The sequence below is a fragment of the Pelophylax lessonae genome (genome assembly GCF_965119305.1).
Source record: "Pelophylax lessonae genome assembly, chromosome: 12".
Taxonomy (NCBI): Eukaryota; Metazoa; Chordata; class Amphibia; order Anura; family Ranidae; genus Pelophylax; species Pelophylax lessonae.
In genome coordinates, this window is record NC_138779.1 from 195,974,231 (window position 1) to 196,038,453 (window position 64,223).

At 44.0% G+C, this 64,223-nt stretch overlaps 1 protein-coding gene across 1 annotated transcript; it reads right to left on the reverse strand.

Moving 5' to 3' along the window:
• Positions 1 to 33,176: 33,176 nt before the first annotated feature.
• LOC309568327 (fish-egg lectin-like) lies at positions 33,177 to 58,454 on the reverse strand (the record flags this gene model as incomplete). Its single annotated transcript, XM_082273991.1, has 4 exons — positions 58,372 to 58,454; positions 36,622 to 36,864; positions 34,867 to 35,200; positions 33,177 to 33,357 (listed from the first exon to the last, which is right to left on the reverse strand). The coding sequence occupies exons 1-4, from the start codon at positions 58,424 to 58,426 to the stop codon at positions 33,177 to 33,179; spliced, it is 813 nt and encodes a 270-aa protein (XP_082130117.1). The 5' UTR covers positions 58,427 to 58,454.
• Positions 58,455 to 64,223: the final 5,769 nt, after the last annotated feature.

The following is a 64,223-nucleotide window of genomic DNA, read 5'->3' on the forward strand; positions in this document are numbered from 1 at the left end:
TTTTTTCCCTTCTTTTTTTTTTTACCTGGTGATCAGACCAGTAACACGCCTCCTATTTTAGAGTGCCTGTACACTGGAAGAAGGAGCACAGGGGTCACAGCAGACAGCAGCATTGTCAGCCTGGGGGCAGGGGAGTGTTAGGTTTCACACTGCAGTTACTGCAAAAGCTTTTTTTTTTTTATTCCCTTTTGGGATAAAGGTTTTACATGAATAAATAAAAGCTGATCATTGTAAGCACCCCTGTCAGTGTTAAATGGTTTGTCTCAACCCTTTAGCTGCTACATCAACATGACAGATTGTTCTGCAACAGGCTTACTGGCTAGATCACCATGTGAAAATAAAGGAAAAGCCCAAAGAAGAAAACTAACGCAGCCATCGCATTTAAAGAGTAACTCTTGTTGAGAAAAAAAAATCCCCTCTGGGTGATCTATGTATGTTACAGGGATTTTTAACAAACTTTGTTGCAGGGTCCTACCTTATGTTATTTTTGGAAAAAAGCTGTTTGTCTGTGTCCATGTGCTAAGTGAATCTGTATGGGAGTGGTTTCATAATTATTTATCAGCTGCTGCACCTGCAGGGCTCTAATGAGAAAAGCTGCTGGACCTGCATGCCTTTAGAGGTGATTTCCTTTTGGGAGCATCTTTAAAAAATTACATTTTTGTTGCAGGGGATGCTAAAAATCTGTATTTGTTTGTATCTTACAGTATAGTGTTGGGCAAACAGTTTGGCCCGAGCATTGGCTGTTTGCCCAGTTCGGGGAACAACTGAATTTGCAGGGTGTTCGGCCAGTTTTCCCCCTGCCGAACGCCCTGCAATGCACTCCGCCCTGCACAGTGCATTCTGCGAACTGATTGGGCAGAGCTTGCCCAATTAGGTCGCAGTAAAAGCTGGCTGTTAAGGAGCAGGGCCGGGAAGTAGGCCGCAGTGTCCTTACTAAACCGATGAGTCATCAGCTGTCAATGGGCTTCTCCGCTGACAGCTGAATAAAAAAAAAACAAAAAAATCATTTACAGTAAAAAAAATAGTAAAAAAAAACGGCATGGGTTCCTTGGGGTCCTCCCAAAAGCCTGTCCGGCAGGTCAGGAAAGGGGAGGGGATTAGCGCCCCCCTTCCTGAATCATACCACGCCAAATGCCCTCAACATGTGGGGGTGCTTTGTCCTTACCCATTCACCAAAAAAGTGTCAAAAAGTAATAAAAACACAGAGACAGTTTTTGACAAGTCCTTTATTAAAAAATGAAAAAACAGTGTCCCCCGATGTAAATTAATCACCAATCATGCCGCCAACTGCACTAAAAAAAGAACAAAAAAAAGAATGCTCCATCTTCAATGATGCCTGACCGCCAAATGCCTCCTCTGCTGTCTCACAGTTCTTAAATAGGTAAGGGCAGGGCCACCTGGCAACAATACCTGATGGCACCACCCCCTTGTGATGTCACTGACCCAGCATGCACCAGTCTGTGATGTCACAAGTGGGCGGGCCACCAGGTGATGTCGCCAGGTGGCCCTACCCTTACCTATATAGGAACTGTCAAACGGCAGAGGAGGCATTTAGTGGTCCCCATCAATGAAATCTGAGCTTTTATTTCAGGTGCAGCGGGCAGTGTAATTGATGATAGATTTACATCGGGGGACAGTGTTTTTTATTTTTTTTTAAGAGTAATTGTCAAAAACTGTCTCTGTGTTTTTATTACTTTTTGACATTTTTTTGGTGAATGGGTAGGGGTACATAGTACCCCATACTTATTCACATTGGGAGTGGCCCGGGATTTTTGGGCCCCTCTTATTAAATATTATTAGATTCCTATAAGCCCCTGCCCGCAGACCCCTACAACCACAGCCCAAGATTGTGGGGAAGAGACCCTTGTCCCCAGAAACATGGGCTCTGCCCCTCCCTGCCCCCAAAGCACCCCCTCATTTTGAGAGCATGTGGCCTGGTATGGTTTAGGAGGGGGGGCGCTCACTCGTCCCCCCCCCCCCCCATTTCCTGAACTGTCAGGTTGCGTGCTCGAATAAGGGTCTGGTATGGATTTTGGGGTGGACCCAACACTGTTTTTTTTTTTAACTTTGGCATGGGGTTTCCCTTAAAATCCATACTAGATGGACTGGTTGGGGGGGGGGGCATTTTTTTTTTTTTTCAATACCTGGGTGCTGGCAATTGCAACTCAATTTGAATGACTTGGTTTCTTTACTTTAGAAATGTCGTTTTTGCTGCAGCAGGTTCTATAAATGGTACAGGTGCATCACTTTACAGGCAGACTAAGGGGACCCCCCGGGCACTTTATTTAAAGGAATTTTTCATTTTTATTGTTGCACTTTAATCATCAATAAAATCACAGCTCCTGAAAAAACTATCGTTTTCAAAAAAATTGTTTTTCCCAGGGCAGTACCCTGCCCCTCATACTCATTTTATTGCCGATTACGTGCATATAAGCTTTTAAAATGGGGACTTTTGATTTTTCCTGTTCGGCTCCCATGGACTTTGCTGGGGTTCGCCGTTCGGGTTAGAACTTTACCTGTTTGGGAGTTCTGCTGCAAACTGAATAGGGGAGTGTTCGGCCCATCTCTAGTATCTTAGTGCAGATTTCTTGGAAATGAGTGAGCCAATCACACAAGAAGGAAATTACATTTCTGGGGGGCGTTCTTTATACCATCTTCTTACAGAACACGTCCAGGTAGCCATTTTACATTTTACAGAAAAGTACAGCGCTGCAGATTGAAAAGGAAAGGTAGTTTTTAATAACATTTATTTACAATATGATTTGAGTCGTATTGTATACACGATATTATTTTTTCTCATTTGATAATTTTTTTTCCCACGGAAGTGGAGTTACCCTTTAAGAACTGGTAAGTGGCAAAATAATAAATATTAGCTTTTTGGTTTAACCACTCATCCAGCGACCTAGCCGTACATCGCTGGAGGAATTTCAGTGGGTGCAAGAGGATGACGTCTGCTGCTGCAGGCATCACCACGGTATAAATGTTTAGAGCTGGCGGTAGGCTCTCTTGTAATAGCAATCAGAGTGGCTTACTAGCCCCTCGATTGCTATTACAAGCAGTGGGGGAAGATGTTACTCCCCCCTCCCGTAGCTCTATTGGGCTCTCCCATGCCACTGGGAGACCCGAACGACCAGCCGACACGTCCGCCGGCTGCCCATACAGGCAAGTAAAGTTGAGATCGGCTTTGATCGGATGTTTGTAACAGTAAACCAGAATTGATGACATGACAGCACTTCCTGGTTAACCCCGATGTCAATGGTGCCGATTTAAAAAAAAATATTTTTTGAATGCTTTTAAGTCCTCAGATCTCTCCATAAAGAGCACCTGTCACATGCTTATTGCTGTCACAAACGATGTTTACATTACTTGTGACAGCAATAAAAGTGATAAAAAAAATTTACAGCAACAGTGTAAAAATAAAATAATTGAATAATGATTAAAAAAAATGTAAGATGCCCCCCTCTTCCCGTGCTTGTGCGCGCAGAGGCGACTGTGTGCGTGGGTCCATCTGCTTCCTGCACCTCCAGTTTTCCCTGCTTTTTTGTGTTCCCCATTTTTGTATATATTGTATATAATTAGTGGTAGTTAGGCTTTCTGCTAGTTAGGTTTGCTTTTGATACCCTGTCTCTGATGGACAAAATCCTACTTAGGAAACAAAGGAAACAACAGAAGGAGAAGGAATCACTGTGTGGTGCCAGGCAGGATTGCAGAGTGAAAATCATGACAGTGGGGAGGAAAGTATTATTATAATTTTTATTATGGAGTCTGGACCCCAGTTTGCTATTGAAGAAGACCCAAACCATAATCCTCTCTCCCTATGAAATGAAGCATTAAAACTGGAAAAGACTAAAGTGATTGGCGACCTTCATTTGTCGTGTTACGCTCTCCACTGCGGGCAGGGATCCACCCCTTGGTAATGGCAGCCCTCTCCTTGTGTTGGTGGTAAGCCAACCCCTTTACCATACACAAGAGGGGCATTTCGTATATATATTTTTTCATGGGTGGGGGGTCTAAATTTGGTCAAAAGAGTCAATATGCAGAAGATTACTTCTAAGAGTGATCTATTGCTGAATGCAATAAGTCAAAAATAGATACCTATAGCATGATCTATTGCTGTGCAGAGCTGCAATGGTTCTGTATGGGCCTCTGTACTGGCAAGAAGTGTCATGACATCTCTCCTGATGTCACTATCCTCCAACTGTAAACACAATTCACTGTAAACAAATTTGTTGCAAACAAATTTACAATGTTAACAAATTTGCTGTTAATGCATGCGAGGTATTAGAGGCCCAGGAGAAGATTGTTTCAGCTCCTAGGATTAGTGCTTGACCCAGGTTGTTTGGAGGAAAAGGGGGGAGCAAAAACTGCTGAGATCAGGTGCCATTTTAAAATGGAAGGGATAAACAGCCACTGTCCCTGAACTATTTTCAAACAGCAACTGGGACTCAAGTGGTTTAACCAATCATTAGTAACCGGAGTCGTCCCGGAAGATTGGAAATTGGCAAATGTCGTGCCCATTCACAAGAAAGGTAGTAGGGAGGAATCGAGCAACTATAGACTAGTGAGTCTGACATCAATAGTAGGCAAATTAATGGAAACCCTATTAAAGGATAGAATTGTGGAACATCTTAAATCCCATGGATTGCAAGATGAAAAACAACATGGGTTTACTTCAGGGAGATCATGTCAAACAAATCTTATAGATTTTTTTGACTGGGTGACTAAAATAATAGACGGTGGAGGTGCAGTAGACATTGCATATCTAGATTTTAGTAAGGCTTTGGACACTGTCCCACATAGAAGACTTATCAATAAACTGCAGTCATTGAGCATGGACTCCCATATTGTTGAGTGGATTAGGCAGTGGCTGAGTGACAGACAACAGAGGGTTGTAGTCAATGGAGAACATTCAGAACAAGGTCATGTTACCAGTGGGGTACCTCAGGGATCTGTACTGGGACCAATTTTGTTTAATATCTTCATAAGTGATATTGCAAAAGGCCTCGATGGTAAGGTTTGTCTTTTTGCTGATGACACAAAGATATGTAACAGTGTTGATGTTCCTGGAGGGAAACGCCAAATGGAAAAGGATTTAGGAAAACTAGAAGAATGGTCAGAACTCTGGCAACTGAAATTTAATGTGGATAAGTGCAAGATAATGCACCTGGGGCGTAAAAACCCAAGGGCAGAATATAGAATATTTGACACAGTCCTGACCTCAGTATCTGAGGAAAGGGATTTAGGAGTAATTATTTCAGAAGACTTAAAGGTGGGAAGACAATGTAATAGAGCAGCATGAAATGCCAGCAGAATGCTTGGATGTATAGGGAGAGGTATAAGCAGTAGAAAGAGAGAAGTGCTTATGCCGCTGTACAGAACACTGGTGAGACCTCACTTGGAGTATTGTGCGCAGTACTGGAGGCCATATCTCCAGAAGGATATAGATACTCTAGAGAGAGTTCAGAGAAGAGCTACTAAACTAGTACATGGATTGCAGGAAAAAACTTACCAGGAAAGGTTAAAGGACCTTAACATGTATAGCTTGGAAGAAAGAAGAGACAGAGGGGATATGACAGAAACTTTTAAATACATAAAGGGAATCAACTCGGTAAAGGAGGAGAGCATATTTAAAAGAAGAAAAACTACCACAAGAGGACACCGTTTTAAACTAGAGGGGCAAAGGTTTAAAAGTAATATGAGGAAGTATTACTTTACTGAGAGAGTAGTGGATGCATGGAATAACCTTCCTGCAGAAGTGGTAGCTGCAAATACAGTGAAGGAGTTTAAGCATGCATGGGATAGGCATAAGGCTATCCTTCATATAAGATAGGGCCAGGGACTATTTATAGGATTCTGATATATTGGGCAGACTAGATGGGCCAAATGGTTCTTATCTGCCGACACATTCTATGTTTCTATGTTTCTATGGTTAAAGAGGTTGTAAAAAAAAAAACCTGAAAGACAAAGACATAATGAGCTAGTATGCATCGCATACGAGCACACTATGAAATACATACTTTCGAACGAAGCCCCCGCAGTCCCGCCCGCTCACGGTTGACACAACGGACACGTTCACCCGTCTTCCTTCCGGGCTCACATCCTCCGGCCATCTGATTGTCCGGAGCCGCGATGACATCACTCCCACGCATGCACGTGGGAGCTGCCATTCACGGCACAGGGGGCGGCCGTTCCTTCAGTGCGCATGCGCCGGGGGTATCACTGGCTGCATACAAAGTAAATATCTCCTAAATGGTGCATGTTTAGGAGATATTTACAGTACTTATGTGTAAGCCTTAGCATAGGCTTAACTACAAGTGCAAGTTACAGAGGAAGCTTTTCTTCCCCTTTAAAGCAACAAGTTAAAGTTATACAATATGATCATTGTGCCTCTTAGGTTTGAATTTGAACACGCTTAGTCTGCTTATCAAAAAAATCAGCTAATAGGCACCCATTGTTTGGGCAATTTCATCATCAAGGAAGAGTATCCACTCTTGACTGCTATCCAGGATGAAAGATATTTTAAGCATGAAATACCATCATAACTGTCAAGGTGTACTTTGTTTCCTGCATATATAGGTACAAAACGAAGGCCTTTGTATCATATTTGTTTCTCGATATTGGGGAATTGACCTGATTACACTATACTGTATATACTGTATATATATATATATATATATATATATATATATACAGTGCTCAAAAAAATTAAAGGAACACTTTGAAAACACATTAGATCTCAATGGGGAAAAATCTCATGCTGGATATCTATACTGGTATGGACTGGGTAATGTGTTAGGATCTATACTGGTATGGACTGGGTAATGTGTTAGGAACAAAAGGATGCCACATCATTTGATGGAAATTAAACTTATCAGCCTACAGAGGGCTGAATTCAAAGACACCCCAAAAATCTAAGTGAAAAATTATGCAGCAGGCTAGTCCATTTTGCTGAAACTTCATTGCAGCAACTCAAAATGGTACTCAGTAGTTTGTATGGCCCCCATGTGCTTGTATGCATGCCTGACAACATCGGGGCATGCTCCCAATGAGACGACAGATGGTATCCGAGATATTTCCTCCCAGATGTGGACCAAGGCATCACTAAACTCCTGAATAGACTGAGGTGCAACCTGGCTGCTTTGGATAATGTCCCAGAGGTTTTCCATTGGATTTAGGTCAGGTGAGCGTAGGGGCCAATTAATGTTATCAATTCCTTCATCCTCCAGGAATTGGCTGCATACTCTTGCCACAGAGGCCGGGCATTGTCGTGCCCAGGAGGAGCCAAGGACCCACTGCACCAGCGTAGGGTCTGACAATGGGTCCAAGGATTTCATCCCAATACCTAATGGCAGTCAGGGTGCCATTGTCTTGCTGGTAGAGGTCTGTGCATCCCTCCTTGGATATGCCTCCCCAGACCATCACTGACCCATCACCAAACTGGTCCTGCTGAACGATGTTACAGGCAGCATAACGTTCTCCGCTCTTTCATATCTGTCACATGTGCTCAGGGTGAACCTGCTCTCATCTGTGAAAAGCACAGGGTGCCAGTGGCAGACCTGCCAATTCTGGTGTTCAATGGCCAATGCCAATTGAGCTCCACGGTGCCGGGCAGTGAGTACAGGGCCCACTAGAGGATGTCAGGCCCTCAGGCAACCTTCATGTCTGTTTCTGATTGTTTGGTCAGATACATTCACACCAGTGGCCTGCTGGAGGTCATTTTGTAGGGCTCTATCAGTGTTCATCCTGTTCCTCCTTGCACAAAGGAGCATACTTTGGTCCTGCTGATGGGTTAGGGACCTTCTATGGCCCTGTCCAGCTACATAGTTACATAGTTACGTACGTAGTACAGCTCTCCTAGAGTAACTGCCTGTCCCCTGGAATCTCCTCCATGCTCTTGAGATGGGAGACACAGAAAATCTTCTGGCAATGGCACGTATTGATGTGCCATCCTGGAGGAGTTGGACTGCCTGTGCAACCTCTATAGGGTCCAGTTATCACCTCATGCTACCAGTAGGGACATTGACCCTAGCCAAATGCAAACCCAGTAAAAAAACAGTCAGAAAAGATGGGTAGGGAAATAAATGTCAGTGGCCCCCAGCTGTAGAACTATTACTGTTTTGGAGGTTGTGTTATTGTTGCCCATCTAGTGCACCTGTTGTTAATTTTGTTAAAGCAGCAACTGAAACTCATTAACAACCCCCTCTGCTACTTAATTGACCAGATCAATAGCTCAGGAGTTTAATTGACTTGATGCTATACTCTGATTAAAAAGTGTTCCTTTCATTTTTTTAAAACAGTGTATATATATATATATATATAGCTAAGATATCATCCCACAGTTTTATTGTATGGCAGATCATTACCATGTTGTAAACAGTGGTGGAATTATAGTGAATAGCACGTTGTATTATATATTATACAGTATGTATTTTTCTGATATTTGTTGTATTTTAATCTTTTTTTTTTTTTTTTTGAGGAAATGCACTGTGTTCAGAAGTGACTTTGGATATTTGTCATTTAGATGATTCTTTTAATGCAAACTAAATTGATATGCGATTACACATTCCATATATGCTACCTATGCTATATGTACCTTTTAAAATTATTTATGTTTCTTCCTATAGACCCAATAAAGAGGGAGTTTGTTTTGCCTGTGAAACACGTTGGAAGTTCTGTGTTTTCCTATTGTGAACTAACTTTTTCTTTAACCACTTTACCACCGGAGGATTTTGCTGTCTTACGTCCAGGCCACTTTTTGTGATTCGGCACTGTGCGTGTTTAACTGACAATTGCGCGGTCATGCAACGCCGTACCCAAACGAAATTTATGTCCCTTTTTTCCCACAAACAGAGCTTTCTTTTGGTGGTATTTGGTCACCTGTGCGATTTTCATTTTTTGCCATATTAATAAAAAAATGAGAAAATTTTGAAAACATAACAATATTTTTCTACTTTGACAGTTAAAAAATATCCAATATATTCAATTTTTGTCATATATTTAGGCCAAAATGTATTTAGCTACATGTCTTTGACAAAAAAATTCTCAATGAGCGTATTTTTAACCGCTTTTAGACCGGAAGATTTTACCCCATTCCTGACCAGGCTATATTTTGCGATTCGGCAATGCGTTACTTTAACGGACAATTGTGCGGTCTTGCGACGCTATACCCAAATTAAATTTATGTCTTTTTTTCCCCACAAATAGAGCTTTCTTTTGGTGGTATTTGATCACCTGTGCGATTTTTACTTTTTGTGCTATATACAAAAAAATAGCGACAATTTTGAAAAAATAACAATGTTTTTCACATTTTTTATATGAAATTCCCCAGAAAAAATGTAAAAATCAAAATTTTTTTACTTTTTTTGCCAATTTGTTTTCTGCTACATATTTTTGGTAAAAAAAAATCACATTAAGCGTATTTTGATTGGTTTGCGCAAAAGTTATCGCAGCTACTAACTACGGGAAATTGATGTCATTTTTATTGTTTTTTTTTTTAAATAGTAATGGCGGCGATCTGTGATTTTTTTGCAGGACTTTGACATTGCGGCGGACAGATCGGACCCTTGACTGACATTTTTTACACTTTTGGGGGTACCAGTGACATTACTACAGTAATCAGTGATATAAATATGCACTGTTACTGTAAAAATGACACTGGCAGGGAAGGGGTTAATTTTTATTGGTGATCAAGGGGTTAATGTATGCCTGGTAATGGAAATTGGATATAGGAGATGGCGCTCAGTGTGCATATAGTAATAAACCCCAATATGGACTTAGATGGATAGTCTCATAAGTATTTTATTAAGATGATCCAAGGGTAAAGCATATTATGAATAAAACAAGGTCAGTCCTACCACCCCTTGTAGCCTCTGGACATTCACACCGATGGTAATGGAATCCTGTAGGAGACCGGTGGATGATGTTAAGAGCCGGTTGTCAGGTGGGGTCGCAGGCAGGAGAGCTCGGTTGGTCTGATGTGCGGCCGCTTCCTCAGATCGGAGCTTCTGTGTTACGCTCCCTCGGCACCCGAACAAGAGCCTCGGGAGCCGCGCTTTGATGACGTCACTGCACGGGACCGAAGATCCACAGCCAGCCGGCTTGGAGGAATACTAGGATGTCAGCACGGATGGGGGACTGGTTGAGTTTGCTTCTGAAGAGCCTCCCAATCGCCACAACGACATGTTTCGCTACAATAGTAGCTTTATCAACTTGATAAAGCTACTATTGTAGCGAAACATGTCGTTGTGGCGATTGGGAGGCTCTTCAGAAGCAAACTCAACCAGTCCCCCATCCGTGCTGACATCCTAGTATTCCTCCAAGCCGGCTGGCTGTGGATCTTCGGTCCCGTGCAGTGACGTCATCAAAGCGCGGCTCCCGAGGCTCTTGTTCGGGTGCCGAGGGAGCGTAACACAGAAGCTCCGGTCTGAGGAAGCGGCCGCACATCAGACCAACCGAGCTCTCCTGCCTGCGACCCCACCTGACAACCGGCTCTTAACATCATCCACCGGTCTCCTACAGGATTCCATTACCATCGGTGTGAATGTCCAGAGGCTACAAGGGGTGGTAGGACTGACCTTGTTTTATTCATAATATGCTTTACCCTTGGATCATCTTAATAAAATACTTATGAGACTATCCATCTAAGTCCATATTGGGGTTTATTACTATATGCACACTGAGCGCCATCTCCTATATCCAATTTCCATTACATGTTCTATGCTGTCTTACATCAGGAATTGGGCGAACAGTGTTGCTATTCCCATACACCTTCAACACATGAACTTTACAGGTTTTCGTGTATTCTCTGTGAAGGGACATTCCAGGACTTCATCATTTTGGAGTAGCGCCAGAACTTTTTGGTAATAATTAATGTATGCCTGGTGCATACTGACGTGTGTGGGGGGAGGTGACTGAGTGACACAGGGACAGATCGCAGGTTCAGCTATGCTGAATCCTGCATTCTGACCCTGCATGTCACTTAGGAGAAAACTGTGTAAACAAAGCGGGCGGATCTCCACACTCGATCCCCGATGATCGGGGAAGAGCGGCGGTGATCACCGCCTCTCCTCCCCTGGCCCGACTCCCACTGTAACTGAATACAGCGGGAGCGAGCCTCCGGCGGCGCGCGGCGCCCACAAGGTGAGCAGTCCAGCGACGTAGGTCTACGTCGCTGGACGATAACGAGCCACATTGCTGCAGTAGCAGCAATGTGAGCGGTCGTAAAGTGGTTAAAGGTTGATGAATGTTATTTGGCGCTCTCATTCGATTACATATGTTGGCTCTAACATGGCACCAAGATATGCAAATCAATTCATGGCAGACAGAAGGTACCTTTGTGTTCGGGCTCAATTTGTTGTCACACGTAGACAACATATTCTTTATATGGTTGGGCTCATAGGAGGAACAAGCACCTTTTCATTCTTATTTGTACTCCTTCCGGCCTGCAATCTCTTTCACTATGGATAACAGAAAAGAGAAGGTACATTTCCTTGATGTTGAAATGACTCTACACACAATGGGAGCTGTTCAACTGGTTTATTTTGTAAGTTTGTCAATTTTCATCCAGTCCTCTCAAAAAAGAAACTCCCATTCCAACAATTTATTTGTGCAAGATATATTAAAGAGCCAGAGGAACAATTTGAAAAATAGAATTCATCAAATGTATTTATTTTTTTTTGAAACGGCTCTCCTAAGAATACATTGAAAGAGGCAGCAAATAAAGTGCTGTCATTTTGTGGACCAGTCATTATTAATCAGGGTTCCTTCAGAGGTTTTTAGGGGTTCCTTGAGCTGTGGTTGATTGTCCTCCTACCTGATGTTGCATGGATGTTTCTGGGTCTATCATCACTTGGCAGAGCCTTGGGTATGACATAAATTATCTTTTTAGCTTGTCTGTAAGAGTGGCATTCAGAGCATCACTGTAAGTGAGACATTCCTTTGCCTGACTGCCAGGCATGTAAGGAGCATTCTTCCCACTGACCACCAATGTAAGGAGTATTCTTCCCACTGACCACCAATGTAAGGAGCATTCTTCCCACTGGCCACCAATGTAAGGAACATTCTTCCCACTGACCACCAATGTAAGGGACATTCTTCCCACTGACCACCAATGTAAGGAGCATTCTTCCCACTGACCACCAATGTAAGGAGCATTCTTCCCACTGACCACCAATGTAAGGATCATTCTTCCCACTGACCACCAATGTAAGGATCATTCTTCCCACTGACCACCAATGTAAGGATCATTCTTCCCACTGACCACCAATGTAAGGATCATTCTTCCCACTGACCACCAATGTAAGGATCATTCTTCCCACTGACCACCAATATGAGGGACATTCTTCCCACTGACCACCAATGTAAGGAGCATTCTTCCCAATTTTTGTTTATTAAAAGTCTTGCAATCAATAATCATAAAATCAATATACATAAATAAATATATACATATTTACATGAAAAGGGAAAAAAAATACATAGCAAGTTCTGCTCTCAAATAAAGAATGGCTTTACAGCAAAAACAAAACTCACATCATGAAACACATCATTACCGGGAAAAATAATCTTAATAAGACTCACACCACCACACCAGACATCAAACCTGCGAGGTCAAGAAACAAAAACCACTCCCATTATGCATGCAGCCCTTCTTCAAAAATGAAGATATTAACTAACAAAAGCTAAGGGCGTGAAAGAAATAGCATAGGAAAAAAGCTTTTCACCCAGAGATGGACAGTTCACCAAAAGCAGGTCTGATATTCCTCCACGCCCTTATCCAGACCGCTCGAGGCTCCCTGCCCTTCTCAAGACCCCGAATCTTCCCAACCTCACCCAGAATATCGTACACCACCACCTCGACAGGGAGGACTTTCTTCCGCAGGGTAATCTGGCACCGTGCATTCCACGTGAAGTAACGGACAACTATACTAACTAGAAAAAGTGTATCAAAATCAAAATCCCAGAGAGTCGGGAATGCCCCGTACACCCACTCCGCATAACTCATGCGATAGAGAAAGGGGATGCCTAGAGCCCTCCCCACCCTTTTATACACCTCTATGTTAAAGGGACACTGGAGCAAAAAGTGGTCCATAGACTCCACTTTACCAACACACTCCGCTCTAGGACAATCCCGATCATCCACAGGGCGATGCTTCAGGTTCCCTCTCACATAGAGCCTTCCATGGAAAGCGAGCCAGGCTTGATCCCTAAACTTCAAAGGGATTCTTCCTAAGTTAATTAAACGCAACCCCTCCCTCATTACGGGGCCTGGGCAATCCCTTAAGGTCAGCGACACACTGAAAGCAGAGCCCAAAATCCTCTTCTCCAGAAGCTTTCTGGGGAGGGACTTGATATCCCCCACTGTCACCTGCCACTGCCTAAGTATTTTCAGACACGGGGCAACATAAGCCGGAAGCTTGCCATGTCGGACTCTCAGACTTTTCACTGGCCCGCCATCTTCCCAGCATCGCAGAAAAGGCCTAAACCAAGATTGAAAAATACCCACCCATCCCGGCGGGGTCTCTGCTAACATATTACCAAGATTATACTTTAAAAAAAGCAGAGAAAAGAAAACTATAGGGTTGACCATTCCTAGACCACCCTCCCGCCTGGACAGGTAAGTTACATTGCGTTTGATCAGGTTCAGCCTATTTCCCCATAACAGTTGGAAAAAGCAGCTGTACACCCTTGCATAGAGAGATTCCGGCAACAGGGCTGCTGTTAGGAATGATGGGGCCCCGTACAGCCTACCTGATGGGGCCCCCTTCAACCCCATCCCTGGCCCCGCCTCAAAACAAAATGCAGGTTTGTCACCGTTTACGTATATGTGCGGGACCAACATGCATGTTTGCAATTACTCATGAACAAGGGGGAATGGGGGCTTTAAAAAGGTTTTACATTTTATTTTATTTATGTTACTTTGTGCAAAGTTGCTGGGGCTATTATGATGCAGGGATGACCAAGATATCACCCTTCCAATCCAGGGACATGCCAGTGTTCTGTCAGAATAGCGCTACCTATCAGATTCTGCTACCGGAAGTAATATACAGACTAGAACAACTTACTGCGCATGCGGCATGCATTCCAACATGGCTGCTATGCATACCAATAGCTTTCCTAATGACACGAAGCAGCGGCGGACATCTTCTTACACCCACGCAAGTCTTCAATTTTACATTTATTTTATCAGTAAACTGACCTTATAGAATAAATCACAGTATTACATTTGTATTATTATTGTATTCTAGTAAATATAGCGAGAAACCTGCGGCCAATGTGGTGACGGCCACCTTGGTACACCCCGCACTGCTCAGCGACAAACTGATTATATAGTGAAATAGACTGTTCCACTCGGCTGCGGTGAAATAGTCTATTTCAGTATATAAGGTGAGTTTACTGCTAAAATAAATGTAAAACTCCAGACTTGCGTGGGTGTAAGAAGATGTCCGCTGCTGCTTGGTGTTCTGTCACATTAGGAAACCTATTGGAACGCATAGCAGCCATGTTGGAACACATGGTGCATGCGCAGTAAGTTGTTCTTTCCGAATGCCACTTCTGCTAGCAGAATCTGATAGGTAGCGCTATTCTGACAGAACACTGATACATCAATGGGCGGGAAGAGGTTAAAGGGGAGTGGTTTGACTGTGCATGTTTACTGTCCCCCAAACACAAGTTTAAAGTAGCATCTCACTGTGTCCTATAATCAGCAGCATGAAAATCACACAGGCTGCAGGTGCCCTGTCACAGTGTCATATGGATGCTGGGGATGCTGACTTTGTTATGCAGTAACACTCACTACAGCCATAGCTTAAAGTCAGCATCCCCAGCATTCATGTGACACTGTGACAGGGCACCTGTAGCCTGTGTGATTTTCATGCTGAGATCATAGGACACAGTGAGGTCTCTGTCCTCTGCTCTTCACTCACTGTGTCCAATCCAGCCACGCTGTCCTCCTGCTGTTCCCTGTCAGCTGCTGAGCAATCTGCCTCCGTACATGATCACACTCTGCACTTGAGTAAGGGGAGGCGGGGCTGAGCAGAGAATTATTGTATCCCTCCGCCAGGCAAGGCAGTGGACAGCAGCAGCCAGGACTATATTGCAGCAAATCAAAATGGAACTAAATCCTATGTATACATGCGCCCCGAAAATGGAAAAAAAGTCCCGCCACTGCACTCACTTCCTGGGCCCTTCTGCTGTCATTATAGGGACCAGGAAAATGTAATTACACCCCCAAGAAATTACAAATTAGGAAAAGGTTTAGAAAAAACGATTTTTTTTGAACATGCAGAAATTTACTGTGATGCTGCCCGGGCCCCTTGTAGAGCTGATGGAGCCCGGGCCCGGTACAACAGGGCTGGTTGTACTGCCCTATCAGCGGCCCTGTCCGGCAAGATACAGACAAAGCTGACATATAAAAAGATTGGGATCAGGTAAGTTTTAATCAAGTCAACCCTTTCCCTCAAGGAAAGTTTCCATTTCTTCCAGCTTGCCACCTTGGCATTGGCATTCAACAACCTGCTTTCCCAATTTCGATGACCATAGTCACCAGGACCAAATTTGATGCCCAACACTTTAATTTCCTGCTGGGGCTCTGGGAAGGCATCCGGAAGTTCGAAGCTTTCACCCTCCTCACCCATCCAGAAAACTTCACTCTTTTCATGATTGATTTTAGAGCCAGAAGCCTCAGTGTACTGCTCTATCACAGAGACCACCTCCTGCGCCTCCTCCATCCCAGAGATAATAACAGACACATCATCGGCATAGGCCACGACCTTCAAAGGCGGCACACCAGCAATGCCCAAAGGCACCCCACACAACGATCCACTCTCTAACCTTCTTATGAAGGGATCGATTGCGAATACATATAGCAGGGGGCTCAAAGGACACCCCTGGCGCACCCCAGAGCCAACCTCAAAAGGCCGTCCAACCCAACCATTAACAAGTGGGAAGCTCTCAGCCCCTTTATATAATGTTTTCAGCCAATCAATAAACCTCCCCTGCAGGCCGTATCTACCAAGTAGCAAATACAGGTACTCATGATTGACTCGATCAAAAGCCTTCGCCTGATCCAATGCCAGCAAGTACTTTCTCCATCCAGCAGCCCTGCATCGCTCCAAAGCCTCCCGGACAGCTAAAATTGCTGAAAAGGTACTTCTGCCCTGGACCGAGCAGTGCTGATGATTGGACAACAAATCGCCTGCTACTGACGACAAGCGCCAAAAAAGAATCTTCGCCAAGATCTTTCTATCAACATTGAGAAGACTGATGGGGCGCCAGTTCTCAATTATTGAGGGGTCTTTACCTTTTGACAGAAGAATCACAGCGGATTGCCTCATGGAGGGAGGGAGAGAACCCTCATCTAAACAGCTGTTATAAACCTCCGTTAAAAAGGGAGCCAGAATGGACTTAAAACACTTGTAAAATTCAGCTGTCAACCCATCTGGCCCAGGCGACTTTTTGGTAGCCAGCTTCTCTATAGCACGAACTACCTCATCCGCTGAAATTGGTTCTGTCAAATCCATCAAAGGCAATGTATCATTTCCCAATCCTGGAGTAGAATCCAGAAAGCTTTCCATCCTGTCCCGACTAAGGTCCTTTCTTCCCAGAAGGTCTGCGTAATATGACCTGAAGATCTCCAGGATCCCTGATCTGGACTTCACCAGGGAACCCGTACTATCCCTCAGACCTATGACCGTCTTAACTGCTATGCCTTGCTTACAGTTCTGGTAAGGATCAGGCGAGTGATATTTCCCATAATCTCTCTCCAGAACCAAGGAGGCATGCCGGTCGTATTGACACTTCCTAAGAAGAAGCTTTACCTCCGAGATCTCCCCTGGATCTCCTCCATACGAGACAAGACGATCAAGCTTCCTCCGCAAATGCTGGTAGGCAATATACATACCAAGCTGCTTCTTCTTACTTATGGCCTTGAAAAGTCCAATCGCCCTTTGTTTCACAAGCTCCCACCACTCTGACTTACTGCTGCAAAAGTCCAGAATAGAAACCTGTGCCTGAAAAAAATCCTCAAAGGATTGTCTTACCTCTACATCTTCCAGGAGAGCCGAATTCAGTTTCCAGGTACCCCTTCCCCTGGGTGGAGTGTCCGAGGCATTCAGAGTCACAGACAGCATACAGTGGTCAGAGAACTCCACCGCCCTCAACTCAGGAGCCGAGAAAGCAGAGTTCTCCTTTAAAAAAAACCTATCTATCCTACTCTGACTATTCCCTCTCTGAAACGTGAATCCCGTGCTGCCAGGGCAGTGCTTAATGTGCACATCTACCAGGCCTGCTTGTCTAACCATATCTCTAAGAAAAACGCTATCATAACCCAGGCTGTCTATGGAGACCCTCCTGTCTTCAGGCCTAATTATGGTGTTAAAGTCACCTCCAAAGACAACCTGCTGGGATGTAAAAAGGAAGGGCTTGATCTTTGTGAAGAGGCATTTCCTGTCCCATTTTGACTGCGGTCCATAGATATTGATCAGGCGCAGGTCCTGCCCCCTAACAGAGACGTCTAAGACCATGCATCTCCCCATTTCTACCTCAATTATCCGCCGGCACGTTACCATATCGGTTTTAAAAAGAACCGCAACTCCGCTGCAAGGCTCAGCCGCAAGAGACCAAAAGGAGGGACCGCATCTCCACTCCCTTTTTGCTAGATGGACATCGGCCAAAGTATCGAGCCAGGTCTCTTGCAAAAATAAAATCTCAGCATCAAACTCACTGAGCAAAAATAAGGCAATATCACGAGCTCTTGCAGATTTCACGCTGGCGACATTAATGGTCGCCACCTTTATCAGAGCGGGCACTGCCATCAGGATGATTGGGGTAGTCGTTTCTTAACCTCCACCACACTCTCATCACCCGAAACAGCTCTCTTTACACTATGTGACTCCCCCTCATCCATAGATGATAAAGTAGATAAATCGGATACTAACTCCTCCCCTGATAAAACCGAAAATGTGTTGCCAAGAGGAACCCCTCCTGGCTCTAACTGTAAGGAAGAAGTGACCGCTTTACTGGTCTTCCTCTTCTTCTTTTTCTTCCTCTTTGTCCTCTCCCACCCCTCATCATCCGAATCCTCCACAACAGAGGGTGAGACATGGGACATGGACACCCCTCCCTCAACCCCATCGACCCCACCACCATCCAGCACCCCTGCACCCTCTTGGCCGCGTTTGCGGTGTCGAGAGACAGGGACTGGAGGTGGAGTAGGCCGAGGGGGAAGATCCACTATACCCGCCCCCCCAGCAGCTTCCGCTAGTCTGGAGGATCTACGCACAGTAGATGTAGGAACAACAGGAGGGACAGACTCAGGGACCACATCACTAGGGGAAACAGAATCTGACACAACAGACACAGGAAGGACAGACTCAGGGACCACATCACTAGGGGAAACAGAATCTGACACAACAGACACAGGAGGGGCAACAACAATTTCCTCTCTAACTTCAGCTGCTTCATCTTCTTTATCAAGCCTCTGCAGCTCAGTCTCCAATCCTGGCAAGTTATGCAGTGCCTCTGGGCAGGGCCGGCGTTAGGGGGGGGCAAACTGGGCAAATGCCCAGGGCCCCCGAATGTCCAGGGGCCCCGTGTCACTGTCAGCCAGGGCCGGACCGGGCAGAATCTGATGACAGCGCTCAGAGTCATCAGATTCACTCACAGACACTAGAAGACATTCCCGGTGTACTTGCCAGCTACACCGACTCCGCGGCCAATCAGCCTTCTGTTCAGGGGGGGTGTGGGTCACACCCCCCCCTGAGCAGAAGGCTGATTGGCCGCGGAGCCGGTCCGGAAGTCAAGTAGTCAGTGTGTGTCTGTGTGTTCCTTCCCGCGCGGCCGCCGATGATCACTGAAGCCGCCGTAGATGGGAGCTCCTTCAGCCCGACTTCGGGCTGCTCGCGGGGGGGCGGCTGCGGGGAGAGAAGGTAAGTGACTGCCACTGCAGCCTGTGCTGAATAGGAGGGGGGTGGGGCGGCTCGGCTGCATATAGAGAGGATTTGATGTCTCCTTATGCCGCTGGATGGATGGATTCTTCTCCTCCCTTCTGCAGGCATTCTGCGGCTGCAGGAGAGATATGGAAATATCAATTTCTCTATATGCAGCTGAGCTGTCCCGTCCCCCTCCTATTCAACTTCTTTTACTGCCCCCCACAGTGATCTTAGCCCCCCCCGTGTTCTTAGCCCCCCCCCAGTGTTGTGATCGTAGCCCCCCTCCCCAGTGATCGTAGCCCCCCTCCCCAGTGATCGTAGCCCCCCTCCCCAGTGATCGTAGCCCCCGTCCCCAGTGATCGTAGCCCCCGTCCCCAGTGATCGTAGCCCCCGTCCCCAGTGATCGTAGCCCCCGTCCCCAGTGATCGTAGCCCCCCTCCCCAGTGATCGTAGCCCCCGTCCCCAGTGATCGTAGCCCCCGTCCCCAGTGATCGTAGCCCCCCTCCCCAGTGATCGTAGCCCCCCTCCCCAGTGATCGTAGCCCCCGTCCCCAGTGATCGTAGCCCCCCTCCCCAGTGATCGTAGCCCCCGTCCCAAGTGATCGTAGCCCCCCTCCCCAGTGCTCTTAAACCCCCTGTACTCTTTAGCCCCCCCGTGCTCTTCAAGTCCCCACAGTGCTTTTCATCTCCCCCTATGCTCTCTGGCTCCCCCAGTGCTCTCCACCCCCCTGTGCTCCCTGGCTCCCCCCTAAGTGATTTCCAGCCCCCCCCCCCATGCTTTCCATCCCCCTGGTTTTCCCTGCCCACCAACCCCCCCCCCCAGTGCTATCCACACCCTGCGCCTTCCAACCCCCCTGCAATGCTTTCCAAACCCCCCCTTAATTCTCTCCAGTTCCCCCCCCCCTTGCCCTTCAGCTCCTCCAGTGCTATCTGCTTTCCCTGTGCTCTCCAGCCCCCCTAGTGTCCTTCTATATTCTATCATGTCTGCAGTCTCTGACCTTCTCTTGTATCACATCCGCAGTCTCTGGACCATCTCCTGTACTATGTCTGCAGTCTCTGACCAGTTCTTGTATCACGTCTGCAGTCTCTGACCATCTACTGTATCACGTCTGCACTCTCTGACCATCTACTGTATCACGTCTGCAGTCTCTGACCATCTCTTGTATCACGTCTGCACTCTCTGACCATCTCCTGTATCGTGCCCTCAGTCTCTGACCATCTCCTGTATCGTGCCCTCAGTCTCTGACCATCTCCTGTATCGTGTCCTCAGTCTCTGACCATCTCCTGTATCATGCCCTCAGTCTCTGACCATCTCCTGTATCATGCCCTCAGTCTCTGACCATCTCCTGTATCATGCCCTCAGTCTCTGACCATCTCCTGTACTATGTCTGCAGTCTCTGACCAGTTCTTGTATCACGTCTGCAGTCTCTGACCATCTACTGTATCACGTCTGCACTCTCTGACCATCTACTGTATCACGTCTGCACTCTCTGACCATCTACTGTATCACGTCTGCAGTCTCTGACCATCTCTTGTATCACGTCTGCACTCTCTGACCATCTACTGTATCGTGCCCTCAGTCTCTGACCATCTCCTGTATCGTGCCCTCAGTCTCTGACCATCTCCTGTATCGTGTCCTCAGTCTCTGACCATCTCCTGTATCATGCCCTCAGTCTCTGACCATCTCCTGTATCATGCCCTCAGTCTCTGACCATCTCCTGTATCATGCCCTCAGTCTCTGACCATCTCCTGTATCATGCCCTCAGTCTCTGACCATCTCCTGTATCATGCCCTCAGTCTCTGACCATCTCCTGTATCATGCCCTCAGTCTCTGACCATCTCCTGTATCATGCCCTCAGTCTCTGACCATCTCCTGTATCATGCCCTCAGTCTCTGACCATCTCCTGTATCATGCCCTCAGTCTCTGACCATCTCCTGTATCATGCCCTCAGTCTCTGACCATCTCCTGTATCATGCCCTCAGTCTCTGGCCTTCTCCTGTATCATGCCCTCAGTCTCTGGCCATCTCCTGTATCATGCCCTCAGTCTCTGACCATCTCCTGTATCATGCCCTCGGTCTCTGACCATCTCCTGTATCATGCCCTCGGTCTCTGACCATCTCCTGTATCATGCCCTCGGTCTCTGACCATCTCCTGTATCATGCCCTCGGTCTCTGACCATCTCCTGTATCATGCCCTCGGTCTCTGACCATCTCCTGTATCATGCCCTCGGTCTCTGACCATCTCCTGTATCATGCCCTCGGTCTCTGACCATCTCCTGTATCATGCCCTCAGTCTCTGACCATCTCCTGTATCATGCCCTCGGTCTCTGACCATCTCCTGTATCATGCCCTCGGTCTCTGACCATCTCCTGTATCATGCCCTCGGTCTCTGACCATCTCCTGTATCATGCCCTCAGTCTCTGACCATCTCCTGTATCATGCCCTCAGTCTCTGACCATCTCCTGTATCATGTCCTCAGTCTCTGACCATCTCCTGTATCATGTCCTCAGTCTCTGACCATCTCCTGTATCATGTCCTCAGTCTCTGACCATCTCCTGTATCATGTCTTCAGTCTCTGACCATCTCCTGTATCATGTCTTCAGTCTCTGACCATCTCCTGTATCATGTCCTCAGTCTCTGACCATCTCCTGTATCATGTCCTCAGTCTCTGACCATCTCCTGTATCATGTCCTCAGTCTCTGACCATCTCCTGTATCATGTCCTCAGTCTCTGACCATCTCTTGTATCAGGTCCGTAGTCTCTGACCATCTCTTGTATCATGTTTGCAGTCTCTGACCATCTCCTGTACTATGTCCAGCGGGAACACTCTGCAGCCACACCGCACAGCACACCCAAGGTAAGTGGAGGACTGGAGAGAGGAGTGACTTCTACTTAGGGATTTATTTTGCAAATAGGCTGGGCTGGCACTGGCAGCAACAATTTTATTCAAAGAAATCAGGATTTCTTCTGCAAATATACTGGCACTGGCAGCAACAATTTAATTCAAATCAGGATTTCTTTTGCAAATAGGCTGGCCTGGCACTGGCAGCCAGGCATAGTACTAGTCTAGTACAATGCCTGCCAGTGCCTTGTCTGATCTGATGATGTCACTGCCAGGCTATTTGCAGAAGAAATCCTTATTTTTCCTCATTTTTTTGATCATGTGTCATGATGACATTGGTTTTGGTAATTGTCTGACTCTGATGCCAGCCTATTTGCAGAAGAAATCCTGATTTGAATAAAATTGTTGCTGCCAGTGCCAGCCTACCAGGGGCTGTTTTGAGGTGTGAAGGTGCAGGAATTGGGGTGACCTGAGGTGTGAAGGTGCAGGAATTGGGGTGGTCTGAGGTGTGAAGGTGCAGAAATTGGGGTGGTCTGAGGTGTGAAGGTGCAGGAATTGGGGTGGTCTGAGGTGTGAAGGTGCAGAAATTGGGGTGGTCTGAGGTGTGAAGGTGCAGGAATTGGGGTGGCCTGAGGTGTGAAGGTGCAGAAATTGGGGTGGTCTGAGGTGTGAAGGTGCAGAAATTGGGGTGGTCTGAGGTGTGAAGGTGCAGAAATTGGGGTGGTCTGAGGTGTGAAGGTGCAGAAATTGGGGTGGTCTGAGGTGTGAAGGTGCAGAAATTGGGGTGGCCTGAGGTGTGAAGGTGCAGAAATTGGGGTGGCCTGAGGTGTGAAGGTGCAGAAATTGGGGTGGTCTGAGGTGTGAAGGTGCAGAAATTGGGGTGATCTGAGGTGTGAAGGTGCAGAAATTGGGGTGGTCTGAGGTGTGAAGGTGCAGAAATTGGGGTGGTCTGAGGTGTGATAGTGCAGGAATTAGGGTGATCTGATTTGTGAAGGTGTGCAAAGCTCACTTGATTTCTTATTTATTCTATTTAATGTTATTTAATTAAAGCATATTTTCATGTAGTTGCATGTTTTATTTGGCTAAATGATTAAATGCGCCTATATTTTTGGTAGAATATAAAAAAATTTGGGGCCCCACTTTTAGGTTTGCCCAGGGCCACACTTTATCTAAAACCGGCCCTGCCTCTGGGCACTGGCTATATGGATGACCCAGCTGCTGGCACAAATTGCACCGAATCTGGGTGCATTCTCTGGCCAAATGGCCTAAATCCTGGCACAGTGAGCACTTCTTGTGGGTGCAGGACGATGCAAAGTGGCCTTTATCACCACATTTATTGCACACCTTAGGCTGACCTTGGTAGAAAATGGTCAGCCTATCCCTACCCAGAAAGGCTGAGCAGGGAAGGTGCTGAACTACATCGCCCAGCACCCCCAATTTTAGTGACACTGTCCAGGCCCCTGTCCATATCCCATGCTCATCAAGGACCTTCCGCAGTGGAGTGAGGACCTCGCCATATCGGCGTAGCCATACTAATAAATCAGCCTCTGGTATGGATTCGTTACGCACCAAAATGGTCACTGATTTTATCAGAGGCTGCCTTGAAATCACTTTTGGCACCAAACCACTCCACTGCTGAAGGCCCTTGCACCTCCTAAATCTCTCCCAGAAGAGATCCAAACTTTCAGGTTTTACAAACGACAAATCAAATTCATAACTCCCCACCGGGCAAATTAAAGCAAAAATATCACAAGCTTTAAACCCCATTTCCAAAATCAACTCAGCCACCCTCCCCCTTACTGGCGGAGTTCCATCCCCCACCCACCTCAACTGTACCACATTCCTCCTCCTATACCCACCAAACCTCCCTGAATTTTGACTAATAACAGAATTCCCACCACCCACCCTGGTGTGACTCCCCAAAGCTGAAGCATAGCTTCCAACATTCCTCCCAGCAGAAAATCCATCAGTTTTTTTTAAATTATCTGACACACACTTAGCAGATAACGATTGCACAGATTCGGGATTGATCTGTGCAATCGAATCTTTCCTCTGCTGAGCAGGAGGAGAAATGTCATTTTTATTTTTCTCAGCATTACTAACCCCTTCACCACCACCCACCACATTCATTGCTTTAACATTGTCATTTTTTATACTTGCTGGGATACTTATTATTGCTGTTGTCTTCACAGCAGAATCCATAGTTGCTGCTGCACTGGTAAAAACTCCAGCTGTCATCTTCTCTTCCACTAGGACAGAGTTTTCAGCTGTGGAAATAGCATTCTGTTTTAACACAGCAGCAGGTAAAGCATTGCAGGATATTTCCATTGCTACTTCCATTCCACTTCCAGAACTATGTTGATCCCCTCCCCCATCAGCAATCAGCACTGGAAGACTGGGAGGCTCAGGTGAACATGAAGCAGGCTCTTTGGAGCTGGCAGCCATTTTGCTTGCCGTGGGACTACTGGTCTCAGCCAGACCAGCAAAATCCATGCCTGGGGTGTTTAATGCAGGTCCATCCACATTCGTCTGATGGTCCGGGGCTTGCATGTCTGTCGGTTTCTCCACAGCGGTAACTCCAATAGGTAGCTGTATGCAGAGCTCTTTCTCACCTGGGACACCATCCACTACAGCAGATGGGGCAGACATGTTGGATGGCAGCATGGTGTACTGGGATTTCTCCACCATTACTGGCTTTGCTGACTTGAATCTCCTCTGCCCATCCTCAGGGATTTCTGATGGATCATCAGAAAATACAAACCTGTCTGCTTTCAGGGGTGACTCCATCTGCTGGATGAATGTCAGGGATCCATGTCCACTCTCAACCCCCTGGCTGGTTGCCGCTGGTGATTCCCAGTTCTGGCATGGGGGGAGAGGTGCAGAGGCAGATGGAGCCGGGTCATCCATTAACTGAGGCTGCTGATCCACAGAACTTGCTGATGCTTGGCTGGTAAATCGCCTCTCATTGTCAAATTTTTCTTTAAATGCTCCACTTCTGTCTTTCAGCCTTTCCAATAATAAAGTTTGTTCCTTTACCTTTTCTTCCAATTCCTGTAACTCAGGCTTCATGGCTGTGCGATTTTTACTCCAGGCCTGGAAATACTTGGTTTTGAAGGATTTGTGTTCAGCCTTCAAAACTTTAAGTTTTTCTTCCGCTCTCCCAATCGCCCTAAAACGATTGATAATCTTCTGGCTGAAGACATCCGCATTCTCACCAGGGCCTGGACCCACAGACAGGTCCTCCACCTCCTCCTCACTAGGCCCCGTGTCATCAGGGGGATCCCTCCCAGGGCCTCCCCCAGGATCAGGCATTGTTCCTGGGCCAAGCTAGCAAGCAAGGCCCAGGCTTGAAAAGGGCTGGTTCTCTGAGAGAGCTCTTTAGGTGTGCCCTCCTCCTTCTTCCCACTGACCACCAATGTAAGGAACATTCTTCCCACTGACCACCAATGTAAGGAGCATTCTTCCCACTGACCACCAATGTAAGGATCATTCTTCCCACTGACCACCAATTTAAGGAGTATTCTTCCCACTGACCAGTGACCACCAATGTAAGGAGCATTCTTCCCACTGACCTCCAATGTAAGGAGCATTCTTTCCACTGACCACCAATGTAAGGAGCATTCTTCCCACTGACTACCAATGTAAGGGACATTCTTCCCATTGACCACCAATATGAGGGACATTCTTCCCAATAACCACCAATATGAGGGGGCATTCTTCCCAGTGGTCACCAATGTAAGGGCCATTTTTCTCACTAAATACCAATATAAGGTGCATTCTTCCCAATGACCACCAATATGAGGGGCATTCTTCCCAGTGGTCACCAATGCAAGGGGCATTCTTCCCACTTAATACCAATATAAGGTGCATTCTTCCCAATGACCTCAAATAAATTAAAGTATAACAAAAGGCAAAACTTGTTTTAAGTTTTGGATAGAGTGGAGAGAAATTAGAATGCTTGTCAGTTTCTAGCACTGTCTGTTCCCCCGTGAAAAAGATCCCCCCTCTCTATTTGTCCTGTTTAGCATTATCATTAAAAGTGAAAGTAAAAGAAAATCACAAATTTTGGGTTGTTCCCAGAAAAGTAATAGAAGAGAGTTTGTCCAATGAGGACACTCGTTCTGGTGATCTAGGGGGTCCCCAATGAATTCCCCTAATTTTCATGGTTTTCCTCTCACTTCATGTTTGGCTACAGGATGGAAGTGAAGGGAAATCTCCGCAATGGGACACAGATGGCGAAAAAAAAATTAGACAAGGGTTTGCCTCTCTTGCTCTATCCAAAATGAAAAAAAAGTTTTGCCTATATTTCTACTTTAAATTTAGCAGTTGTTCTCTAAAACCTAAATAATATTTTAAGGGTTCCTTTGGGGCAAAAAGATTGAGAAAGACTGTGATAGAGAGAACATGTTGAAATTAAAGCTTTACCACTTCCGGACTGCCCACCACAGTTATACGTCGGTACTTTGACTTTAAATACCGGGGCTATGGCAACAGATAGCTGCTATAAGCCCGGTATTTTTTCACTGGGCGAGCAGTCCACTCTAACATAAAGTGGTCCCAGCGGCGGATTCACCGCAGAAACACTTTTATGGGCGGCGGGAGAGGTGCCCCCTCCCGCCACTTTCCAGTCGTTTTCCCCGCTTACCGGAGCCATCAGTAGTGGGGGAAAACAATTCGGTCTGATGGCGTCCTAGACAAGAAATCGAGTGAGGGCAAGCTTGCCCCCACTCGACACTTTGGCCTTGGAGGAATGGAGCGACGCCATACGTCACTTCCTCCTAACGGCCTTAAAGGGCCCATTTTTTTCATCATAAAAAAAGTCGCATGACAAGTCAAAACCTATTATTTTCAATTAGGACCATTCTAACTGCTGCGACTCAAGACACCGCGACTTGATAACAGGTTTTTGCACTACTTTTGGACGACTTCAGTGCGACTTGTCCCTCATAGAAGGTAGTCGCACTGAAGTCCCCAGAAGTAACCGCAAACCAGTCGCACTACAAAGTCGCGCTTGAAATAGCGCAACTTTGTAGGCGCAATAGTGGAAACGTAGCCTAATAGTAGTACAATTCCTGGCTGTCTTGCACTGCTCCTGGCTTTACTAAACTCAGTCTCTGAAATATGGCTCACTCCTGGTTGTCTTGCACAACTCCTGGCTGCAACTGGTCCTGACTGTCAGTGTGAAACACCCCACAGTCACTTCTCTTTTGAGTGGTTGGATTAAGTCCCAGAAAATTAATCCTCCTCACTCCAGATCTAGTTCTTGGTCCAAACGCTGACCCAGTCTATCACTCCCTCTGGTAGAGTCCACAGTACCAAATCCCTGAGGGCTCTTTCCTTGTTTTCTCTGCCCAAAGGGCAGAGCCCCCAGCACAGGGGTCTCCTCCAGATGACTGGACCTTGTAACTCTGCTCCCTGGCTGCCAGGCCTCAGAAAATTTATGGAGTCCCCAACCACCTACTGGATCACCACTTCTAGGGAATGGCTAGGTATCCATGAACATCTAGACTGCTTCCAGACAAGGGGAAGCAACTGAAAAGCAGAGACACTGAACAGTTTAGCACAATCAACCCCTATGCTATCCAATCCCCCGTGGGCTCCTTAGAAGCTTAGTCCTGCTATAGCAGGCGTGTAAATAGAACACATACGTGACCTCATTGACTTTTGGAAGGAAGGCCATATTAATGATGAAGTTGATGCGGATGAAAACTTTGCTAAGCTGATAAATTAGATATAGGTCTAGAGGTAACAGTCAGCTGGATGAAAGTACTGAACAATCAGTGGAGACCATCCGGTTGGGCGAAGTAAAGCTACACAAAAGATCTCAATCTTTTCCTGGCATCTCTTGCTTTGTGAAAGTGGTGGTGCGGAAAATGGGACAACTAAAGCCACAATCTCCAAGATAACCTATGTTACTCACAATGTGAAGCTTTGCAAGAATTAAGGTTGAATTTTGAATTAGTTATTAATACTGTCGTCAAGGAAGTAAACATAATCTCATGGATAAATCCAAATATATTATTATGTGTAGGCGGATATTGACAAATTGTTTCTGGTACACTCCTATTCCATCTATTAATAAAGAATTGGACAAGAGAATCATTTCTGACATCACTGACATGGCCTTTAGGGACTAAATCATTGGTAAAGAAACAGTGGAATATGTGAAGGTGGAATTCCCTAAGATTCCAATGTTTTCCACACTTCTAAAAAATACACAAGTCAGCTATTGATCCTTCTGGATGCCCGATTACACCAGGGTGGGGTTCAAACACAGTCTTAAGTTCACTAGTGAATGTGACCCACATCAATTGACCTTTTTGGTCCTGATTATACAGTGGGAAAGGACCGAACAGTCAAAACTAAATTGTACAGAGAGTCAACATGCAGACAACTTCCATCCAAATGTGTTGTGGTGGTCCAGAACATCCCCATGGGGCAATATTTGTGAGCCTGTCGGCATTGTATGGAAGGAACTGACTTTGAGATGGATGCACAACATCTAAGGGAGAGATTTGTTAAACGAGACTACAAGAGAAAATGGTTTACTTATCAGACAGCAAGGGACAGTGATCGTGAGTCCTTAATCTTTGGCTGTGAGAGACCTAATGCTAACTCTGATTCTACAACAAGATTGGGCCTCCAGTACATTAATCTTGTACCAAGGGTGAAGACAATTTGTCTATCCCCTTGGAGTTTATTGACTGATAATGAGGCAGTGGGTAGGTTTGTTTCCGCGCGACCTCAATTTATTTTCAGAAAGGCACAGTCATTGGGAGATTTCTTATTTCACAATGATATATCATGGGCCCCTGGTTCTTGCACTGGTTATTGAGGGATGAAGAGATTATAGAGGTGTGGATTCTGCAATTTCTGTGAATTTGTGATAGAGGGAGACATCCTAACTTTGTCCATGGGGAGGACTCTCAGGTGCAGAGGGGATGCGGACTTCAACACAATGGATTTGGTCTACGTTCTGACTTGCATCTGCGGTGCCTACATTGGCAAGACAATCAGGACAGTTCACAGGAGATTCCAGGTCCACATTTATTACATCTCCACATATCACCTGAATCCCCGGTGGCCAGACACTTTTGCTTGGTACATAACAGGGATCACAGTTTGTTAAAATGCTGGGTGTTGGAGGTGTTCTCCAAAAACCCAGAAAGGGCAGTTTTTACCAATTAGTGCTTAAAAGGGAAACTAAATGGATATGGGAGCTGGTTGTTTTTTTGCTTTTTTTTTAATTTTTATATACGTAGTGATTTTTAAGTGGACAGTTAAGTAAATGGTTATGGTTATTTTTACATTTTGTATGTTTTCTAAACTATTTATTTAATGACGATGACATCACATCATTTACTGAACCAGGGGCATTACTTAATTTTCATTTGTTATAAATGTTCATTTGTTAAATTGGTGTTTATCTGGGGCAGGGTTCCGCCATGTTTAATGCTTTTAGTTATTTATGTACTTTTTATATTTCTCCTCTGGTGCTGTATCTTGAATTGGCAGCATAATCTTCCATCGTAGCACACCTTTGACTTGATCTAGTTGTGTCCGGATGCGGCCACACATGCGTACATCATGACATCACTGCATAACGTGCTTGCATCATGGTCTCAATGCGTGGCATGCATTGTGCCTTTACTGTACTTGGCAAGCATGGCATCTATTTTGAATGGCATTTATTGGTGGATCCTGCCCCAGTAAGTTGTTTGTGGCCTCTGATGTAGCCAGCTTGACCAGCGAAACCTGTTAGGCACTTCAAAAGCCTAGCTTCTTTTACCCCATGTGGTGCTAGCCTTGACTGTGGCCTAGGATCTTGGACTGATAAGTAACCAACTGTTTTATGTGGATGCATGAACTTGTTACCACCTCTCTATGTTATTTCATGTGTTGAGGCCATAGCTGGTACCTACTAGTTGAAGGGTATAACACCTCAGGCCACAGGTTCATATGCCATATGGGAAGATGCATGGACTGTGATTATTCTGTTTGTGTTATCCCTTATGTTGGGGTGGTACCTGGGGCCCATCCATGCATTATATAGATGGTGCATTATCCTGTGCTACAAGAGACGTATGCCTGGATCACTCGATGTGGGACTAGAGTCATTGTCTTTGATATAGGAACTGTTTACTTACTATACACTATATTTGAAATGTGGCATAGACTTCCATTTTATACTATCCTCGTCACCTGAACATTTGCGGTGGACTATATTGCACAGACACAGGGGTACTCGGCAGGTTGCTGTTCTAGAATCTTCAGTGGTTAGTCCTGAGGTGTAACCTATGGAGCACAGTCCACACGCTGAAGGGTTAATTGTTTATTTTGTATTATCATCTTTGCATCCCGAGTTGAATGGCGAGCAGTCCTGGCATTTATGTTTACGAGGGCAACGCTATCATTACTTTGACAATGCGGAGTGCATGTCCAGTACTTCTACAACCCATATCTGGAGCCTAGAAGGATTTCCTATGCTGTATATGACCTGGCACTTCATATTTACAGGATATAGAATATAGTTCCACATTGTTTGTCAACTTCATATGGACTATGGTCCTCATCGCTAGAAGTACCTAGATGTCCCCATGGGGGCCTGGCTTTGTTGTTTTTAACACATTGGCCAATATTGTTTGTTTTTTATTATTCATGTGTTCTCTGTGTTTTTTTTCTAGGAAATATAGTAAAATTATATATTGATTGTTCACTTTCATGTGTTGATGCTGAGCTGTCCTCTGGAATTTAATGCAGAGTAGATTCTAAGCCAGTTTTTTTTTACCTTTGATTAGCTGCAATAACTTGGTTTGTAGTGATGACTCCTCCTGTTGTATTCTGAGTTTATTTTGAGGAACTAAGGGGTTTTGAGGACCTTTAAAGTGGGTTTCTACAGTGTTACAGGCCCACCCTTGCCAACAATGGGGTGAACTAGGGAAAAAACTGAAAGCGGAGAAAAGTGTACGTTTTTTTCTTTGAAAATCAGTTTTTTTCTTTGATGAACTACAATAGGAAAATTGCCACTGGAACCTTATTGTCTGCCATGGTCAATGCAGAAATGTCCTCTCAATGGTCAATGCAAAAATATCCTTTCTTTTGGTGGGTGTAGTTCCCTTAGCTGTCTGTTTTTAACACATACTGTTAGACAGGTTAATTTGGTTGGTAAGCAAACTGGTTGGTGAATTGAGCTGGGAATTATTTTCTGATTTTGTCTCGCATGCATTGCCCTTCAATGTGCTCTTTGCTATGAAGGCCAGTTATAGGTGGGGGCAGGGGCCATTTTGTTTGTTGTTGATGTATACTGGTGAGTGGATGCAGTGGATGCCCTTGCTGCCATTGTGCTATGAGCTGGGCATCCACTGTGCCCCAAGTGCCTTTAAGGAGGGTTGGGCTACCTCCGGGCTCACCTGCCCCCTATCTACCCATTAGAGTGCATGTGCTTCCACTGTGGAGACTCTCATAAATATATGGAAGTTAGGACTGTAGGTAATACAGGGTGTCGTGAAGTGGCCCTGCAGCTTACACATGCATTTGCAAATGAGTGCTAACTAAACCCCTGTTTTTAACGCATACTGTTAGACAGGTTCATTCGGTTGGTAAGCAAACTGGCTGGTGAACTGAGCTGGAAATTTTTTCTGATTGTCTCTACAGTGTTACAGGCCCATCCCTTGCCAACAATGGGGTGAACTAGGGAAACAACTGAAAGTGAAGAAAAGTGTACGTTTTTTTCTTTGAAAATCAGGTTTATTCTTTGATGAACTGCAATAGGAAAATTGCCACTGGAACCTTATTGTCTGCCACGGTCAATGCAGAAATGTCCTCTTAATGGTCAATGCAGAAACTTCCTTTCTTTTGGTGGGTGTAGTTCCCTTAGTTGTCTGTTTTTAACACATACTGTTAAACAGGTTAATTTGGTTGTTAAGCAAACTGATTGGCGAATTGAGCTGGGAATTATTTTCTGATTTTGTCTCGCATGCGTTGCCCTTCAATGTGCTCTTTGCTATGAAGGCCAGTTATAGGTGGGGGTATGGTCCATTTTGTTTGTTGTTGATGTATACTGGTGAGTGGACGCAGTGGATGCCCTTGCTGCCATTGTGCTATGAGCTGGGCGTCCACTGTGCCTCCAAGTGCCTTTAAGGAGGGTTGGGCTACCTCCGGGCTCACCTGCCCCCTATCTACCCATTAGAGTGCATGTGCTTCCACTATGGAGACTCTCATAAATATATGGAAGTTAGGACTGCAGGTAATACCGGGTGTCGTGATGTGGCCCTGAAGCTTACACATGCGTTTGCAGATGAGTGTTAACTAAACCCCTGTTTTTTACACATACTGTTAGACAGGTTCATTAGGTTGGTAAGCAAACTGTTTGGTGAACTGAGCTGGAAATTTTTTCTGATTGTGTCTACAGTGTTACAGGCCCACCCCTTGCTAACAATGGGGTGACCTAGGGAAAAAACTGAAAGCGAAGAAAAGTGTACGTTTTTTTTCTATGAAAATCAGGTTTTTTTCTTTGATGAACTGCAATAAGAACATTGCCACTGGAACCTTATTGTCTGTCATGGTCAATGCAGAAATGTCCTCTCAATGGTCAATGCAGAAACTTCCTTTCTTTTGGTGTAGTTCTGAGTTTAAGCCCCTTCACTGGCTTGATGATTACCTGTTTGATCCAACAATACCCCTTAGCTTACAGAGTCTCTTTGCATTGGTTTGGAAATCTTCTATTTTGGGCAAGAGCTTTGCTTTTTATTACGCGATTTATAAACTATTTTGAATGGTTGAGATAATACTAGATACAGTAAATCATTTTGTTTGAGAATATTCCTCTGATGTTATAACAAACTACACAATCTGCTGGGGGAAAAAAAAGTTTAATATTTGTGAGATATTTCTGAAGATACAAATGTGTGATGGACTTAAAATCATAGCTAGCATTGGGCATCATTCACATAGGCACTGAGGCCCATATATCATGAATAGGCCATTTTTTGCAGCTACTCTAAACTCCATGCAAGCTGCCTATTGAAGTGTATTAGAATGTAGCGGCTGCAAGGGCCCAGCCGCTCGTACTAATTTATTAGGTGTGCAGGTGAGCGGCCCTCTACTCAGACAGTGTGTGTTTGGGGCTACTCAACCTCACCTGCATGCCTGTTACATTAGGATGAATCTCTGAATCCTAACAGATTTCAATGGGCTGCCGCAACATCGCACATGGAGTTTAGCAACACCTCAAAAAATTACCTATTCACGATTCATGAGCCGTTGGGAATGAGTCCTTAGGTGATTTTATCGGCAATGCAAACTTTAACAAAAATACAAACACACCTAAAAACCAATGGATAAGATTTCTGAATGGAGAGAGCAGTGTTTGGATCCACGTAGACTCAGATCGCAATTAATCCTGTTCTTCTAAAAAAATTCTGAAGTGATTTTTTCCCAGAGATTTGGATCAGTTGCAGATAGATAGACTTTATCATCTTGGCTGATAAGCCACACAGTGCCATTGTCATAAGAGACGTGTTTGAATCTTTCAGAAAAAGACATTGGGACCCACAAATACCCAATAGGGTTTTCGGCAGTGATTCCATACCTGCAAGAAATCTGTTTATTAGTTACAAAATATAATATTAAAATATCAATATTTCAGAAAGACCTTCTAAGAGATACCTGGTTACATAGTTTGTGAGGTTGAAAAAAGACATCAGTCCTTTCAGTTCAACCTATGATGTGTGAGTGTGTTGGCTGTTAACCATACATTGTATATCCCTGTATGTAATGGTCTTTAAGGTGCCCATCTAATAGTTTTTTTAAACTATCGATGCTCCCTGCTGATACCACTGCTTGTGGAAGAGAATTCCACATCCTTACTGCTCTGACAGTAAAGAACCCCCTGCGTATTTTAAGGTTAAACCGTTTTTCCTCTAGTTTTAGTTATGGCCACGTGTCTTATTGTATTCCATTTCCCTAAAAAGTTTGTTCCTTATGCTAGGGTCGCCAGTACAGTATTTGTACATTGATATCATATCCCCTCTCAAGCGTCTCTTCTCCAGAGAGAATAAGTTCAGTGCTTGTAGTCTTTCCTCATAGCTGATATCCTCCATTCCCCTAATTATTTTTGTTGCTCTTCTCTGGACTCTCTCCAGTTCCAACACATCCTTCCTGAGGACCGGTGCCCAGAACTGGACGGAATACTCCAGATGTGGCCGGACCAGAGTCTTGTAGAGTGTCAGAATAATTTCTTTATTTCTGGAGTGAATCCCCTTTTTTATATATGCCAGTATTTAAAAAGGACACAGAGACAGATACCAATTGGATGCTTTTAATATGGTGTTGGTTGTCTTTTTTGCATGGTATCTATGTGAGTGCGCACTGTTGGAGTGCCCGCCATGTGGGTACCTACTGTATGAAGATTGAGTAGCTGTAATAATTTTAGCGCTTTTTGACCATACTTGAATAGATCTGTTAAGGAATTTTTGTTCACACTGAGGTGGACACTGTCTGGTGGGTTTCTTCCTTACACTCTGTGGATGAATGTTGTTGGCGTTCTTCTTTCTTGTGGCACATCTTACGTTTCTTTAAACACTATAGAGGATTGAGTGTTCTTCTGTTGTTTGCACTCCATATTAGTGACCTACATCACAACTTTTTTTATATGGACACTTGAGAGAACATTTCTACTATAATATTCTTTTGTCACACCCTCGAATTCTGTACATGCACTAATTTTTGTGGTTATTTAGGGTATGTATATATTTAATATGCACATTTAGCGCTACGCTTATTTATATTATTTCTTGATTTGTTATCACGAATCTTAGTGTTGACATCTTGTTTATTGTTATATTTGAGTTTACCCCTATGATGAGGGTTCAAAAAGTACAACCTCACCTCAAGCGGAAAAAGGGACAAAAAGTCCCTGAACTTCTATCATACTGATGTGATTTTAGACAGTGGTTACTGAATGATAAGGCAATAAGAGAGATCTTCTACTTATCAGCATATACTATTAACATTTAGCAATGTAACATTTACATACACATTGCCTCTATGCCACTGCATACATAGTTAATGTCACTGCAAAAAAAGTTTGAAAAAATACCTTCTGAGGACCTGGCCTTTTGAATCGACCCCAAATGCCAAACCATCTGTTCCAACCTCTATCATCTCCAGACTGCCTTCAACCTGCTCCCATTGGGTTCCCTGGCAGGCCATTGAGCTGACGTTGTGGCGATAGTAAATATTATTGTCTCTGTTCACTCCCCAGCAGCTGTTTGGACCACAACTGTAATATTTCAGTGCCCCATCCAGTGGGGTTAAGGACACACAGGAAGATCCTGAAACTGCATAACTCTGATCAATGCAGTAGACGTTGTCCTGAGCATTTACTCCACCTAGAAACTTATCACCACCAGCATCTACCTGCTTCAAGAAGCCTGGTGAAAAAAAAAAAAAAAAAACAGTGGATTTTTGTACTGAGAGTAAAAACCACAAGAAGAATAAAATAATAGTTACATGGGATTTGAACTATCCCTTTTAGCTCCTCCACACTGTTGCGACCAATAGGTTTATAGGCTTCCACCTAAAACTATTCGCATGGTCTCTGTAGATCTAAGTTCTTTGGTGTAGAGCAGTGGTCTCCAAAATGCGGCATTGGGACATGATGCAACCCTTTGCTTGCCTCTATCCGGTCCTTGGGGCACTATTCCTCCCACTGATACTAGACACTATACCTCCCACTGACATCAACAATGGCACCTAATTCCTGCCACTGACATCAACAATGGCACCTAATTCCTGCCACTGACATCAACTATGGGGCACCATTCCTCCTATTGACATCAATGATAGGGCACTATTCTTCCCACTGATACCAGTGATAGGGCACTCTTCCTCCCACTGACACCAATAATGGGGCATTATTCCTTCCACTGACACCCACAATGGGGCCAGGGCCATCTTACTGAATGGGCACGCTGGGAAGTTGCCCTGGGGCCCCACCTGACCAGTGACCCAGCCCCAGCCAAGCATTAGTCCTGATTCCCGTGTGCATCCCGCCACCGAACTTAGCAGGTGGCAAGCGCCTGTCGGCCCTGTGCTGCTGTCAGGCCATTTGGGCCATGGATGGGTAGCCTACAACTGCAGGAATGCCTGTCCGCCTCTACGGGAACAAGCACACGCAGGACAGTCGAGTCTGACTTCTGTCTATGTGTGTGTTCACTGGACCCAGCTGCCGAACTTGGAAGCTGTCATTAGCCTGGCACTGCTGTACCAATAAATATCGCCTTATCGATCTTTTGCATTTTTATTCTTGTGGGTGATTGTGTAGGCAGGGCCCCAGTGCACTGCATTGCCCGGGGCCCTTTAACACACTTAAGATGGCACTGAATAGGGTACTATTCAACCCCCCTGAAACCAACAATGGGATACTGTTCTATACATTGACACCAATGATGAGGCACTCTTTATCCCAATAAAACAAAGAATGGGGCACTAATCCTCCTACTAATACCACAGATGGCACTATTCTTCCCAACAATACCAATGATGGAACACTATTCCTCTTCCTACTAACCACAGGCAACTTTATTACTCCTACTGACCACCAAGCCTGAGGCATTGTCTACTGCCACTGACAACAGGAAATTTTTTACACCCACTGCCCACAGTCTGACCCCCTCAAGTCTAAAGGCCAGAAAACTGGCCCTTTGTTTAGAAAGTTTGAAGACCCCTGGAGAATAATGGAAATAATTCCTTGTGTTTTATAAAGCATTACAGAACATTTTAGGACTTTGTAGACAAATAACAAAACTATTTTTATTCATATTTGTAATGTATTTAATATCACAATTTTCACCTGATACTGGCATCCAGTCATTGCCCTGCATCTTGAGGATAATGTTTTCTGGGTTCACACCCCAAACTCCAGTGGGTCCAACAGTAATATGAATAAGCTCTCCAGGAACTTGCCTCCAGCTATTGTTTACCCAGTGGTAAATGCTATTGTCACCACTCACACCATACACTTCACCACCGCTGGCATCAATCTGTGTCAGGTTCCCGGAGATGTTCAATAATGGAAAAGATGAAAAAAATAAATCTGAAAAAAAAAAACCACACACATAAGTACAATATATATACTACCGTATATAACAGTGAACAGGTGAGGTGAACAGCACTCAGCTAAACTTGCAGGTGAATGCAATCAGGCCCTACCAGAGGCCACATATAAGAAAAAAGTCCAGGATTACTGCACTCAAATGTATTGAACAAAAAGAAGTAATATATATAAATATACAAAAATCAAAAGGTTCCACAACAACAGTTTTGGGCTAAAATTCGTTCACGTCCTTCTTAAGTATCTCTTATCTCATAATATCCTGAATCTCAAATCGATGGCTGCACGGGCTAAGTTTGTTCTCTCTATAGTTAATGAGAAGATCCTGGTACAAAACCTATTATCAAAACACATATACTTAGGTAGCACTGTCCCCTTAGGGCTTGCTGTGTGATGACTCATTGGGCCTCCTCTGATCACCTGCAAACAGTAACTTGGGGAACGTTCACACATCCATTCTTATGCCCCGTACACACGTTCAGATAATCGGACGACTTATCATTCGCATTCTGTTGCATGATACTAACATGGAATTCAACAATGCGTACAAACCGTATGATTTTTGTCGTACGATTCTGGAAAAGCTTCCTGGTTGCTTAGCTATGTATCAGATGGTGCAAAACAAAAACAATGGCAGCCAGGCTTTTTTTGGGCTATTTTAGTGTTTCTGAGCATGCGCGGTCTTTGTCGATCGATGTTTAGCGGACGCATAGTGTACTGATGAAAAGATTGTCGTTAGTGAGGCTGTCGTACGACAGAAGTTTTCCTGTTTGTCCCTTCGGATTTTGTTGGACCAACTGTCGTGATCGGCTGTCCAAAGCTGTGTACTAATGATCAGATTATCGTGCGATCAATTCGAAAGCGAGTTTTGTCGTCCGATTATCTGAACGTGTGTACGGGGTATTACTCCAGGGGTTTTGGTTTTTGGTATTTATTGTGGAACTTGGATGGGAGAAGGGAATAGTGGGATACTCCAACTTGAACTATTTACAGTTGATAAGGACAACTCTTACTTGGCCTCACCAGGTTACTTGTGGAAGCAGTCACACTGCTTTAACCATACTGCCACGTGTATGGAAATGGTTAATTCTCCTTGCTCTCTTTCCAGCAACAGACTTGATGAACTACATTATCTTCAGGACACTCTCTAGCATCCCCTTTACTGACACCCATTCACTGACTCTTCTAGCTTCAGTCATGGCCCCCCTCAGGACAGGCCCCATGATACTGATCTGTACTCACTATATGCAGAATCAGATCCTTTCCAGTGTCTCTCTTCCAGTCAGGTTTGCAGGACCTCCAGCCCTGCCTGCTCTTTGGTAGGCAGAGAACAATATAGATGCACCTGGCAATCCTTCTGGGCAAGCAGAAAAGATCCAAAACTATACTCTCTCTCTAGCACCTACCTAGGAGGGTGCTACACTTAATTAAAAAACGAATAAGCTATAAAACTTTAAAAATAGATACAAAGTTGACATTTCAATTACAAGACCGTATATTGAATCCTAATAAATGTTTGCACATAAAATTCATCACCGGAAGTATTTATCTATTGGCTCTTTTCCACTGCATGGAACGGATCGGTTTGGCTCGCTTTGGCGCTTTTCCATTGCATGCTACCACATGGTACGTGTTAGAACGGTTCGGTATGGTTTGGTACGGCAGCGTTTTTCCACTACATGGTACGGCTCGGTACGGCTCGCTTAAACAGTACCACCTCGGTTGTGGTTCCAAGCATTCCGTACCTATACTGTATCCCACAATCCTTTGCATGCAGCCTTGATTGTTTGTCACTACTAGCCACTCTTTGGTCAGAGAATCGTTGTAATTCCACCCACTTACTACTTTAGTGGAAAAGCAAACCAAGCTTAATAGAGCCTATACAGTGCCGAAAGGTGCCGACTCGTACCACACAGTGGAAAAGCAAACCAAGCCGAGCAGGACCAAGCAGTGCCGAGTGGAGCCGAGCCGGTACTTGCAGTGGAAAAGTGCCATACATAAACTGTCAGAGACGACATGCACCTCGCAAAAACAGGTGCAGATCAAAATCTGAATTCAACCCTCTGGGTTGCAAAGTGTTAAGATGATTATTCCAGTGAACTTCAAGTTTTTTAAGTTTTAATTCTCGATTACCACCTCTTCTATAATGGGGAATGGCTTCAATCACCATATAGCGAAGCTGTGCCACTTTATGTTGCATTTGAACGAAATGCCTTGCTAAAGGGGGTGTTTGGTTAATTTATCACGTATAGAGTATTTGTGCCTGGCTATGCGATCTTTTACCTTTTGAGTGGTCTTTCCTACATATAAGAGACCACATGGACATTTGATGATGTAAATAAACAAAGACTGACAAGTGTGGTACCCCTCAATTTCTATATTCATACCCCAGTGTGGGTGATTCAAAAACTTTCCCTTATTCAAATACTGTAATTACATTGGGTACAGTTAAGACAAGGGTGTGACCCATTGTTAGGGGGACCCAAAAAAAGTTCTAGAAATATTAGTACTACGGCTATATTGATCAGATATGCTAAGTCTGCTATATAGAGTTCTCCCTTTACAAAATGAAGATATGGGGAAATTTTGAAACTCACATATTTGGGGATAATTCTCCTAAGGATGGACTAATGTTTTTTTTACAATATTGTGTATTTGTATGGAATGAGAATGAAATTGTGGGACAAATGGTAGTCTCCTGCCTATATCCCTCCTATACCCTTTGTCCATTGTATCGGTTCTTACTTTTTTGATTACCTGTGTGGGATAACCCCTTCCTACCAACTTGTCTTCCATTTCATCTAGCCGTCTCTCTCTCTGAATTGGGTCACTAACAATCCTTTTAACCCCAGTGGAGAAGTGTAAGGTTTTGCACTTGGGGACTAAAAACTTAAAAGCACAATACACTTTAGGGGGGAACCTTTGTGGGAATCAAAAATGGAAAAAGATCTGGGAGTCTTAGTAGAGGATAGACTAGGCAATAGCATGCAATGTCAAGCGGCAGCTGCAAAAGCCGGCAGAATATTGGCATGCATAAAGAAAGGGATGTATTCCAGAGATAAAACTATAATTCTATCACTTTATAAAACTCTGGTCCGACCGCATCTGGAGTATTCTGTCCAGTTCTGGTCGCCAGTCCTCAGGAGGGATGTATTGGAGCTGGAGAGAGTCCAGAGAAGGGCAACTAAACTAATTAGGGGAGTGGAGGACCTTAATTATGAAGAGCGTCTGCAATCGCTTGATTTATTCTCCCTGGAGAAGAGATGCCTGAGAGGGGACATGATAGCAATTTATAAATACCTCAATGGTGATCTCAGCATAGAAAAAAAGCTATTCAGTCAAAGGGATTGCATGAGGACTCGAGGGCATACAATGTGATTAGAGGAGAAGCGTTTTAACCTCAGGTAATGCAGGGGGTTCTTTACTGTTAGGGCTACAAGATTGTGGAATTCTCTACCACAAGAGGTGGTTTCTGCGGGAAGTATGGCTACTTCAAAAGACTCTTGGACGTACATCTCAAGGATCAGAACATTCAGTATGTATGAATTCGGTACGAGAGATGATTAGGGTCACACACACCAACACAGGATGAACTGGATGGACTATTGTCTTCATTCAACCTCAACAACTATGTAGCTATGTAAATTGACTCTTAGGGATCTTGCAGTCATCGTCCAGGATCCCCCTATAGGAGGAGGTGAGGGGGGGGGGGGGGTTAATCAGCACAAGAAATCAAGGACAACGAGGAGTGACGACCAGAAGGATTAGACAGTAATGTAAAATGTGGTACATAATATTTCTTCAGTTGAATTGTCAGAGACTGATTCACATGTACTTAATAAGGGATTGGGTTTTTGCCCGAAAGTACGTGTTAACAATTTTTTTTTTAAAACAGGACCTGTACAGATTCTATTCCATTATCTATAAGAAATTTAAATTTGTGCAACAAAAGTAAAAAAACAACTCCAACTTCTTCTACCTGCAGTAGAGCTATACATAAAAAAGTTGATCAGGATATTAAGCTATTTTTAGTAGATCGTACATTGATAGATCATACACCTAACAATTTAACCGATTGCCGACCGCCGCACGACTATTTACTGCGGCGGTCAGCCCCTCACAGGCAGAGCGACGTAGTACTACGTCGCTAGCTTGTGAGGGTCTAGGGAGCGAGCGTGCGCCGCCGGAGGCGCGCTCCCGCGCGGTCACGGACCCCCCCCCCCGCACGTGTGACCAGTGGACCCGATGTAAACAAGCCGCCTGTCATTCTCCCCTGTGTAGGAATATAGTGATTATACGGTTCTACTATGTAGGACCGTTGATCATTGTTCCTACACCTCAAGCCACAGCCAATCACAGTTAGAATCACGCCCCTAGGGACAGACATAACCCCTCCCTCTCAAAAAAAGTTAACCCCTTCACTGCCAGTGTAATTTTACAGTAACAGTGCATATGTATAGCACTGATTACTGTAGTAATGTCACTGGTAACCCCAAAAGTGTCAAAAATGTCAGTCAAGGGTCCGATCTGTCCGCCGCAATGTCGCAGTACCGCAAAAAAAAAAACGCAGATCACAGCCATTACGCGTTAAAAAAAAAAACAACAAAAATCTTTCCCTTTGTTAGTAAACGCGATAACTTTTGCGCAAACCAATCAAAATATGCTTTTTGCAATTTTTTTTATCAAACATATGTAGCATAAAACAAATTGGCCGAAAATGTTAAAAAATGTTGATTTTTAAATTTTTTGGGGGGAATTTCATATAAAAAAATGTGAAAAATATTGTTATTTTTGCAAAATTGACGCTCTTTTTTTGTTTATAGCGCATGATCAAAAAATCGCACAGGTGATCAAATACTACCAAAAGAAAGCTCTGTTTGTGGGGAAAAAAGGTCGTCAAATTTGTTTAGGTACAGCGTCGCATGACCGCGCAATTGTCCGTTAAAGTCATGCAGTGCCGAATCGCAAAAAAAAACCCTGGTCGGAATGGGGGTAAAATCTTCCGGGGCTTAAGTGGTTAAATTGTGATGAAATTGCAGCGCTTGTCTCTGTGTCGGCTAGGCAGGATAATTTTATCAAGCCTGCCAACAAAGGAGGCTCCATTGTAGTGATGGACACAGTTAAATACGATAGGGAAATCATGCGACCGCTACCTGATAACAATACCTATGCACGCTTGGAGTGTAATACAGTATTTTGCATACAAAAAAGAATTAGGGATCTTTTGAAATGGGCAGTAGATGAGAAAATTATTGACAGTGAAACACAGACATACAGTACTTTAGTGCCGAATTTCCAATACCTCCTGTATTGTACATTTTACCTAAGATCCACAAAAATGCTTATGATCCGCCAAGTCGCCCTATAGTGTCCAGCATGGAATCAGTGACAGCACCACTGGCCAAATATCTGGATAGGTGTATTACACCTCTTATTTTTGAGACACGTTTGTTTATAAAAGATACTTATTTTTTGGATAAGGGTAATAAAGTCAGTGTGCCTTCTGGTTCCATCCCAGTCACCTGGGACACCTCAAGCCTTTCCCACATAATTTGGGACTGGAAGCGTGTTGTCATCTATGGGAAAAGTCACGATTTAATACAACAGTACAGATTAAATTCTTGTTGAGCCTTTTGAAAATTATTTTGGAGGAAAATGTTTTTTTGTACAAGGAAATTCATTATAGACAGCTCAGAGCAACTATGGATTCCAATGTCGCCCCCCCCCCCCCATACGCAAACACATTTATGAACATTATTTTATTTAAGACAATGTTCTCTTTAACCAGTTGCCAACCGCCCGCCACATATATACGGCAGCAGGCTGGCTTGGCGGCGCGAATCGCCGTACCTGTATGGGGGTCTCGCGTGGGGATAGGGGGGCATGTGCCCGCCACCCCCGATGTTCTGATTCAGTTCAGAACTGATCAGTCATCAGGTCCAGGCCAATGATTTTTGGCCTGGACCTGCTGATCGGTTCTGACCAATAGCAGAACCTCCTGTGCCTGTGTAATGTAAACATAGGCACAGGATATGATGTCATCTCCTTTCCTGGAGTCCTTTTCGGTTCCAGCGTGGGAGGAGATAACATCCACCATGAGTACAGAATCACTACACTGACACCAGTACACATAGGCACACTTTTAACCCCCTGATCACCACCTAATTAACCATTTCACTCCCTGTCACAGTGCACACTATAAAAATTTTTGATCACTTGTGACTTCAGTTAGTGCAAGAGGCAGTTAGTGGTAGTCCCAAATAGGTTTAGGGTCCCTGCCATATATCCCCCAATAAATATTTAACCCCCTGATCACCCCTTTCACAGTGTACACTAATTACAGTATACAGACAATTTACTGATCACTGTATTAGTGTCACTTGTTACTTCAGTTAGTGTGATAGGCAGTTACTGGAAGTCCCAGATAGGTTTAGGGTCCCCGCCATATATCCCCTATAAACATTTAACCCCCTGATCACCCCCAGTTAACCCCTCTATTGCCCTGTGTCACTATTATAGTGAACAGATCTTTTTTCTGCTCACTGTATTAGTGTCACAGGTGACATCAGTTAGCGTTAACATTACTTAGCGTCAATCCAGGACAGCATCAGATTGCCCGCCGCATTTTTAGTAATACATTTTAATGCTTTAATAGCCAGTGACACACACACACACACACACTAAACACCTCCATTACTAGTATAGTGTCTGAATGGATCAATATCTTTGATCTGATCAGAACTATACTAGCGTCCCCAATAATTTAATGTTCCCAAAACGCAGCATTAGCGTTAGCAGGATCAGCCCCGACACCTGCCAGCGCCTGTGTTTAGCCCCCCCCCCCCCCCCAAGAAGTGCAGAATCAGCAGATTACTGTCACTTCCAATACACAGCACACTAAACAGCACCCTTAGCAGAGTTAGGCCTGATCTCTGCTAGTACTAGCAGTTACATTTTTTGGTAGCGGCTCAAACAGTCCTTGACAACCAGATGCTTTTTTACCTGTGAGTTGCACTAGGTACCTATAAATGTATTGGCCAAAATGTCCAAACAGAGGTACACTAGTGAAGAGGCCTACACGATGCTGAGCATGACAGATGAGAATACTGAGCCACACTGTCAGAATCAGGCTCAGTATTTAAACCTGTAGAGTGCAGCGGCACCCTGACAGATAGCTATGACGACGGAGTAGTGGTCCCTGCTAAGGTTAGGCGTACCCGACCACATTCTTCTGTTGCTGAGGTGCAACAACTGCAGGGTTCTCGTATGCAGCAGAGTGTCGGTACTAGTGCAGCTCAACCTTGAGGGGTTTCTCCCCAGCAAGCGTGCTAGATAGGGGGTCAAGATGTATAAGCTCTGTGTCAGGACAACAGGCTATACATGTAGTTTCTGGGTTCACAGAAAAAGATAGCACCCATGTGGAGCCCCCCAACTGCCCAGATTACATGGGGAGCAGTAGCAAGATTGTTTGGGACTTGGTGTCACCCTTATTTATACATGGACGATTTCACAAGCGTGACACTTTTTAATCCCCTTTTTTGATTTTGCAATTGGCGCATGTGGCACCGTGCGACCTAATCGCCAGGGCTTCCCCCAAAGGCTTGTAGATACCAGACTTAGACAGGGGAGAGAGCCTGCTTGAAGTCTGATAAAATGCTTGCAGTGAAGTGGAGGGACAGATGAAATGTGTTCTTTCAGTCCTCCATTCACGCAGATACGACAGTCCAAATTGCAACGGCAACTGGTGTTGTTGAGAAGCCCCTCTGTGTCCACATATACAACCTTAATATGGCAGGGGTGGACTTCAACGACCAGATGATGGCGCCATACCTAATTGCCCCTAAGGCCAGACACTGGTACAAAAAAAGTGTCTGTATACTTATTTCAATTGGCTCTGCTGAATGCTTATGTGCTATACAAAGCGTCAGGACGAAGTGGATCCTTCCTAAAAATCCAGGAAGAGATCATCACAGCCCTTCTCTATCCAGAATGTGCTGTGGCCCAAATTCACAATCCAGATGCAGTGAGTCGGCTGCATGGGAGGCATTTTCCGGATGTCCTTAGTAGTACTCCTATCCAAAGAGCACCCCAAAGAAGATGTTGTGTCTGCAGGAAACGCGGATATAAGCGAGACACCCGCTATTTTTTTCCCTCCTGTCCTGGCCAACCTGGTCTCTGCATCAGGGACTGTTTCCCTTGCTACCACACACTAGTAGAGTACTAGTATAGGGTATAGCAATGGCACAGTCTAGGGCACTCTTTTCACACAGGGTCTCGAAAGATGTTGTGTAAGGGATTAGCTCGGTGGCGGGTGTGGATGACCCCTTTGGGGGTGCGTTTTCACAGAGAGATAGCCGAGCAGTGGTTGCAAACAACACTGTTTTATTCATGCAATTTACTTCACACAATTGCAAGCCTCAAAACAGCCAAAATAAAATAAAACAAAATAAATTCTTGCCACTGTGGGCGGCTACCTTCTCACACACTGGAACCTATCTAATGAAGTCTGTCCCCAACCTACTGTTGGGCAGACTTGGCTGGTCATACAGCAGACTCTCAATAGTCCATGTTTTATCTCTTCACACGGCAAACAGTTCATTTAACATGTCCCTTTTCCTCTTCATATGGAACATGTCCCTTTGTTTTCTTTCCACATAGAAAAACAGTCCATGTCCTCACCTTTGAGAAGTCTTCACACTTGTTTACCCTCCTTAGCGCACATCACTTCAGGGGGTCTTCTCCCATGCTCACCAGCTTGTCGGGAGGCACACATCCGTCTGTCCTCCTCTCCCAGCCCACACGGCGACAGGAGGCAGCAATCAATAGGACTTCCTTTGGACAAATTATAGAGGCCTTCATTTCCTCATTCTGAACAGCTGAAGTCTGTTCAACTTCCTGCTGGCTAGCTCTGTAGCCAACACCCTATAGCAACTAGTGAACTTTCTAAATCAGGTGGAAATGTATCTCCTGCCTGTGACTACATTCCCAGATTTACCTGACTTCCTGTCACAGTTGGCTATCGCATTTTGAGAGACCCTAGCCTGGAACAGGTTTTTTACAGTTAGAAAAAAAGTGTAAAAAAAAAAAAAAATACAAATAAAAAAAATAAAAAATAAAAATGTAAAAATAAAAAAGCCAAAAATAGTTGTCATTTTGTTGAGCTCATTTTCTGTTCTTACTCTACTTTCCAACTCTTTCTACTTTTACTGTACTTTATAATATACTGTTCTATTGTCATGTTTTATTGTTACTGTGTTTTATTGTTAGCCATTGTTTGCTTTGCAGGTACGCCCATCAGCTGCAGCACTGATTTGTTTATTCTGACAGCAAAAGCGTTTGCTCTCACCATATACATAATCAATGATTATAGCGCTGGAGGAGGTGATTTCACCACCACAGTTAAAAAAAGCATATATGGCGAAGCATAGGGGATGGGGAGGACAGAGGGCAGATCTCCCCTATGCTTCGCCATATTTTTTTTAACACCTTTCTTGGCAGAGATTTATTCTTCCACGTCAATCGATGTGAATAGAGGAATCTACTATGTTCTTTTTTTCCTTCAGCCCATGGACCATGCAATGTATGCCCATCATTAGAAGTGGGTAGATGCTGGGAGGTCTAATGGTGGGCATACTACACACTTTCTGGTATTGCTTTTTACAGGCAGCGGTCAGCTTTCATGAAGAAGCAATCCTAGCAGATAATTAGCCGCTAGACTGCTTTTACAAGGACTCCCCCCACCCCCGCCGCCTTCTACGGCTTTCTCGGGCTCTCCTGTCCCACTGGGTAACCCGAGACTGCAGCCAGTGGTTCCGTCAGCTGACCATAGAGCTGATTGGAGACCAGAATGGCTCCAATCATCTCTATGGCCTAAGATACCGGAAGCTACGAGCATTTCATGACTTCGGTTTCTCCAGATATAAACAGTGCCATTGGGAAATTGGGAAAGCATCTTATCACACCAATCTTGGTGTGACAGATGCTTTAAGGGCAGAGGAGAGATCTACAGTCCAATAGACCCCAATTTTTTGAAAAAAAGAGTACCTGTCACACTACTTATTGCTATCATAGGGGATATTTAAATTCCCTGTGATAACAATAAAAATGCTAAAAAAAAAAAAAAAAAAAAAAAAATGAAAGGCAAGGTGTCAAAATGAAATAAAAAAGCAAAATAGATGATAAAAAAATTTTCAAGCACCCCTGTCCCCCCCCCCCGTGTTTGTGCGCAAAGGCGAACGCAAGCTTCGGTCTGGTGTCATATGTAAACAGCAATTGCACCATGCATGTGAGGTATCGCTGCGAACATCAGATTTTGGGCAGTAATTCTTGCAGTAGACCTCCTTTGTAAATCTAAAGTGGTAACCTGTAAAGGCTTTTCAAAATGTACGTAGTTTGTTGCCGCTGCATGGACGTGCACAATTTTAAAGCATGTCATGTTTGGTATCTATGTACTCAGCATAAGATCATCTTTTATATTTTATCAAACAAATGGGCAATATATAGTGTATTTGTGCAATACATTTTTAAAAAATTGTTTTTTTTTTCGCAATAAAATTGCGTTTGGAAAATATCTGTGCAAATACCGTGTGACAAAGAAAATTGCAATATCCACTATTTTGTTCTGTAGGGCCTCTGCTTTAAAAAAATATATAATGTTTGGGATTTAAAATTATTTTCTAGAAATAGAAAGTAATTTTTTCATGTAAACAAAAAGTGTCAGAAAAGGCTGGGCTTTCAAGTGGTTAGAAGAGTGGGTGATGTGTGGCATAAGCTTCTAATATTGGGCATAAAATGCCAGGACAGTTCAAATACCCCCCCCCCCCATGACCCCTTTTTGGAAAGTAGACACCCCGGGCTACTTGTTGAGAGGCATGTTGAGTCCATGGAATATTTTATATTTTGCCACAAGTTTTCGGAAAGTTACCATTTTTTTTTCTTTTCTTTTCTTTTACAAAAAGTTGACACTAAATAATATGTTGCTTACACATGCCGTGGGTATTTGTGGAATGATACCCCAAAATACATTCTGCTGCTATTCCTGAGTACAGGGATACCACTTGAGACTTTTTGGGAGCCTAACTTTTTACAGGATCCCGAAAACCAATCACTGCCTTCAGCTTTTCTAAGGGCATGAATTGCTTATTTTGCTTCCTCACTACCTGAAGCCCTGAAATGTCAAAATAGCACAATCCCCCCCCCCCCCCAAATAACCCCATTTTGGAAAGTAGACGCTCCAAGCTAGAGGCATGTTGAGTCCATGGAATATTTTATATTTTGCCACAAGTAAAAAATGTTTGGCACACCCCAATGTATTTGTTAAGAGGTATGGTGAGGGGGGGGGGGGCGTGGCGACCGCTGACCAAGATGGCCGCATGAACAGGGTTCTCCTAGCTCCGTCCGTACCTTTCCACATCTACGGCCCGACACAACGGTGATAGCCGCTCTAGACCACCGGATTCTCTTGGGGGAACAGTGCCTGCCTCTCGCCGAGATGACGAAGAGGAGATCAGCAGCCCCGCAACTCCGCAAGGTCTCCGAATTCTTTCAGCCGGCATCTACGGGGTTCCATCATGGCGGCGGTGACATTTCCGGTGCACGCTCGCCAGGTCCTCTAGCGGCGACCTCAGAAATACCGCGAACGGCAACACAGGGACCTCCAGAGTGCTCAGCAGACGGCTCCCTGATGCTATCCGCCCGATCCTCCGATTCTTCTCCTTCAACTCCATCTACGCAGAGTCCGGCAAAGTCAAAGCCGAGGAGGGAGGACAACTCGCAACGGCACAGGAGCTCCTCTATGGAAGTAAGCAGCCATGCCACTACACAACCAGAGGTCTGGGCCTACACACCGCAGCTAAACCCTTTTGCAAGCCTGCCTACTACGGGCCAACCAGTGTCAGACACCACACTGAGGGAAATGCTATCATTACTCCATACATCCATTGAAACAAACATCCTGGTCTCCATAAAGTACTGTCAAAAAGAACTACACCATATGGGTGACAGAGTGGATGTTGTTGAAGGTAGGATGGGAGAATTTGCCGTTTCTCATAATGCCTTAATTGATTCTCATTCATCTCTACAAGATGACTTTCACCGTATGCAAACCAAAATAGCTGATCTGGAGGATAGATCGAGGCGTAATAACCTTAAGATCAGGGGCATTCCAGAATCAATTCAATCTCCGCAACTACCAGGATTTGTTAGGGATCTCTTTTCCAAAGCTGTTCCTGAACTCACTGATGCAGATCTAACTATAGATAGAATACATCGTATCCCGAAACCATCCTTTCTGCCTCAAGAGATACCCAGAGATGTATTATTGAGAATCCACTTTTTTCAAGCAAAGAAAAGATTCTGGAAACCTTTAGAAGGAAAGACCATCTTCCTGATCAAGCCGCATCACTGCAGATCCTCCCAGATTTTTCTCAGTACACTCTTCAATCGAGACGTAATCTCAACTCGATTACCAAAGCTCTCCGCAATAACAAAATTCAGTATAAATGGAAGTACCCGGCCAAACTTTGCGTAACTCATCAAGGATCAACCTCCCAGATAACCACCATGGAACAAGGCCTACGATGTCTCCGCCAATGGAATATTCTTCCTGACTCCTCTGATCCTCAACCACAAAGCAAGGAACCTAGATTCCAGCACGTGCAACCAGATTGGCAAGTCGTCTCTCGTCCCTCGAGATCCTCTCACCGCCACAAATGATGTTCGTAAAACGCACTCTAGACGGTCGGACTGGGAACCCCAGTTCTAAGTTGCATCCTATACCGTGCCCTTCTCCCCACCGGATGTGCAGCCCCAGCTGCGCACTTGGTCCACTAGGACCTTGTCTTTTTTTACCTTCAGTATGTTTTTGTTTGTTTGTTCTTTTTGTTTTCCTCGTTTCCTACCCTTTCTTACAGATCAGGAACTTTCGAAGTACATTTCTGCATTGTGCCAGAACCCTCTCGGACTGCCACTGTGTCTCTGGTCACTGTGTTGGAAGTGACCTACTGCTTGTCGGACTGTTCTACTCTAACCAAACTCGTTTGGTTTCAATACGGTATTTACTAGACACCGCTATACACTATAATATACCACTTCCTTTTACTGTTTTACTCATCTACATCATAATCGTTATATTATGCCATGTCCTTGCAACTATTATCCCTAAATGTTAAAGGACTTAATCATCCTGCAAAGAGGTACTCCATGTGGAAGGAGGCCTGTTCCCACAAAGTAGATATCCTAGCTATTCAGGAGACTCATTTTAAGTTTGACCAGAGCCCTAACTGCTCCCATACTGCTTACCCTCACATTTTCCAATCCTCAGCTAAAGAGAAAAAAAGAGGGGTCCTGTTAGCTATTGGCGGATCTGTATCCTTCGCCTATACTAGGGTGGTGTTGGATACAGATGGCCGTTATATCATCCTTAACTGTACCATTGACAATTGTTTGTACACCATAGTGAATGTGTATGCCCCTAACACGCATCAATTGCGGTTCCTCCGCAAACCATGTGCTAAGGTCAACAAACTCAAGTCTGGGAAATTAGTTATGTGCAGGGATTTCAACTTGGTGGCGAACCACGCCATGGATGCCTCCTTCAAAGGGCGATCTTCTGCCCCCTCCCTTGCTGCTCTCATTTACTCTGAGGGGCTTCATGACGTGTGGCGCTACCAACACGCGGAAGAATGGGATTATTCCTTTTTTTTCAGCCAGCCACAATTCCTATACCAGGATTGACATGTTTTTGGTTGACATCCTAACGCTACCACATGTTGCTAGTACATCTATATCCCCCATCACATGGTCAGACCATGCCGCCATTCATATGTCTTTATCTATCCGTCCTACCTCTCCCCCCACTTTCATTTGGAGATGCAACAACTCCATTTTGTCAGATCCAGAATCCATAAAATTTTTGAAATCACAGTTGGATGAGTTCTTTCTCATCAATGATACTCCTGACGTGGACCCTGACACGTTATGGAACACGCACAAAGCTTTTGTACAAGGACTTCTAATCCAACTGGGCTCCAGATTGAAAAATAAATTCCGTCGTAAGATGGAAGATCTCATTCATGATATTCACACTTTGGACACTACAAACAAAACTGCACCATCCCCATCTAATGCCTCCAAATTGTGTGCTCTTCGAGCAGACCTCAGGAGACTCCTATATGAACGTCATGATACTATGTTAGCGCGCCTCCACATGCGATACTATTCGGCCCACAATAAAGCTGGTAAATTCTTGGCCTCTAGACTCAAAGCGCGGAGAGTTAAAACCAAGATTGATTCCCTCACACACCCCCGCACAGGTGTTAAGCACTCCCACCCTCAGGAAATCTCTGACGCGTTCGCGGATTATTATAGTTCTTTATATAACCTCAAGCTTGATGCAGACACTCCCCAACCCATGGATGAGGATATTCAGAATTTCTTGCACCAACTCCGCCTCCCCACGTTAACAGAGGACGCGTTGATGCAACTAAATAAGCCCTTTTGCCCAAAAGAGTTATCTGATGTTCTTGCAGCCATGCCACTAAATAAATCCCCAGGACCAGACGGTCTTACTAATGAATATTTCAAGTCCCTACAGGATAGTCTATCACCATACCTCTTAAACCTATTCTCTACTGCGGTCACAAGAGGATCCTTACCACCTGAAATGTTACAGGCCAACATTACCACCCTCCCTAAACCGGGTAAACCCCCTACCACTCCCGCTAACTTTAGGCCTATCTCAATTTTAAACAATGACATCAAAATTTATGCTAAACTTATTGCCAAAAGAATAGCGCTGATTTTGCCTTCTCTAATAAAAGAGGACCAGATGGGGTTCGTCAGGGGTAGGCAAGCCCCTGACGCCACAAGAAGGGTCATTAACTTGCTCCATCACGCCGAACGCACGAAAACGCCTTCTCTGCTCTTGTCCATAGACGCAGAGAAGGCGTTTGATCGAGTCCACAGGGGATACATGAAGGCTGTGCTGGAGAAATTCGGCTTTAATGGCTCGATCTTATCGGCCATCATGACTCTGTACACGGCTCCCTCGGCTAGAGTGCTTTCAGCAGGCACTCTGTCCAAAGCCTTTCAGATAACGAATGGTACTCGCCATTATAATGATTGAACCCTTAGCAGAAACTTTCAGACAAAGTCCACTGGTTTCGGGCTCTAAATTTCAACGCTCCCAACACGTTATCACGCTCTTTGCTGATGACGTCATCCTCAGCCTTACGAACCCCATCGTGTCCTTACCCACAGCACATGATATTTTACAAAATTTTAGCGCCATCTCTTACTATAAGGTTAACTTTAGTAAATCTGTTATCCTAAACATGGGTGTAAATGAACACACCCGTGCGCATCTTTAGCAACGATTACCCTATACATGGACTGGTCAAGAACTTCAATACTTGGGCATTCTCTTAACGTTCCCCATCTCTGGCCTAGCAGCTGCTAATATGCACCCACTTTTAACCTCCATTTCGGGGGACATAGCCAAAATAAAAAAGACGGAACTATCCTGGACTGGAAGAATAGCCGCATTTAAAATGATGTGTCTACCTAAATTACTGTATATATTTCGTACTCTTCCAATACCTATCCCCAAACGTTATATTAACTCTCTTGCCAAACTATTACGTACCTTTATTTGGCAGCGCAAAAGGGCACGTTGTGCTTATACTGACATGACTCGGCATAAATCTGTGGGTGGTCTAGGGTACCCAGATATCGGGGATTACTACCACGCATCACGCCTGGCCTCTCTACAACACTGGTTCACTCATAGAACTTATAATATCTCTCTCCCGTGGATCCCGATAGAATCCACACTATCCAAGTCACCTGACCTATTTACACTACTTCTGGCAGACATGTGGAAGCCCCTAACACTCCAAACACTCCCGGTAACAACGCAAGCATCACTTCAATCCTGGCGATTCCTTGTCGCACGACTTCCGAAATCCCAGCCTAATACGCACATATCTATACCCCTGTCTACTATGAGTATTCTCCTTCCATATGCCCATATACACAAATTCACTTTGTCCGGCATTGACACGGTGTCACAACTGTTCCACACTAACTCTATCAAACCCTTTCAAACCCTACAACGAGAATTCTCCCTTCCGCCTTCAGCTGTCCTTACCTACAACAGTATTGTAAGCTTCCTATTGAAATGTCCTCCACCTAGGATTGTCCTCCCTACACTGTTGTGGAGATATCTCATGGACCCAGCCTCCAAGCTGAAAGGGATATCTGTCTTTTACAATTCTCTAATGCAAAAATCCTCCTTTCTCAAAACATCCCACATGACTAAATGGGAAAAAGAACTGTGTATGACGTTTTCTGATGCGCAATGGAAATTGGCAATCAATACATCGTACAAAACAACACAGTGTGTCACACATTGGGAACAATATCAGAAAATGGTTACCAGATGGTATCTGACTCCCTATCGTCTATCTCAGATTTATCCTGCTCACAGCCCACTTTGTTTGGCGTAATTGCGATCAGATAGGTACGATCTTGCACACTTTTTGGTAATGTAAAGGTCTCACAAGATTTTGGAGGAGGGTCTTTGGGATACTCTCAGATGTTACAGGTCTCCTAATCAAACCTGAGCCAGCATTAGCTCTCCTCCTATTGGGTATTGATGGTATACCTCCCGACATGAGAACAGTGTATACACATATACTTTTAGCGGCTAAAACAGTTATAGCTAAAAATTGGAAACAACCCGTAGCCCCCTCACACTTAGATGTGGTCCGCTTAGTGAATAAACATTTCTCTTTAGAAAAGGCATATGCATACTCTATTTTCAGTGGTGCCAAATTTCACAAAGAATGGCTCATATGGCAGCAAAGTGCTTATTTCCATCCTGTTTGATTGCTTAACTGTTCATGTTTACTGTACTTATGTACTGATGTTCATTCTTCTGACCTTTGATTATTGATCTTCCTGTTCCTGTTGTGTACGACCACATGCTATCATGCAAAGTACTATTTTCTGTTATGTACCATTGTTTCTTTGAAAATTCTAATAAAAATTATTGCAAGAGGTATGGTGAGTATTTTGTAGCTCTCATTTGTTTTGGAAAATGAAGAAAGAAAAAGAAAAAGAAAATGTCTTTTTTTTTCTTTTTTCAAATTTCAAAGCTTTGTGACAAAAAGCGAGATCTTCAACTTACTCAAAATACCTCTTACCAAATACCTTGGGGTGTCTACTTTCCGAAAAGGGGTCATTTGGGGGTTTTGTGCTATCTTGGCATTTCATGGCCTCTGAAACTGTGATATCAAGTGAAAGTGAGTGAAATCAACAATTTACGCCCTTAGAAAGCCTGAAATCAGTGATTGGTTTTGGGGGTCCTGTATGCGGCTAGACTGCCAAAAAGTCTCACACATGTGGTATACCCATACTCAGGAAAAGCAGCCATATTTTATTTTGGGGTGTTATTTCACATATACCCATGGCATGTTTGAGCAATATATCATTTAGTGACAACTTTGTGTATAAAAGAAATAAATAAATACATTTGTCATTTTCCCGATACTTGTGGCAAAATGTAATATATTCCATGGACTTAACATGCCTCTCAGCAAAAAGCATGAGGTGTCTACTTTCCACAAAGGGGTCATTTGGGGGGGTTTGTGCTATCTTGGCATTTCATGGCCTCCGAAACTGTGATAGGTAGTGAGGAGTGAAATCAACAATTTATGCCCTTAGAAAGCCTGAAGGCGGTGGTTGGATTTGGGGGTGCTGTACATGGCTAGCCAAAAAGTCTCACACGTGTGGTATCCCCGTACTCAGGAGAAGCAGAAGAATGTATTTTGGGGTGTCATTTCGCATATACCCATGGCATGTGTGAGCAGTATATAATTTCAATGACAACTTTGTGTACATTTTTTTTTTATTTTTTTTTCGTCATTTTACAAACACCTTTTACAAAAAAATAGAATATTCTCAGCAAATAGCTTGGGGTGTCTACTTTCCCAAAAGTGGTCATTTGGGGGGGAGGGGGTTGTACTGCCCTGCCATTTTAGTACTTAAAGAAATGAGATAGGCAGTCAGAAAGTAAAAGCTGCATAAATTCCAGTATTTACACCATAGCTTATAGACGCTATAACTTTTGCGCAAACCAATAAATATACACTTATTGAGATTTTTTTCTTTAGACATGTAGCTAAATATTTTTTGGCCTAAATGTATGACAAAAATGTAGATTATTGGAAACTTTTTATAGAAAAAAGTAGAAAATATAATTTTTTCTTAAAATTTTCTGTCTTTTTTCATTTATATCACAAAAAATAAAAACCGCAGAGGTGATCAAATACCACCAAAAGAAAGCTCTATTTGTGGGAAACAAATAAGGACAGCATTGCATGACCGCCCAATTGTCAGTTAAATTCACACAGTGCCAAACTGCAAAAAATGGCCTGGTCATTAAGAGGGCAAATCCTTCTGGTCAAGAAGTGGTTAAGGATAACTGTAAGTGGTGGTATCACTTCATTATTGACGTGTTTGTGATATGGAGTGGCGACTTCGATACCCTTTTATTATTTCATGCTTATCCTAACAATTTGGTGCCGGGTTTGGAATTTAACACCAATTATAGTCATGAAAAAAATGCCTTTTTTAGAAACATTTGCGAATTAGTGAGGTTCGAATATAGAATGATCTTTATGTGAAACCAACCGATCGTAATCAGTTGTTATGCCATAAGAGTTTCCATCCCCTTGGGGTATTCAAATGGATCCCTAAGAGTCAATTTACTCAGGTTAAAAGGATTGATAATGATCCAATTCAGAGAGAGAGACGGCTAGATGAAATGGAAGACAAGTTGGTAGGAAGGGGTTATCCCAGACAGGTAATCAGAAAAGTAAGAAACTATACAATGGACAAAGGGGATAGAAGGGATATAGGCAGGAGACTACCATTTGTTACACAATTTTACTCTCATTCTATATGAATACACAATATTGTAAAAAAAAGCATTGGTCCATCCTTGGGCATAATTATCCCCAAATTTGTGAGTTTCAAAATGTCCTCATACCTTCATTTAGTAAGGGGAGAACTCTATATAGCAGACTGGTCAAGTCTGATCAACATAGATGTAGAACTAATATTGATAGAACTTTTTTGGGTTCCCACTACCATGGATCATCATACCCTTGTCTTAACTGTACCCAATGTAATTCTATGATTAGGGAAAGTTTTTGAATCACCCACACTGGGGTATGAATATAGAAATTGAGGGGTACCACACTTGTCAGTCTTTGTTTTTTACATCATCAAATGTTCAGGTGGTCCCTTATATGTAGGAGAGACCACACAAAAGGTAAAAGATCGCATAGCCAGGCACAAATACTCTATACGTGATAAATTAATCAAACTCCCTTTAGCAAGGCATTTCGTTCAAATGCAACATAAAGTGGCACAGCTTCGCTATATGGTGATTGAAACCATTATAGAAGAGGTGGTAATTGAGAATTAAAACGTGAAGTTCACTGGAATAATCATCCTAACTCTTTACAACCCAAAGGGTTAAATTCAGATTTTGATCTGCACCTGTTTTTGTGAGGTGCATGCTGTCTCTGACAGTTTATATAGAAAAATACTTCCGGTGATGGATTTTATGTGCAAACATTTATTAGGATTCAATATAGGGTCTTGTTATTGAAATGTCAATTTTGTATCTATTTTTAACGTTATTCGTTTTTTAAGTAAGTACAGGTATATGTGTTTTGAATATAGGTTTTGAACCAGGATCTTTTCAGTAACTACATAGAGAACGAACTTAGCCTGTGCAGCCATCGATTTGAGATTCAGGATATTATGAGATAAGAGATACTTGTTTTTTGTATTGAAAGATTTATTGCCTAATTAGGTCCCTCAATAAGAAAACTATATAATGAAGTTTGATATTGTGAATCATTTGTATGTGTTCTAACCTGCAGAAGGATGAACTAATTTGAGCCCGAAACCATTGGTATGTAACCTTTCGATCTTTGTATGTTTTTATACATTATTTCTTTTTGTTCAATAGATTTGAGTGCAGAAATCATGGACATTTTTCTTATATATGGTATACTATCTACCTGTCTGTCTATCTATCTGTCCACCCGTCTGTCTATCTATCCACCCATCTGTCTATCTATCCACCCGTCTGCCTATCTATCCACCCGTCTGTCTGTCTGTCCATCTATCTATCTATCTATCTATCTATCTATCTATCTATCTATCTATCTATCTATCTATCTATCTATCTATCTATCTATCTATCTATCTATCTATCTATCTATCTATCTATCTATCTATCTATCTATCTATCTATCTATCTATCTATCTATCTATCTATTTATCTATCTATCTATCTATCTATCTATCTATCTATCTATCTATCTATCTATCTATCTATCTATCTATCTATCTATCTATCTATCTATCTATCTATCTATCTATCTATCTATCTATCTATCTATCTATCTATCTATCTATCTATCTATCTATCTATCCACCTATCTGTCAATCCACCTATCTATCTATCTATCTATCTATCTATCTATCTATCTATCTATCTATCTATCTATCTATCTATCTATCTATCTATCTATCTATCTATCTATCTATCTATCTATCTATCTATCTATCTATCTATCTATCTATCTATCTATCTATCTATCTATCTATCTACCCATCTGTACATCTGTCTGTCTATCTATTTATCCACCCTTCTACCCATTTATCCACCTAGCCATCCATCTGCTTCATCTTCCCCTCTTTTCCTCACTTTTTTCCTTCCCCTTGCTTCTCTATAAATCTCTGTACAAGAAAGATGGTAAAGTTGACATATGGGTGAAAATAGTGTTCAGGAAAGCAGTATATTCAATATGAAGCTGAAAACATGAGGGTATGATCTAAAAAGCAGAAGAACAAAAGCTAGTAGACCTTTAAATATATAAAGTGTATACAGTATGATAGAGTATATAGTATACTGTATATGTAAATAAATATATGAAGAATATACAGTATAAAGTTCAGGAACACAGTATTTTCAACATGAAGCCGAGGACACAAGGGCATGATCTAAGTAGCACGAGGAAAGTTCAAAACTAACCTTAGAAAGTATTATTTCACCAAAATAGTGGTGGATGCTGCAACCTTCCTGCAGAGGTAGTGACTTAATCAACAATAAATGAATGTAAATATGCCTGTGATATTCATAGATTCACAGTAAGATAAAAGGTTAAAAATTGACCAGCTCAATAGATCACCTGGTCTGTTTCTGCCTTCACTTTTTTGTATGTTTCTATGAACATTTTAATATACGATGTGGCGGCACATAAAAACAACTTTTAACACATTTAAACAAGATATTGAACATTTTTACTCCTTACTTTGTCCTCTGAGTCCTGTGGTATAAAATATGAAAAAAATAGTGTCTAACCTCCCTAAAAAGTGGAAATAGTTGGGATGGGTGAGAAGACATACCTGGAGCGACGGAGATTCCAACACACAGCAGGAGGAGGCTCACAGCAAAGAACATTGTGGATGGCGAGGATGCAGTTGGCAGGTATAAAAAACTGGGAGGCTTTGTTGTATTTATAAGTTTCTTTGACTCTTCCTATAAAAGGAAGCTGATCAGCTATTGGCTAACGGAAAGGCAATAACTAAACCAACAAACAGTTCTGTGGGAGTGTTTTTTAAGGTATAAATGTTTGTGTTAAAGCGGTAGTATACTGCTTTTTGTGATTTTTAACTACAGGTAAGCCTATAGTAAGGCTTACCTGTAGGTACAATTAATATCTCCTAAACCTCCACGGTTTAGGAGATATTTGCACTGCATGCAGCCTCTGACGTGAGCGGTGCGTGCGCTCTGAAGGTTCGGCGGACCTTCAGAGTTCCTTGCCGGGAAGTTGCCGAAAAATCACTCCCGCGCGGGAGTGACGTCATCACGGCTCCGGCCAATCACAGCGCCGGAGCCGCCGAACCCGGAAGAGATGCAGAGGGATCATGTCCGCTCCCACAGCGGTGTCCGGGGATCCGTGTCGGGGCTTCATTCTAAGGTAAGTGTTTCATAATGAGCTAGTATGCGATGCATACTAGCTCATTATGCCTTTGTCTTGCAGGGTTTTTTTTTTTTTCCCTTGAGTATACTACCGCTTTAAAGTAAACTAAATGTGGGTAAGTATGTATTAGAGATGAGTGATTGTGCCTGGGTTCGGATTCGGTGACTTTTGTCAAACTTATCATAAAAGTCTAAAAATTGCACAGTTTAATCTGAACCCCATTGAGGTTAATAATCTCGAAAATCTATTTTCCCCCTTTTCATTTCTAAGGAATCCCTCCTAAGAGGCAGACAGGGCCAGAGAACCTAGTTGTAGTTAGTTAGTTTAACCGCCCCTGATCCTGCAGGATTGAACAAAATGCTGGGGTTCTGAGGATCCAGGAGATGTGCCAGGGGCCAGAAGGTTCATTTTGTCGATGACAATGGGCCCTCATGCAGCTGTATTCATTGCATGGAGGATGTCCAGGCTTGAATAGAACTGTCAGTAGCCCACGTAGAGTGGGAAGTTCAGAAAGGGACTCATGGGCAAACATGGCACAGCTCTAGCTGAGGAGCAGTATATTGCCCATGTGCGTACAGCCCCCACAAGGGATTTTGCAATACAGTTCAAAAGTGTTGTGGCACCAACAGGGCAGCCATCAGAAATTTTGGGGCCCCTTACACAGCTTTAGGCCTGGGCCCTTTCCGGGCCTGACAACCAATATTCCCCAGGGCCCGCCCTCTGGCCGTCCCACCGAATCCACCCATTGGCCATCCCACCGAGTCCTTCAGTGCACACCGAGTCCTTCAGTGCCTCAGTGCACACAGTTTTATTTTAACACTCTTACAACTTAATATATGAAAATGAATCCAATCCAGCAAAGATACAGCCCCAAATATTCAGCAAAGAGATATCCCAAGCCAACAAAGAGATGGCCTCAAATAGTCAGCAAAGAGCCCAATCCAGCAAAGAGACAGCCCTTCAGCTGCATCGGCTTACTCTGCGGTCACCCTGCTTTAGCAATTGCTAGTTACTACAACAGCAACAACTCAATCTGGTTTGTTGGGGCCTGGGCCCCTCAGAACCCCCAGGCCCCCTACATGTGTATGGGCTGTACCCCCCTGATGGTAGCCCTGGGCACCAAGTACAATCTGTCGCAGTCCACATGGGGCACTCCATATGGCCTTCAGTTACCTTGGTATGTTGCAACATATGCAAGATGAGTGCCCATGCAGAATTCTATACCCAAAGCGACGTTACAGGCAAGGCCTATATTTTCAACCAGTGGGGTGCATGTGTGGTTCCCCATATCTCAGTTGAGGAATCAACTAAACCAGATGCTGCAGAAGAATGCTGCAGTAGTTATGGTGCAGCCTGGAATCTTGATAGAAAAATCTTTAAGAGAAAACCTCCACACAAGAGTGGTAAGTTTTTCTCAGTAGAGGGAAGACATCCATTGGCTAAGGATACCTTCCTTCTGCCTAGAGACGGATTTAATAGATGTCTGCCAATGAAAGAACAACAGAGGGTGCACCAGCCTAGTGCATTATCCCACGGATACTTTATTATGAAATAATATAAAAATACAGTCACAGACAATGTAAGTAAATAGCACATCAAGCCACTAGCCCGTGGCACAGTTGTAGGGTTGACCCAGATTGCTCCAATGCCAAAGGGACACTGTCCAAGATCCAAAAATATTGAATGCATTTTGAGGATAAACCCTATTCATCAGAGCCAAAAGAAGAGGGTTTACCCTCGAAATGCATCAGCCATTTTTGTATCCTGGACAGAGTCCTCTTGTCATTAGAATACTCTGGGTCAATCTTACCACTGTACCATGAGCTAGTGGCTTGATGCGCTGTTTACTTGCATTGTCTGTGTAGCATTTCCCTCCCGTAGGGGCCACGAAGTATAGCTCTATCTTGGGTCTCCCTCTGATTACCCTGTTACATGATACCGGGCATTATCACACACTGCCAGGTGCACACACACTCTTTCGCTCATTGTCTTCAATGACCAGTCTAGGGGATTTGTTTTTGGTGTTTTATTTGGAGAACTTGGATAGGAGAAGGAATTAATGGGATACTCCAAATTCATCTTTGTACAGGTGAGGACAACTCTCACTTGGCCTCACTTAGTGAAACTGAATAGCAGATCGTCTGCTGAACCATACAGCACTTGCATGGGAAGAAAAAGTCCTTTGCTTGTATTAGCAGTAAACTCAATGAACTCTGTGTCTTCAGGACACTATCAAGTATCCCCTTTAGCTTACACCCAGTACGCTGACTTCCTAGCACCAAGAGGGGGATTTTTACATCAATAGTCTCTAGGATCCTTGTGGGAAGTCTGTACTCACAAGGCCCTGGTCGCAGGTCACCTTCCTCCATGGAACAAGATGAGATCCATGGACATCCTCCCTCAGTAAGCTTTCAAAAGAATCCCTGGATTTCAGCATCTCTGTTTCTGGCCCTCAGGTTGACCACCTGAGGCCGCATGGCAGCCAATGCTGGGGAGAGGCAGCAGCCCCATCCCAACCTGGACTCTGCTCTCCAGCTGAAAACCAGGAGCCCCATGTGCACCTCAGATATAAATACAGTCACCCAGCAGGCCAGGGCTGTACAGATATCCCCTGCTCTCATCTGCATGGTTTCCACCCACTGTCCAATACACTGTAATACTATTGGATCAGCATGAAACATCAAGCCAGGATGAGCAGCATCAGAGCACCCTGGGCAGGTTCTATCCAACAATCACAGCTCTATGTTAAGCAGACAGCCCTTATATTTACCTGGCTGTCTCCCTGTTAAGCAGAGAAACCAAAAACGATATACACCTACACTAGCACCTATCTAGGAGGGTGCTACATATGTGAGTATATTTTTATATTATTTCATAATAAAGTATCCGTGGGATAATGCACTAGGCCAGTGTGCCCTCTGCTGTTCTTTCTTTTGCAGTCGTTTTTCGGACTACCCCATTTGTTAGAAGGCAGCAAGGCCTATTTTACCCACCAGTTGTACCACTGAAGGAGTATATCTGTCAAGTTGTCCTTTAGTCCACCCCACTCATGCACAGGAGGTATTAAAACATTTTAACAGATGTTTAACAAAGCTGCACAGCTACTTGGTACATAAAGTTCAACTGGACTTTTGGTTGGGAATTCCACTATATCCCAGGGGACGATTTTGATTTAATTGAGGAAGACACCAAGGGAAAAGTGGTGCAGACTGGGTGGAAAATTTTGGGCAGTTTTGGGACTTTACATGAGACACCGGCGAGCACTGCACAGCGTCTCCATCCCTGTATATAACAAAACTGAAGAGAAAAAGGGGATTAAAAGAGGTGTGTGTGCAGACTGGGGGCCCCCATTTTTGCATTTAGGGGCCCAAAAGAACTGTTCCTGTATATGGTATTGTTTCATGTATTTTAACAAAAAATTGAAATATGCTTTTTTTCCTCTATTGTTTACTACCATGATACATCGGCAGGTATATACCAGGTTACATCGGCTGTTCTGGTGATATTGATAACGTTACCAAAATGAAAGTTTGTACTATGAAATTTATTTCCATTGCTGTTGTTTCACAAATGTTCTTACTCAATGTGCACTTAACAGTATTTGGATGCATTTCTTTTCTTGTTTTGGCTAAGAATTCAGCACTTTTGAAAGTGCGCATGTGGAGCCGCCCGGGACCTTCCCCATGTCATCAGGATCAGTCCAGAGAAGAAACATATTCCGCCAGCCCGCCTTCGGCCCCAGAGGAAGCCAAGATGGTGCCCGGAACACAGCATGCTGCAGAGGACAGAGGGGAAAACATGGAGGCAGGCGACACAGACCCACATGCTGCTCTTCTGGCTGGGTCCAATTGTGTGAGTAATCTTCTCCCTACTCTGTTATCTCCAGCATCCACAGAATTCATATTGGAGAGAATGCTGGATGAGCTCCTAACTACCCCTATGAGCGACCCCTGAAGCTAGCCCAACTACCATGGCTGTATTACGCCCACAGTCGCCAGCAAACCTAATGGACTTTACCATTATGATAAATACCTTTTCTAAGATGCTCTCTAGGGGCCTAGTGCAAACAGCATCTCAGATTATCCCCACCTTACAAGCTGACCTTCAAAACCCTGGCATAAGTATTGAGGCTATAGAACATAAAGTGAAGCACACAATTTCCAGGGCTAAACAGAATACAGCCCACATACAGATGTTGCACACTCCTAGGTAGGTGCTAGAGAGAGAGTGTATAGTTTTGGATCTTTTCTGCTTACCAGAAAGATTGCCAGGTAAATGTATATGGTTCTCTGCCTACCAGAGAGCAGGAACTGCTAGTGAGGTCTGCTCATGGTGCTCAGGTGTAGCTCAGTTTGTCTGAAGTGTTTCACACTGGTCCAATAGGGAGGCATATTGGAGAATGGGAGGAAACCTGAAAATGAGAGATTAACCGGTTGCCGACCGCCGCACGACTATATACTGCGGCGGTCAGCCCCGGCCAGGCAGAGTGACGTATCGATACGTCACTCGCCTGTCACTGACTTGCGAGCCTATTGCGGGCGGGCGCGTGCCCGCCGAGGCGCGCGCCCGCCGTGGCTCGTTCACAGACAAGTCAGTGCGTGTGACCGGCGGACTCGATGTCCGCCAGTCACACTACGATCGCTCCTGTGAAGGTAGAAAGACAGAGCGGCTTGTGTAAACAAGCTGCCTGTCAGTTCTCCCTGTGTAAAAGTGAAGATCTGACCGTTCTACTATGTAGAACTGTTGATCTTTGCTTTTACACCAATAGCAATGTCCCTGCACAGTTAGAATCACGCCCCTAGGACACACTTAACCCCTCCCTGTCCAATAAAGTTAACCCCTTCCCTGCCAGTGTCATTTTTGCAGTAACAGTGCATATGTATAGCACTGATTACTGCAGTAATGTCACTGGTACCCCCAAAAGTGTCAAAAATGTCAGTCAAGGGTCCGATCTGTCCGCCACAATGTCGCAGTACCGAAAAAAAAAATCGCAGATCGCCGCCATTACGCGTTAAAAAAAAAAACACCAAAAATGACAAAAATCTTTCCCTTTGTTAGTAAACACGATAACTTTTGCGCAAACCAATCAAAATACGCTTTTTGCGATTTTTTTTACCAAACATAGGTAGCATAGAACAAATTGGCCGAAAAATGTTAAAAAATTTTGATTTTTACATTTTTTTTTGGGGAACTTCATACAAAAAAATGTGAAAAATATTGTTATTTTTGCAAAATTTACGCTCTTTTTTTGTTTATAGCGCGTGATCAAAAAAT